This window comes from Miscanthus floridulus, chromosome 4 (genome assembly GCF_019320115.1).
Source record: "Miscanthus floridulus cultivar M001 chromosome 4, ASM1932011v1, whole genome shotgun sequence".
Classification (NCBI taxonomy): Eukaryota; Viridiplantae; Streptophyta; class Magnoliopsida; order Poales; family Poaceae; genus Miscanthus; species Miscanthus floridulus.
The window spans coordinates 41,137,304-41,209,392 of record NC_089583.1 but is presented as its reverse complement, the minus strand read 5'-3'; the positions used below and the strand labels follow the sequence as shown (position 1 = coordinate 41,209,392).

Sequence of the window (72,089 nt, the reverse complement as noted above, 5' to 3'; positions counted from 1 at the left end):
TACCTTTTGGCTCTCCGCCGGGGAAAGATCAAGAACCCCTCACAATCACCATGATCGGAACTAGAGACAATCACCAACCTCCTCTCGACGATTCTCGCTGCTCCAAGCCATCTAGGTGGCGGCAACCACCAAGAGTAACAAGCAAATCCCATAGTGAAACACGAACACCAAGTGCCTCTAGATGCAAACACTCAAGCAATACACTTGGATTCTCTCCCAATCTCACAAAGATGATGAATCAATGATGGAGATGAGTGGGAGGGCTTTGGCTAAGCTTACAAGGTTGCTATGTCAATGCAAATGGCCAAGAGAGTGAGCTTGAGCCAGCCATGGGGCTTAAATAGAAGCCCCCATGAAATAGAGCCATTGCACCCGTTCACTGGGCACAACACAGGGTGACCAGACGCTCCGGTCATATCGACCGGACGCTGGACCTCAGTGTCTGGTCACACGATGCATGCCATGTGTCCCCTCTCTTCAAATGTTGATCGCCCGATCTCAATAGTCAAGTGATCACCGGACGCAGTAGCTCAAAGTGATCGGACGCTGAGCACCAGTGTCTGGTCATTTCTAGTAAGCATGTAGAGATGACTTTTCACAACTGGACGCATTCGGTCTTGCTTGACCGGACACACCCAGCGTCCGGTCACACGGCGACTCCCCTGTGCGCTGCCACGTCAGCAGAACCGGACGCACCCCTCCAATGTCCGGTCACTAAGTGACCCAACGTCTGGTTAGAGACCGATGCCAATGTCTTTGTAGCTTCTACTGACCGAATGCCCTGGTCCAACCGAGGCTAGCGTCCGGTCACTTACAGTGACCTCCGTCTTTTCTATCTAGGGCGCCAGTGGCACCATCAGACTATCCGCACTCTACGGGAGGACACACCGTTGGTGAAGTTTCTAGTCCTTGCTCAAATATGCCAACCACAAAGTGTATCACCTTGTGCACATGTGTTAGCATATTTTCACAAACATTATCAAAGGGTGTTAGCACTCCACTATATCCTAAATGCATATGCAATGAGTTAGAGCATCTAGTGGCACTTTGATAACCGCATTCTGATATGAGTTTCACCCCTCTTAATAGTATGGCTATCAAACCTAAATGTGATCACACTCTCTAAGTGTCTTGATCACCAAAACAAAAATGGCTCCTACTATTTATACCTTTGCCTTGAGCCTTTTGTTTTTCTCTTTCTTGTTTTCAATTCCAAGCACTTGATCATCACCATGGGATCGCCATCTTCATGTCATGATCTTCATTTGCTTCACCACTTGGAATGTGCTACCTATCTCATGATCACTTGATAAACTAGGTTAGCACTTAGGGTTTCATCAATTCACCAAAACCAAGCTAGAGCAATCACCTGCGCCACGGCTAGAGCCACCGCTGTGCCATGGTGAACGCCATGAAGGGTGATCTCCTGAATGTGTGCTGGGACATCGTGCAGGCAGTTGTTGAGGAGAGGGCCTCGGGCATTGATGGCCACCGTAGCTACGTTCACCACTAGTTAGAGGTTCTCTAACTGCACCATCAGGGCTGGCAATCATAGAAACAAAGGGGCTATCAAGACAAAGATAGTGGAAATTAAAATAAGGGTTTTCTTGGAGTTCATCTTACCTGCCACCATGGTGTTGGACTCGCCTAGCCGTGCCTGAGCAGCATTGGCTTCTTCCTTGGCGGTAAGGAGGGTGGCTTGAAAAGCCTCGAGGCGGCTCTCAAGCTGATTGTTCTCCTGAGTTGCCTTGGAGTAATGGTCCTTGGCCGCCCTCCACTCTTGGAGGAAATGCTGGGCGTCGTCGCCATTGTAGGAGTCGGAGGAGTCCAACGACGAATCTGGTGTGGCAGCACAGATGCGGCGATAGAGGGCTCGCTGATCCTAGGAGGAAGTGGCCGGAGGCTATCATTGAGGATGGGCCTATAGATGCATTTGTAGATGATTCTTGCTATGGACGGGAGCATTCAATCTTACCTCATGCGGCAAAGCCACTAGCCGACCAGGACCTCCTCCTCTAGGAGATCTTTCGCTATGTGCTTGTCACAGTGATCTTCTCCTACCATGGGTGCTGGCATAGATCATGGAAGAAGAAGGGAACTGCTATAGGGTTTGCAAAGGCAGAGAAGCATAGAGAACAGAGGTGGTTGCAAGTGTAGATGTGTTTGAAGCCAAAGCCCTTGGCTGGTATTTATAGCCACATGGATGGGATGGTCGATATTTCAGAATATGCAAAGTCAAGCCCAATTAATGGAATAGGGAGAGCCGTTCTGCCAGTACTGAGGGAGAACGCGACGATTGATGACCGAGTTGGAATATGAAAGGTTTTACCATGAGAGCCATTTTTAGATTTAATCGAGTCAGATTGAATCAGGAATCAAAATTGGCTAATTTGAAACAGCTATTCTACTGAGCCTCGAGGAGACACACAACAGGCTGGATAATCGCTCACTATATAAACTAGTGTGTGGGCATGTAGCTGTTCTTCCTTGGAAAAATTAGAGTTGCATTGCAGCATATTAGAAGTTGAAAGAGCATAATAGCCGATGATTACAAGGTTTTGACTGTGATCAGCTTCATGTTTTTGCAAAACATGAGGACAGGGCAAAAAGGGAAGTTACTTCAAATGAAGACATTGTTTGCTAGCTTCTCCTATTACAAACTAAGAGTCAGGGAACACTTTGTTCACAATGTCTTTGGCCTGGGAAGCAAGTGCTATGGAGTTGTTAGTGTTGAAGAAGTCTTTGACCAGGCACTCATGGTCCTTAGGATGTTTGGTGGCTGGGAAACCATGGGGAAGAAGTCAAAGCTCATGACCAGAGTGGGCTTGCGCAACAACCAATGCCATGGCAGCGCCATGACAAACACCATGAAGGGCAACTTCTCTGACGTGGTTTGGGACATCGTACAGGCGAACCACCAGTACAGTGCCCCTGGCATTGACAAATCCCACCGCATACTCTGCAGCTGATCAAAGGCTTTCCATCTAGGCCGATAGGTCTGAAAGGATTCAAAGAAGGGATAATCAAAATCTTGAAGACAAAACTAAGAGAATAGAGAATTGTGGTGGATATCTCACCCATGATTCTGGCCTCAGCCTCGGCCAACCTCGCTTGAGTGGAGTTGGCCCTATGTTCTGAGATGGTGAGAGCATCCTCCAGCACGTTCAGATGAAAGTCCATCTGTAGAAGATCATGGGTTGCATTCTCCTGGTGACGATGATGCTGGTGTGGTGGCACAAACTCATTAAGGGCCTCTTCAGTAGACCTCTTGCCATTCTCCATGTCTTTGAGCCTATTAGAAAGCAAATCGCACCAAAGACACAGCAGGTTTGGGACGAAGCAGGTTGTTTTTCGATCCACAACCATGGCCCATATATATATCCTGGGAGAAGAGAAGATAGACTTCGTCGGGGTTATGGAATTGAAGTCAATCTTGGAAACAGATCAACACTCCAAAAATTCAAGGAATAGTTCATGGAAGCACAATGGATTCAGACTTATTGCTTCCCATAATTACAGATACCATGAGATTGATACAAACAGTTTACATTAACTAATGTTCGACCCACCAAGACTTTGTTGGATTGAAGGGAGTCCAAATCACCACAAGGCCAAAGGGCATCATAGACCAAGTCATATCAGCCCAATGATGGAAGTAGCATTAGGGGAGAAAGGAGATTGGACTGCTAAGAGGATACCCATATATCCCACCGATTTCTCAGCATGGGCATTTGATAGAACGAACAAGGGGAATGTGTCCACACAATTGAACCCTTGCAAACACTAGAATGACTCTACGCTGATGGTGAGAAGACTTAGGTGATATCACAAGAATTCTTCTAACTGCAACAGCTAATTCTCTTGCTCGACAAGGCGCTGAAATGAACGACACAATCGCCCTATGCACAATAATTCTTCTAGTCACTCAAGACCCTCATAGTAAGGGATCAGACCATGGATGGTCTAGCAAAGCCAAGGGCACTCAAGGAGGCAAGCAGAAGAGAAACATAACTGAGGTGTTGGGTTGCTCACGCCAGGGTTGGATAGGCATTTATAGTCGGTCTGGAAGAATGAATCCAAGCGCCCGTGAAGCAATAGTGCTCTTGTGAAGCTTTGAAGTGTGGGCTCATAAGTAGGTAGGACATTGGTAAAGGTGACAGATAGTAGTCCCTAGATCAAGGTCCTCTACCCGTGACTACGGACCCATCGGGGGTACAAATGTGGTAATTTTGGAATAAAATTATTTTTATCCTAAAATTGGGAGGCATTTGTTTACACCAAAATTTGGAAGGAAGAACATTGGAACTCGAGGCTTCTAAGATTGTATCATCAAGGAATCGATTAGATGTGAACCGAGATCGGCTGGTTGTGATGTAGTGTCGGAATCAACTATTTTATAGATGACGTCAGAAAACAACATCAATGGACTATGTACGGATGGCATCGGGAAAAAATATGTCGGAGTCTACAAAAAGGGAAAGAGTAGGGTCTAAGTTATCTTAAGTTAGAAATGTTTTCTTTTATTCCAAGAATTGTAATAAGTCGTATTCGAGTAGGATTCATGTTTAGGTTCCGGGTATAAATATTGGACCCCAGCTATTGTAAAAAGGACACCAATCAATCAATACCAATTACTTTTTTGGATTCACACCAACCCTTAGGAGTAGGAGTACTTTAGATCTCGACGAGTTCTTTCGCAAGCAGGGCTGCATCGATTTGGTCGACCTTCGGCTTGTCTGTGAGTACCGTCATGGCTTATACTTTTGTTTGTAAGGCTGCATCGGTCCGACTGACCTCTTATAAGCTTTAGTATAAGTTAGTTATCGATCTGTATCATTATTTGTAAGGCTGCATCAGCTGATTGATCTCTTATGGATCATAATATAGATCAAAGTTATCAATCTTGTGTTAACTAACTTGTTGTCTAATACAATATCACCAGTTACCGAATCGTCTGAGGTTACTAAGATTTTTCTTGCTATATTTGGTTGATTCATCAGTTATCGATCTTGTTATCATTAATCTATTAATCATAACAAATCATCTGATTGAAATAGAGATAGATCAGCATCATATCATCATAATTGGTCGACTTTTAGTCTAGTCACACTATGAATCTCATAATTGATGGCTTAATTATGCTAGATCGGCTGTTTTATCCCTATTCCAATCAAGCATAGTATGCATTCAAAGACATATTTTGATCTTAGATAAACTCACTAGTTAATGAGATCTAATCTAACGACACTACCATAGCTGCATTGATCCAGTCAAACCTCACTTGTAAGACTTTAGATTAGAGATTATCGATTAGTGTTTTTGTTCATGATTGAGATACGCACTCTGTTTGTTTGCTATGCATGCATCGGCTATTTTAGCCAATTCGCCTGTGCTTTCATAGATATGGCATGCTTTTATGAACCTGTTGACATATAGTCGGTTTTATGGATTTTCTAGTTTTAGATTATTGTCATCATCATAGCTGCATCGATCCGGTCGAACCTCACTGTTGATGGTAATAAATTAGATCTAGACAGTTCGTAGATTTGTTTATATTAAACAATCGATTGTTTACGTGGTATATCCTTTTTTACTAAATTCATTGGCTTTGCACCAGGTATTGATTAAATCTAATCTAGCCAATGATGTATCTTTGACGCGTACATATTGATAGCTCAAGGGAAAGGATCATAAAAAAACTAGGTGCATTGTACTCGTTATTATAAATCAATCATGACCCGCGAGCATTACAGTCCTTAATAGTCGATTTCTTCTCGTATCGGCTATGTAGTTGATTTTCCCATTTGGCTGCACCCGAAGCAGCACACTTGGAACTGTCTAGGCAAAACCGACATGTTTCACCTTAAATTACTGATAAACTTTCTCTCCTTGTCAATTGCAAGTCAATTGACTGGCACGCCTTCAGGATTCATAGGATCAACTGGTCCTGTGTTGAAGCCAAGCAGATCTCTAGATCGTTCTGGCTTGCTCCGTGTCCTCGGCGTGTTCTCATGTTTTTGCGCCGATAGCAAGTAAGTTGGGCATATAGAACAACAATGCAAGAACAAGAAATCACATACTAATGTATCCTCAATTAAATTTGATTTTTGTTATTTTCTTACTAAGGGTACCAATGGTGTGAAGGCTAAGTTCATTGGTGCTCCCATTGTTGGCCCAAAGAAGAAGGCAATTTGGGTGCCCAAAAGCTTAGTGACTAACCTTCAAGGACCCAAGCAAGTTTGAGTACCTAAAAGAAATTAATTTGTTTTTGTTGGTCAATTATAAAGCTGGAGGAAGGCATTGAGTGCTTGATAGTGGGTGCACTCAACATATCACCAGAGATGCAAAAATGTTCAACTCAATCAATTCAAGTGGCAATGGTGATTATGATAGTATCACATTGGGTGACAATAGCAAAGGCAAGGTCAAAGGACTTGGTAAGATTGCAATATCTAATGACTTGAGCATATCAAATGTCTTGTTAGTAGAAAGCTTGAACTTCAACTTACTATCCATAGCTCAATTGTGTGATCTTGGATTTAAGTGCATATTTGGAATAGATGATGTTGAGATCATTAGTGTAGATGGTTCAAATTTGATCTTCAAAGGCATTAGATATGAGAACCTTTATCTAGTTGATTTCAATGCTAGTGAAACATAATTGACAACATGCTTATTCACCAAATCTAGCATGGGATGGTTATGGCATAGAATGCTTGGTCATGTTGGAATAAAACAATTAAATAGATTGATTAAGCATGATCTAGTTAAAGGCTTGAAAGATGTGGTATTTGAAAAGGACAAACCTTGTAGCTCTTGTCAAGCCAGCAAACAAGTTGGTAACACCCATCCTATGAAAAGCATGATGAGCACTAGCAAACCATTTGAGTTGTTGCACATGGATTTATTTGGACCAACCACATACACTAGCATTGGTGGAAATAAATATGGCTTTGTAATAGTGGATGATTTCACAAGATATACATGGGTATTCTTTCTTAGTGACAAAAGTGATACATTTGCTACATTCAAATCTTTTGTCAAGAGATGTCACAATGAGTTTGAAACCACCATCAAGAAAGTGAGAAGTGATAATGGAAGTGAGTTTAGAAACACTAAAGTTGATGAGTTTGGAATTAAACATGAATTCTCGGCCAAATACACTCCACAATCAAATGGTCTTGTTGAGAGAAAGAATAGAACACTCATTGATATAGCAAGGTCTATGCTTAGTGAGTATAATGTGAGTCATTCTTTTTGGGCTAAAGCTATCAACACAACTTGCTATTGTAGCAACAGACTATATTGTCACCCAATGATAGAGAAGACACCATATGAGCTATTGAATGGAAGAAAGCCTAACATTGCATATTTTAGAGTGTTTGGTTGCAAATGCTATATTTTGAAGAAAGGCACTAGATTGAGCAAGTTTGAAAAGAAATGTGATGAAGGCTTCTTACTTGGTTACTTCACTGCAAGCAAAGCATATAGAGTTTGGAACTTAGCTAGTGGTGCACTTGAGGAAGTCAATGATGTTGAATTTGATGAAACCAAAGGCTCTCAAGATGAAGATGAGAATCATGATGATGTGAGAGGTCTACCATTGGCAAATGCAATGAAGAACATGGATATTGATGATATTAGGCCAAGAGAAGTGGTTGAGATTGAAGATGACAAAGATCAAGTGCTCACTTCTCCTATTGTGCAAGCTAGTGGTTCTTAAACATAAGATCAACATATGGCTAGTTCATCTCAATCCAATGATCAAGCTAGTACAAGCAATCAAGTTCAAGTACTCCAACCAACCAATATTGCAAGAGATCATCCCATAGATCAAATAGTTGGTGACATTACAAGTGGTGTGCAAACTAGATCAAGATTGGTATCCTTTTGTGAACATTATTCTTTTGTATCATCCATTGAGCCAACTAAGATAGAAGATGCTTTGATGGACGTTGATTGGATAAATACTATGCATGAAGAGCTAAACAACTTCAGCCACAACCAAGTTTGGGAACTTGTTGAGAGGCCAAAGATCTACAATGTGATTGGTAGTAGATGGGTCTTTCGCAACAAACAAGATCAAAGTGAAATAGTTGTGAGAAACAAAGCAAGATTAGTTGCACAAGGATATACACAAGTGGAAGGTTTTGACTTTGGAGAAACATATGCACCGGTTGCAATACTAGAAGCAATTAGAATCCTATTAGCTTATGCTTGTGCCCACAACATCAAGCTCTATCAAATGAATGTCAAAAGTGCATTCTTAAATGGATATATCAATGAGTTGGTGTATCTTGAGCAACCTCCTAGTTTTGAAGATGACAAGAAGCCCAACCATGTTTACAAGCTTCAGAAGGCATTATATGGTTTGAAGCAAGCACCTAGAGCATGGTACTAGAGGTTGAGGGACTTTCTCCTCTCTAAAGGGTTCAAGATGGGAAAGGTTGACACCACTCTCTTCACCAAAAAGATAGAAAAGGACTTGTTTGTGTTGCAAATTTATGTTGATGATATCATATTAAGATCAACCAATCAAGAGTTTTATGAAGAGTTTGGAAAAATGATGACAAGTGAATTTGAGATGTTCATGATTGGAGAGCTTAGTTACTTCCTTGGTCTTTAAATCAACCAAATGAAAAATGACACATTTGTAAGTCAAGGCAAGTACATCAAGGACATGATCAAGAAATTTGGATTGGAAGAAGCCAAAGAAATTAGCACACCCATGGGAACAAATGGTCATTTGGATAGTGATGCTAGTGGCAATATGGTAGATCAAAAGTTATATCGGTCTATGATTAGAAGCCTACTCTATGTGACCGCTTCAAGGCCGGATGTCATGTTTAGTGTATGCATATGCGCAAGATTTCAAGCCTCACCAAGAGAAAGTCATTTGAAGGCAACAAAGAGAATATTGAGGTACTTGAATCATACACAAGATATTGGATTGTGGTATCCCAAGGGGTCTCCATTTGAGTTAGTTGGATATTCGGACTCCAACTATACGGGATGCAAAGTGGATAGGAAGAGCACATCGGGAACATGTCAACTATTGGGAAGGTCACTTGTATCTTGGTCATCAAAGAACCTAAATAGTGTAGCACTATCTACCACGGAGGCCGAATACATTTCCTCTGGTAGTTGTTGTGCCAATTACTTTGGATGAAAGCAACTTTGGATGACTTTGGAGTAAAATTCAAACAAGTGCCATTGCTATGTGACAATGAAAGTGCAATCAAGGTCACCAACAATCCTGTTTAACATTCGAGAACAAAGCACATTCACATAAGACATCACTTCATAAGAGATCATCAAATGAAAGGTGACATTGCAATTGAGAGTGTTGGCACCGATGATCAACTTGCCGACATATTCACCAAGCCACTTGATGAGAAAAAGTTTTGCAAAATTAGAAATGAATTGAACATACTTGACTTCTCCAATATGAGTTGATGCACCCCCACATATATGACATGCCTCTCCTTCGAGCAAAACAAGGTAAAAGTCATTTGGCATGCATACATTCTTTGCTAAGGACTTGTTTAGTGCATCTAGTCATACTTTGTACTTCTTAGGCTCATTCACTCAAAATCAAAAGAATTTAATGCTTATATGATGCCTCTATTGCTTCTATACTTAATATGATCTAGTGGTAACATATAATATGTTTGTGGGCTTATGAACCTAGTGTTTGATCTAGAAAATGAGCTAAAAGTATTTAACTCAACATTGTCAAGATAACCCTTACAAGAGGTGTGAAGAAGCTTGCCATTGGTTCAAACCGAGTTAAATATCTCAAGCCAATGCTCTAGGTTGAACCAAAATTGAACAATGATCCCTCTCACCTTATTGATTGACTAACTTCACCTAAAATTTGAAACATATCTTTTATGGCAATTAATGACAAAAGGGGGAGAAGAGTCACAACGATATGAAATATATGAAAATGGGGGAGAGATTAGTCACAAAGATAGATTCAAAAGGAGAGCGATTCCATTGTAAAGCTTGCATATCAAAAGAAGGGGAGAAATTAAAATTTGAGCACACAAATAGGGGGAGCAAGCTAATAAACTTGTTTGTTGCATTTGGATGTGCACATACATATGGTTGCTTGCATTGCACAAGTTGTAAAATTCAAGATTTATGCTTGAGTGGTGTATGCTAATAGTAGAACTTGATTGATGTTTTGGAATACTAGCATGCTTAGGTAGCTAGATATGTTGTTAATTTAATAACTAGCACTAAAGCCTTGCTTCTAAAGTTGATTTAATGAGGTTTCTAGTTTGTATTTACTTTACTAGTAATTTTACAAGTGGTATCTAGCTAACCATGGTGCTAAGGATGGTGTATATTAGCAACTCCAATTGGTATCACATTTCAAAGGTCCATTCTTTACACCTTGGCATCATTTGGTAGTCATTCACTCTCCCACAATTCATATCCATGCATATGTGCAAGCTTTCAATCCAAACTCTTAGCACATTTGTAGGAGGAGCTAATGCTACCAATTTGGATTTATGCAACTTGTCCATATCCTTCACACATGTTAAAATGTCTGGGCAAGCAACATGAATCCAAAAGATTTTAATTGAATATCTTTGTGAAAAGGTTGTCATCAATTACCAAAAAGGAGGAGATTGAAAGCCCTAGTTTGATTTTGGTTAATTGATGAAACCTATTAGACTAATCTTTCACTAAGTGTGTAGACAAGAAAGGTGGTCCAATCCAAGTGATGAAGCTAGATGATGATCATGGAGATGGTGATGATCACAAGATAATGATCAAGTGCCCCACATTTGGAAAAGAAGGAAGAGAAAAAACAAAAATGGGCTCAAGGCAAAGGTATAACCATAGGAGCCATTTTTGGTTTGGTGATCAAGGCACTACAAAGAGTGTGATCACATTTAGGATTGATAGCCGTACTATTAAGAGGGGAGAATCTCGGTTAACGTGGTTATCAAGTGCCACTAGGTGAATTCATACATGCATTTGCATTAGGACCTAGTGTGCTAACCTAATACCCTTAGAAAATGTTTGTGATAATGCTAACTCACTCACACATATGGTGTAACACTTGCAGAGTTGGTACATTTGCAAAGGGGTTGAAGATTTGATGAAGAGGTGCTCACTGTGGAGCACTAGACGCTAGTCCCCATGGGACCGTATGTGTCCGGTGGCAAACCCTAGGTCTCGAGCTGAGTGGCCAGGGTGATCGGACGCTGCCTCCTAGAAGTAATCAGATGCGCCTATGTCGACACATAACTCTCTCGCACGCTGACAGAGATTGACCGGACGCTAGAGGAGTTTGGTCGGCAAAATCATGGTTTGGAACCTCTCTGAGTTGCACCAGACTCTAAGGAGTCACATGTCCATTCAGATGACCTGACGTGTCTGGTGCGAGCACAGTGAGCGCGCATGAAGGAGCCATTGCACACCAACAGTAACATTCAAATGGTCGAGACACGTGTCCTCGGGCGATATACCGGACGCTGGTGACCGAACGCGTCTGGTGCACCCTGCAGAGCATCCGGTCAATGCGCAGACAGCAGGTTAAGTTTTCCAATGGGTATGTTGAGGGAGCTCTATAAATAGAACTTGGCTAGCTTTGGGAGGTCTCTCTTGGCATTCTAACATTCTTGACATCCCTTTGAGCTAAGCATACTCCCTCCCACTCATCTCCTTGCTTGATAGTGCAAATCAAAGTGAGATTGAGTGATTCCAAGTGCATTTGCTTGTGTGATTGCATCTAGTGGCACATGGGGATTGTTGTTACTGTGGTTTTCTTATTACTCTTGGTGGTTGCTGCCACCTAGATGGCTTGGAGCAGCGGAGGAGCATTGGCACGAGTCGGTGATTGTTCGTGGCCATCTCCCGGTGATTTGTGAGGGGTATTGTACCTTCCCTGGTGGAGAAGCCAAAAGGTAGCTCTAGTAAATTGGTTGTGTCATTGAGCTACTCTCACTTGTGGGTCGGTTCTTACGGCGCCCATTTGTTGGGCTAGGTTTGTGAAACACCTATTAGCCACCGAACCACCAAGTGTGTGGTTGACACAACGGGGACTAGCGTGCCGGCAAGCACGTGAACCTTAGGAGAAAAATCATGTCCCTTGTCTCATTGGATATCTCTCGGTGTTCATTTGGTATTTATATTGTGATTAATTGTCTCTTGTTGGTGTTGGTAACTATCTCTATCACTTGCATTACTTTCATATATTCTTGTGTAGTGGTAGATGTAGTTCCTAGTAGTAGCTCTCTAGATAGAAGTAATTAGCTATTGCTTGCTCACTTGTTTAGAGAGTAGTGACTTAGACATTGATTGATATAGAGATCATAATATACTAGAATTGCTTGGGTAGGTGGCTTGCAACACTTAGTAGAGCGAGAGCAAAAAGCTTCGCTTTCCAATAGACTAACTAGTTGCTCTAAGTGCTTTGTAGAATTTTTTATTAGGCTATTCACCCCCCCCTCTAGCCATTTAGGACCTTTCAACCGTGACACTTTCTTTGGTCCTCGCCCGATGATGCCTACTAGAATGTCATGTTTCATGTGAAGTCATGAGTAGAAGGTGCAATACATATTTTGGAAATGCCAATAGGGTTGGCATTAGGTACTTGCTATATATGCTAGATGGAAGACTGGTATGATGGCACTGCTTCTTTTGTGCAATGGCAGCAAGATCTATACATATTTTGCAAATACCCATAGGGTAGGCATTTGGTAGTGCTTGTATATGCTAGATGGAATACTAGTGCGAGTGATGCAACACTGGTGTGCTATATGAACAATGCTTAACTTTGCATTAGTGTTTTATCATGTTGAATAATTCTTCTACTTTCATGCTTGAGTGAAAGTCTTGTTTACATACGAAAGAGTTTGCGCCCAATACAATTTGGTTCCATAGGAAATGGTGGACACTTATGTTTCAAAAACATGAAGAAAACATATTGTTAATAAGTTAGAGAAAGAGAACCTCACTTGGAGCAAATGGGCAAAACGTTGGAGTGTTGCCAGGAATATCGCGCCAGCGGCACTAGCGCGACAAGGCTATCGCGCCAAACCGGATGGAGCGACAAGGAGGCACCAGCCAAGCCAAAACACACTGGTGTTGTGGCTTAGATGGCACGACACTGATGCACCACCCCCACTATCGCTCCAGCCTAGCCCCAGCACCAGTGCGTTCTGGCTTGGCTAACGCCTCCTTGTCGCGCCATCTGGGTTGGCGTGACAGTGTTGTCGTGCTAGTGCCGCTGGCGCGACAATCATTTGCACAGCTCACTTAGACCATCGTGTCAGCGTGGCTAGCATGGCTATGTGCTTTTGTCGCGCCACCCTAGTTGGCATGACAGCTGTGTGTATCCAATTTTTTTCATCATTCCACACTTCATCACAAACAAACATCTACACATAGTTCAAACACACATATTGCACATAGTTCATACACAGAGGTCACATATCACATAGACATGATATCATCCACATAGTTCACAAATGTCACAAAGGTCTCACATATCACATAGTTCACAAAGTTCACATATGACATAGTTGACATATAACATAGACTCATCCACATAGTTCACCCACATAGTTCACACATAGTTGGCACATAGTGTAACATCCCGCGCGCAGCGAGCTCTGCCACCGAGCGCCGCAGTCGCTCCGCCAGCAATGTGCTCCTCCTCCCGCGCCTCATTCCTCGATTCCACTCGCCAGCAGCTCTGCCTCGCTCTTCAATACCTGGTGCTCGCGGCTGTGACGCCTTTTGAGCCAAGGTAGCGCATTCTTCGCGCTTCGCCGCTGTCCGTCATGGCGCCGCCGTGCTCGACCGCCGTGGAATGCATCTTCCTTCCCTCCTCCACCCCTTCCTAGTTGCTTGCTCGGGTTCGCCACCTCCTTGCGAACCCTGTGTGCTCGCCCGCTTGCCCTGACTCGGCCAGCAACGGTCGCTGGCCCGCTGGCAGAGTCCGCGCCGCCGTGGCGTCTCTACGCCGGCGTGGCTCCTTGCCTCGGCCGAGCTGGGCCAAGCTGGCTTGGGCCGAAGCCCCAAGCCAGGCCTCCGCCCTCTCCTTCGCTCGGTCTACGCGGGCCGAGTGTGGCCGTGGGCCAGTTGGTTTCCACGGGCCGGCCCAGTAGGAGTAGGAAGATTTCATTTTCAATTTTCTTTTATTATTTGGAAAGAGAAATGATTTGGAAAATGTTTGTATACTCAAATTTGCTACAAATCTATTGAAATAAATTTTGCTAGGTTCCTTGTCACCAGATCTACATGAGAAAATTATTGCATGTCATTTTAAGATACTTTTCTGTAGAGCTTTATTTAATCCTTGATATTGCTAATAACTTGAAAAATGTGTAGAAAAACCTATAGGCTTCAGAAAAATATGATTTCTAAGTTTGTTAATCTTCTTATGTAATGTACTTCCTAGGAAAAATATGTGTTATGCATGTGCTGTAGAAAAATTATGAGGTGTAGTTCAAGTGCCTTTAATGGCTGATTTTTGTTATTTTTGCTAGAGAGCAAAGATTGTATAAAACATGCATGTGATAATTTTTGTACAGTGATTATTTGCTGTGTAGAACATAGGAAAAATACTAACTCTGTTGTTTGACACTTTTTACGGTACAAAGTATTTTCATGTTCATAATCATGCCATAGCTTGTTATTTTTGTGTAGGCTAATCCACTCATTCAAATACCATGAAAATCTGATGGTAGACTACTTAGGGTAGTACTGGGCTATGGTAATTTTCTAAGATTTTTCTAAGCAATAAAAATAGATGTTACTATTCAAACCTATTATTAATTAGGGTTTAATCAAGTGTTGCTTTATGTGTGATTAAGAAATTAGTGAAGCTTTGGTGTATCTTTGAAGCATTTAATAAGATGTGTTGACTTAGCATATTAGTAGTAGAAGAGAATGCAGTAGATGACATGTGCTTGTAGTATATGTTCTTGGATGATGTTGACTACCTTGCATTCAAGCATATCCATTGTATTCATCTCATCCGATGCACCGATGGCATAAGCACTTACACACATTGCATCATATAGGATCGCAAACTAAGAACCTAGTCGTCATACCCGAGGAGCCCAAGGAGCAGCTCGAGGTGCAGCCGCAGGAAGTGCCCGAAGCCGACGAGGAGGACGTTGAGGAACTTCCGGAGTGCCCCGATCACCGCCCGAGCTCCTTCAAGAGAGGCAAGCCCCGAAGCATTTTCTCCTGGTTTGTAATTATTAATTAAATGCTTTACTTTAATTGATGCATTATGTTCAAGAGTTGTTTGCAACCGTTGCTGCATTATACCTTGTCTACCTTTGTTATACTATATCCTTGTTACCCTGGTATCCACAGTCGAGTCAATGCTTAGCTGGCTTAGACCGGTAGAAGTCAGGTGATTTCCTGTCACCTATGAGCTATAGGTGGTTACCTAGATCTGCTTGGATAACTATGTAGTCATGGTATAACTAAGTGTTAAATGAAGTTGAGACCGGACGGAGACTTACATAGTTTTGGACTGTAGTGCTTTCCGTCTGTGTCGATTAAGGACCAGCCGTTGTTGGGCCTCGAGTCATGTCTAACGCATGCCTTACATTTAGCTGGCCAGATAAAGTACCTTCCAACCACAAAGCTAGGAGATTATTCAGGCCGAGTAGATTGCCCGCAGCGCACTATGCCAGAGCAGGTGTGGTAGGACACGGGGGAGAGATGATAAGACCAAAGTGCAGTCGGTCGGCCCCCGGGTACATGTGGTTCCTAGCAAACTCAAGATTCCTAGATAGTTGACTTGGTGATCAATATCTCACTTTAGCGGGTGAGTGAGGTTTGTGTAAGGAATAAATCACCAGCTGGTTAGGAATCGATTCGAATCGCCATCGCTCCTGGATAGTGAGCACTTGACTTGAGTTACTTCATCGTAGTAATGTTAATGGAACACTTGGACAGTTATAATGAATATGACAATATGGAAGTCGTTAATGATCATTGGTTATCATTATTGGCTTAATCACATGTTTGCTCTAGTATAGGTGCAAATCTAGTTGATAGGTTAATAATAATTAACTTGACAATAATGCTTTTGGAAAGGTTCTTGAAGTGCTAAAAATGCTTCTTTTTGCAAATGAGTCAGCTACACTACTATAAAGCCCTTCATAATCCTTGGTGTCACTTATTTTCGGTTATGTCGGGTAAGTCTAGCTGAGTACCTTCTCATACTCAGGGTTTTATTCCTACTTGTTGCAGATGGGCAGATGTATTACGGCTACTATATCAACTGCCTTTATCCTACGATGGGTGATGCTTAGGACCATGGGCATGGTCATTCCTTATGTCTCGTCTGATGCTTTTGTTGGAGATGATCATTAGCTGGCACTATATTTGAACTCCGTGTGAGTGCATGTGGTTTTGGACAAATGGCTTCTGCTACTTTTATTTGAACTCGTTTTGTAATAACTATGTTTAAACTCTGATGTATCTGAGATGTGAACTTTTATGTAATATGTGATGGTGACCACTAAACTTATTACGATCTTGGCTAGAATGTAAGTTGGTTTGAAATCCTTCGTGATTTCACGGACTACCGGGTTATACGGGCTTAAGTTTGCTAAATCGTCTGCTCTGGCGGATGATTTTCTTACTTAATTTCGTATAATTGGTCGGTTCTGTTACACATAGTAAACATAAGATGGAAGCAATTGAAACATTGGGCATGTATCGGTGTCGAGGATGACGCTGGCAGCCTGGATTTGTGGGAAATACATTAGGAGTGCCGACGTCGGAGCGGTCACGGGCGCGTCCACGCACGTTTCATCCTTCACCTCATGTACATGACTTTGAAGTTTGGTGTCAATGAAAGGTGTGCTTATTTTTTTGAGGGGATGAAGGTGTGGATCATGAACCTGAGTCTGTGTAGGCTAAGGAGCATCAGGTTGTTGTGACCCTGTCAACTCGTCTTGATGATAACTTGGGTCTGCTAATTCGTCGTCGTCATCATCGTCGTTGTCCCTATGTCGTCCACGGGAGGGTCCAGGTGTGTCAATGGGCTCCCTTTTCCTTGAACAGGTTAGTCGTGCTGCGTGTGGTTGGGGAGGTGGCACTTGTACATCTTTCGCTCATGCAACTCAACTTTTGAGCCATGCATCGACATGATTTCATCACTTTCTACAAACATGTCATGTAGAATGAGAAATTGTGATATATCATTCCGACTACATTGGAAAACACTTAAAGCTAGGGGTAGTACCTATGCTAATTCTTCAAGGTATGAACCTTCGGTCCCCGCTGCATGTCCAAGATACACTCTAGCCTCATTTGAAAGGTAAGCTAGCTGAGTTTCCTACAGTCCATGCATAATCATTGATACAATGTACTTATGAAGTAAAAGTGTGGCAACACATAGTTCAAAAGGCTTACCATGTAGTTCTCAAGTGGTGCTCTCTCTGGCTGCACGCTGACCCTTGTTATCTCATCGTAGGGGTCGTCATCGTCGCTCTCTCCTTCATCTATTGGAATGCTTGATAACGGAGGATGCACACTGATTTTGGTGGACCTGTGAAGCCATTCTAGGTACTGACAGTACTCGCTGGCCACAGACCGAGCCCCATTAGTAGGATAAACCCTCTCTCGGTACTGAGGGTACCTCCACATGGATAGCCTTCAATTGCCTAAGTTCGAGGTCATTGAACTCCATTCTCAGTGACCCATCAGCTAGAACTCCTAATGACTCCGTAAACCCTACCTCACAAGAATCACTTTCATCCTCTATACTAGGCCCCGACCTATACTTGTCCTCCAACACATCATCTGAAGTACTTGGCCTAGAAGTATAGTCATCTTCATCCGCTGAGGGAACATCAAGTTCATCATCCTCCAATCCTTGGGATATGTCATTCATATCATTTGTCCAATCTCCATTGCCAAACGTTTGTACATTGAAGTCATCATTCAAGGCACCGAGGTCAAATGACCTATGAACTTCCCTAACAATGACCGCCTACAACACTTCATCTTGGGTAACGTTCTCTACAGGCTCCACATCCACATTATCATCCACAGCCACCTCCAATGGGCTACACCCCTTGTCAACAACAACTTCCAGGCACCTAACACTGTTAGTCTTGACAACTTCTTTGTAATCCTTCCATTCATTCTCATATGACAAAGCCATTAACTCATAGTGTGCTCGTTCCTTCCCACAGTCAAATCGACCTCTCAAACTTAATGGCCACCCAAATTTCTCTCGGCAATGGCTAACCAAACCATTTCCTTTAACTTTGCCACCATGAAACAATCACACTAACCGATCCATCTACAAAGCATGAACCAACACATCAACACCACCAACAACTACACATTTTGAAAGGCAATAAACCAACTTATCTAAATCCTTCATGCATCAACTACCTAGGCTCATGCAACACATACTTTACATCCAATCCACGGGCAGAGTATATCATAAACCTAATTTACGCATCAAACTAACAACGAACGCAAAAATAAACCACTAATAACATACCAAATTCCGTAACCCTAGTCATGCAACTAAGAGGCCAAAACATCAGAAAATGGAGGGAGACAACTAGTACTTGGTAGTGTAGGACGGCAGCCGGAGCAAGCTGCTCCACTACCCGGCGGTGGGGGGGTGGGGGGGCGGTCCGGGCACCGGCGTGGGGAGGCGGCGGCGGTGCCTCCCTCTTAGACCCGCCCTGGATGGTGGTACAGAGGGCCGGTCCTCCAAGCCGCTCAGCTCACATGCAGCAAGGACAACAGGGGTAGCGGTGCAGGCGGCGGCATGCGTAGGACGAGCGGCGGAGGCGGCGGTGGCGGCGCCGAGCTCACCCTAGACTGTGTCGGTGTTCACGGGGAAAGGAAAGGAGAGAGAAAGAGAGGAAGAAAGTGGGCTGGGCCTTCTAAACCTAATTGGCCTATCGCGCTAGCCCGCCTAGCGCGACAAGGCCTGTCGCGCCCGAGTCGGTGGCGCGACAGGGTTTGTCCCATCGTCCGCCATGCCACCTCCAATCAACAGTCGACGCCCCTTTGTCGTGCCATCCCGCTAGGCGCGACAAGTCTACCGCGCCGGAGTCAATGGCGCGATAGGGTGGGACCCACCCTCGCCACAGTATGGATCGTTGGTTGATGCCATGGTGGCGTCCCTTGTCGCGCCACATGCACTAGCACGGCAGAGTGGTTTGGTCGTGCCATCCGCACTAGCACGATCAAAGGGGCTACATCTGCTTAATGTTCTTGGGAGTGGTTATTATTAAATTATTTATTTAAAAATGATTAAAAATAAAAAAACCTCGTCGGGCGCCCCTGCAGAGCCCCTAGATCCGGTCGGACCCCACCGGGGGCTCTCTCTAGTCCAATGTTTTCCATCTTAGCATCAGCTACGGGGCCGACGCCCTCCCCAGTCCCCGTCGGAATCCCACTAGCGGCTCTCTCCTATCTAGCATCCTCCGCTTCGGTGCCTGTTGCCAGACGATGCCTCCCTCGGTGTTGGACGTGTGGGCGCCAAATGCGGACCAGGATGGCGGCCACCTCCCCTCCCCCACCCACCTCAGCCTGCAGGAAGGCTCACCGGCGCCGGCAGCCACCCCCTCAACCCCTTCCGGTCTCCCTGTAGGTAGAGGTTCATCCTCCCCCTCTCCCACCTTGCCACCCCCGTCTTCCCAGGACGCCAATCGACAGGCAGATCCAAGCTTCAGCGCTGGGAAGCAATGTCCTTTTCCGGCGACTCCGACTCCGACTCCAACTGCTCAGTGCCCTCCTCATACCTCGGCGCTGCCCGCCAGGCCCCCTCGGTCGAGGTCTCTCCTGCGGCGGCGGTGGCGCCGCAACACACAATGCACCCCGTCGTGGCGCAGGGGTCGAGATGACGACATGGGCGAGGTCGAGCAACGGCGGTGCGACCCGATGAGACGGTGACGTGAGCGAGACAGAGGTGAGGCTGTGCGACAGCGATGAGAAGGCGGAGGGAGGTGGGGCCAGTATATCGCGCGAGCGGCAACGGGTCTAGGTGCGGTTTGGTGCCATGTGTGGTGGTGGTGGGGTCGGCGCATGCGGGTGCTGTCAGTGAAGGTGAGCGGGTCGAGTGAGGAAAAAGTGGGGTACGGCCGGTGATGTTGTCTACACACTGTGCAGCCTCTGTGTTTGGGCAATGGGGTTTAGACATGTGACTCGGATTTGAGGTAACTATGAGTTGAAAGGTAAAATAGAGTTCAAATGTTTTTAGTTTCCGAAATATATTTTGAAAATAGTTTTGAGTACAAATGATTCTAAATTTGAATTTTTGAGATGTTTGACCGTCCCGTGACAAATGGTCTGCCACTGGTACGTAGAAAAATCACGTGACATGTGGGCCACCACTGTTTCAAAATGTTAAAGTGTGTATATGCCAAGGGTTTCCGAATTCAGTAACAAATGGAGATCAGGGAATAAAATGGACTTGTTTGTTTTAGTTGTCAGAAGAGTTGTTGAGGTACTCAGGTCGACGACATTAGGGGGTGTTTTGTTCCACGGACTAAATTTTAGTCTATGTCACATTGAACGTTTGGATGCTAATTAGGAGGACGAAACATAAATTAATTATAAAACTATTTACACAGATGGAGACTAATTTACTAGACGAATTTATTAAGCTTAATTAATCCGTCATTAGCATATATTTACTGTAGCAACACGCTGTCAAATCATAGACTGATTAGGCTTAAAAAATCGTCTCGTAAATTAGTCGCAATATGTGTAATTAGTCATTTTTAATCTATATTTAATACTCTATGTATATATCAAGCATCCGATAGGATAGAGACTAAAATTAAGTCTAAGAAACTAAACAGACCCTTAGTCAATTGCAAGGACTCTTGTCTCCAGGTCTGCTGATTAGTATTATAATCCCAGCATCTGTTGCTGCCGATCGAGTGCAGAAGAAAATAGCACGAGCTCCAGTCACCTCCTTGTGTCAGTCTACTACTGCCTAGGACCAAGGATGAAAACAGGATAAAGACGGATATCACTGATATTATATTTATTTTTATATTTCTGTCCGGATTCGGATTCAAATACGGATAGTATCAATTATGTCGGATAGGATATGATTGGATATTAACATCATAAATATGCGATTTGAGTATTTGGATACGGTATCAGATGTCGGATATCCAAACTCGGATACGGACAGATCTCAACCCCTCTAAACGAATTCGGTTTCGAATACGATCGAAAAATATCCGTTTTCATCCCTAGGACAGTGTAAGCTCACTCTCCGTGCGACACCCACCAGTGGCTACCCACGTACTCCTACGTACGAATAGCAATACAAGAAAGCAATTAAAAAACTGACGACCGTGCCGGCGACCGTAGCGATGCCGTCGGAAGCCGGCGTTCATGAGGAAGAGCCCAGGGAGTCATCGGAGTACAAGCTCCGGAAGCAGCTCTTGCTGCTGGCCGCGCTTGGGGTCAGCGTCACCTACGTGGCGGGGCTGAACCCGCCAGGCGGGGTGTGGCAGCAGGACGGGCCTGCTCTTGCTCCTGCTCCAGCTCCGGCAGCTGCTGGCGGCGTCAGCATCAATGCCGGGGGACCTATCCTCCGGTTCACGCACCGCCGCAGGTTCCTGTCTTTCTACTACTGCAACTCCACGCCGCTCACCGCGTCGCTCGTCGTCATCTTCCTCCTCGATCCTGCTCAAGAACCCCAACAGGGTCCAGCTGGCCGTGCTGCGCCTGGTCATGGTGCTGGACCTTCTTGGCCTCATGGGGGCCTACCTCGCGGGCAGCTGCCGGGACAAGCCGGCCACCGTGTACGCCACATCGCTCGTGCTCGCGCTCTCCGCCTATGTAGGCGTACACATCCTGCAGGGCTTGTCACACGTCTCTCCATCTTCGCCGGCGGCGGCAGAGGAGGTGGAGGTGGTGGATGAAGAGGAAGACCAAGAGGAGGAGGATCGTCGTCGTCCCCACATCGTCTCCTCCGTCCTTCTCAGGCCACGGCGCAAGGTCCTGATGCTGCTCGCCACCTTTGCGACGGCCATCACCTATGTTGCTGGGCTCAACCTGCCAGGGGACTTCTGGGACACGTTCGACGACGGCCGGCGGCAGGGTGGTGCCGGCGGAGGGCACGGGCACCGCTACCGCCCCGGCGAATCACTCGTCGAGGGGCCACCTGAGGATGTTCTTCTACTGCAACACCACCGCGTTCGTCGCGTCCCTCTTCATCATCGTGCTGCTCTTGCACCCGGAGAAGAAGAATAAGCTGACCGCGGGCTCCACGCGGTCCTTGGCGCTGCACGTGTTCGTCCTCGGCTCGCTGCTCGGTCTCATGGCGGCCTACGACGCCGCCGGCAGCTGCCGAGACACTGACTGCAGTGTCTATGTTGTCAGCCTGTTCGGTGCTGTTCTGGCATTAATCTTCCTTACAGTGCTGGTTATCATGTCGGTGAAGGGTCTCAGCTGTGTCCATCCTCGAAACCATGCTCCGGCAGCAGAATCGTCGTCTCACACTGACTGTGATCATCGGTATGTGTTATGTCTGTTTCTGTGTGAAAAATAGTAATGATAATTAATAATTCTTCCCATCCCCTACTCAGATCTACTAAGATTAATTATATCTTGCACTGCAGTCGAACATGTTAAATTATAACCTAGCAAGTAACTAACTTGTGTCCATCTTGGGATTGTGTGCTACCTAGTGTCTATGACGATATGACGACCACGGCAGCCCGTCAATGTCATCCCCACCGCCGCCTCCGGCAACGTCATCGCCAAATGGCCAAGCAGGCAGCGTTAGTAGCATTATTACCGGAGAGGCAGCAACGAGCAGGAACGCAACCAACACGATCCATCTCGAGAAGAAGGCAATAAAGAAGATGAAGTCTCTCATCCTGCTGTTGGCGACCACCATTACAGTACATATATACCAGGCGGGGCTTGTTGGTCCATAGAATTACCGGCTCAGGTGAGTGAATCACTCACCAGTCTTGTCGAGCACCTGCTAGTGTTGTCGAGCACCCACTAGGCGTGTCGACCACGAATAAGCGTTGTCCGTCCCCACCACTACTGGATTCAGGCGCTTTGCCGAGTGCCTAATGCACTCGGCAAAGGCTACTTTACCATCGGCAAAGCCTTTACCGAGTGCAGCACTCGACAAAGAGCCTCCGGTAAAAAATTCGTCGGCAAAGAATTCTTTACCGAGTGTCTTTTATCGGACACTCGGCAAAGTCTTTGCCGAGTGCAATCTCGGCACTCGGCAAAGAAAAGTGACCGTCACGGCGCCGGTTCCGTTAGCACATGCTTTGCCGAGTGCCATATCAGAGGCGCTCGGCAAAGATTTTTTTTATTTTTTTAAAAAAATTTCTTTGCCGAGCGCCCTGCCGGGGAGGCACTCAGCAAAGATTTTTTTAATAATTTCTTTGCCGAGTGCCCTGCCAGGTCGGCACTCGGCAAAGATTTTTTTATTTTTTTTCATAATTTCTTTGCCGAGTGCCCTGTCAGGGCGGCACTCGGCAAAGAGGCTAATTTTTTTTATTCTATATTCACAAACACAGCATATAAGAGATATATAAAACATCTGTGACATCACAAACACAATATAGCTCATATATATCACATCCATCTCATCACAAAGGCAATACCACATATATATCACATGTCGATCACACAATATCTCACATACATGACATCACAAGCATAATAGGTCCAATATCCATCGAAACAAGTCGATAGTCGATCATAGTGCATCACATGTCCATCAAGCGGTGAAAAAGAGATACAAACTACAGGTGGGGAGGAAACTGAGTGCCTGGTGAAGAAAAAGTGTCGACGCCTGCTTGCGCCTGAGATGGGTTATTCGAGCCCACCGACGGAGGCTGCATAAAGGACAAGAGATTGCATCTGTTAGAGTGATCATCTAATGAAAGCACTAGTCGAAGCAATTTGGTTTCATACTCATAGGACTAGCTATAACTGGCGGCAGCGGTGGAGCAAACTGCAGCATAGCTACACCGTGCATTTGCCCAAAGTTCTGCAGGAACGTCGTAATCTCCGCTAGCTGCTTGGCCTGCCTTTCCCGCTCGGCCCGCTCGACCTGTCTTTCCCGCTCGGCCTGCTCGGTCCTCGCCGCTAGGTCCCGCAGCTCCTGAGCCATCCTCTTGTTCTCAGCCTGCAACATTTCAATCGAATGTTTCAGTAATGCAAAGGTAACTAAGTTATTTAAAGATCAATATACGAAGAGTTAAACGGGACTAACCTGGAGTGCGTCGACCCACTGCTGTGAAGGGGACGGCCATTGGCGTATGGCCGGGCCTCCGCTCGGGGTCTGTGCTCGGATCTGGGAGAGGGAGGGAATCTCGCTGGGCTCGAGGGTGTCATCGCCAATCCATTACCGTCCATGCTTCTTGCCTTGTCCGAGCCTCATGACCATCGTCCCATCGATGTCGTCGGTGCTCAGATCCTAGTCTGGCCCATGGACTGACCTTGCCTCCGACACGTACGAACTGATGCGGGTGTGGACGCTCGGGTTGCTGTAGGACTCGGGCGGGTCATCTGGGGTGAAGGTGACAGCGGACGTCGCCTTACCCTTGCGGGCCAGACCATATGCCATGAAATTAGAGATGGACTGGCCACCATGTGACGCCGACTGCGAGAAAGACAACAAGATGATTAGAAGAAACATGCAGAATGGAGCGTCAGAATACTAAAAATTCACGTACCCATGCTTGCTTGTACGCGCCGAGGCTGCGGCTGCCTTGATGGTGTGTGGGGCCTGTCACTGCCATACGCCGCTCCGGCCCCGCCTCGTGGTCCTGGATATAACCCTCCGTGAACCACCTGTCCACGATCATCACCCAGCAGCCCCGATACGACTCGCACCACCATGGAATCATCTACATGTCATAAAGAATTTGAGATGTAAGAAGACCAAATTAAAGCTACCTAATCTCAAAACGAATCAGTATTATTCTTCTTCATTTACCTCAAGGTACTATTCCTGGGTCAGCGTCCTCTGTCTTGCCTGTGTCTTGGTGATCTTCTCACCAAGGTGCGTGGCGTAGTACTTGACGATGCAAGTGAGGCGCTCCTCATAGTGCATGTCGGTGATTCGTTTCCTGACACTTTTCACCATCACCTTCTCCGCCCTATCCTCCTATCCCTCTTCACATCTGAAAAAGTCTACAGACAGACATAATGTTTCAATTCATTATGTCAAAAAAGTCAAATGAATGCGATGTATTGATCAAAGTTGTGCGAGCGAGACTTACCCAGAACTCTCTCCTCACTCGCTCCTGCTTATCTCCACATGCGTCGGGAGCATCTTTGTAGTGGTCCCATGATTTGGCCGACTCAGTGTTCCCCTTGTGCGTGACAATGTCGGGGTAAAAGTGCCTGCACACAAGACCTAGGATGTGGTTGGGGTTGCGTGAGTCACCAGGCGACACAACTAGCCAGTGCCTGCACAAGTCATTAACAAACATTATTAGTTTCTCTGACAATTTTCAACAGGTTATATGAAGTAGCTGTGATAAAATCTAAAGTTACTTACCTATCCCCCTAGGGGCGAATCACTGGGCGTAGGGGAAGAAGCGGAGGCCCACGGAGTTTCGAGGGACCTCGCAAGTAGATCCTGGCCACAGCAGAGGAGTCCAAACCAGCTGTGCCTCCAGCCTCGCATGCCCTGCTGTGCCTCGTCTCCCTCGTCGTCCGTCTGCTGAACCAGCTCCTCCTCGTCGGAGGAGTCCGAGGTATGGCACTCCTCCTTTGGCACATCACGCGGCCTGACTAGAGGAGGCTGGCCCCTCCTACTGCCGCTGCTGCTACCGCTGCTCCTGGCCCTCTGCCTCCTCCCATCCGATGACCCCTCTTCTGCATCCGGATCTGCATCGCGTGCCCTCATGAACCTCGAGTTCACATTCCTTGGCCCACGACTGCCCACCATCTTTGTTTAATCACCTGCAATTAAAAAGAAACAAACAAGACATATTAGTACATGTGTTAAAAATAGATGCTAAATAAATAAACAAAACACGATTACAAAATAACATAGTATTACATGTATTAGAAGTAATCATCATTATTGGGATTATCTAGATCATATGTCTCGTCATCACTATCAAAATTGTCCAAATAAACAACACTGCCCGAAGGTTCAATGTTGCCTTCATCATCATCGTCTAAATATAATCGCTCAAGCATTTCTATGTCCTTGGCATTTTTCACCTCATCTCCTTCTTCCTCGTCATTGACCCTTTCATTGTCTACTTCCATTTCGATTGCCTCGGTTAAGTCTATCACCAACCTCCCTAGTAGCCCATCTTCTTGATAGAACTCTCCTTCATATGTGTTTGGGTTGAAGTTGTAATTTTCATCGTTTGGGACAGCTAGTCTACCATGTGGCGATACCTGGTGCACAATAGCCCAACCCTTAAGAGCCTTGTTGCCTTGGCACGCGTATGGCAAATAATAAACCTACACGGCCTAGTGAGCCACAATAAAGACATATTTTCCTTGATAGACGGAATCTTGTCGAATCTCGACTTGACCAATATTAGGGCTCCGTTTTGTTAGTCGAGGATTGAACCAGTGGCATTTGAACATGACGAGACAAAGAGGTTTCGAAGCATAAAATGAAAGTTCATAGATTTCTTCGATTATGCCATGATACTCGAGGCCATCAGTGCTAGGAGTACAAACTCCGCTGTTTGTGGTTTTTCGATGGGGCCGAGCTCGCTTGTAGCTTGCTGTGTGAAAGCGATATCCATTCACATCATAACCTGAATAAGCTTTCACCTTATTGTTGAAGCCATTTGCAACCTGTCTCAACTCCTTACTCATAGTTGCATCGGTTTGGGCCTGCAAGCGCAAGAATGAAAGATTGCCAGACTAAGTATGCGAAACTCGGAATCTCAAACTAGGTATGAGGTAAATTGGACAATACCTTTATTTTGAACCAAGAAATGAAATCGGCCTCCCTGCTCCTAGACCCTATGAAAGAAGGGTATCGGTTTGCCGTGGGGTAGGACCCCTTGGTTGATGCCAGGATACACGAATAAATTCCCTGTGCAAACAAGAAAGAATCAGTTGGATGCAGAATAGTGACGGCGTATTGAAACAAGTTCATTGAGAACTTACTCAATGAACGGCTTCACCTCGGTTAGGTTCTACAACACATATAGCATGATACTGCGCCACTCTTCATTATCCAACCTCTTATTGGTTGATCCACTTGCGCTTCCGAGTTGCCCTTGGAAAAGGCTGAGGTTGGATTCATTCTCGTCAGCATTGTAGCAAGGGAGTGGATTATGCACGCTAGGAAGGTTCATTGTGTAGTAGAGCTGTGTGAAGTTTGTCACCTCCTCCAGAATGGAAGCCTCTGCAATGGAAGCCTCAATTTTGACTTTATTTCTACATTTTTTGCGAACAGTCTTTAGACATCTCTCGATTGGATATCACCAACGGGCCTGCACGGGCCCCCCCCATACGTGCCTCATACGAGAGGTGCACAATCAAATGCTGCATCGACAAGAAGAAGCCAGGTGGAAAGATCTTCTCCAACTTACAAAGCAACTCAGGTGCCACTTTCTCCAAGTTTGCAACCACGGTCCGAGATAGCTCCTTGGCACAAAGCTGGCGGAAGAAATAGCTCAACTCTACAAGCACTAGCTAGACATGCTCAGGAACATAGTCTCGTACCATCACCGGAAGAAGCCGCTCAATTCATACGTGGTAGTCATGACTCTTCATCCCGTTGACTCGCATAGTGCCTAAGTTCACTCCCCTTCTCAGGTTCGCTGCATACCCATCAGGGAACATTAACGCCTTGATCCATCATAGTACTTCCCTCCTTTGTTTGGGTTTTAAGACAAAATCGGCCTTAGGCCTTTTCCAGTTCTTGCTATTTGTAGGAGGCCGCATCTCTTGCTGTGGTCTATCGCACAACGTCGCCAGGTCCACTCTAGCCTTAGGGTTGTCCTTAGACTTGTCAGTGTCCAAGAGTGTTGCCCAAAGTGCCTCAGCGATATTCTTTTCAGTGTGCATTACATCAATGTTATGGGGCAGTAGGAGGTCATCGAAATAGGGAGCCTCGTCAAGCCAGACTTATGAGTCCACATGTGTTGCTCACCATATCCCACAAAACCACCTTCTTTATTGGGCACAAGAGCATCTATCTGAGCATGAACCTCGGCACCAGTCTTCAAGTGCGGTCTAGGGTCCGTGACTGCGACACCTTTCGTAAAGTTCTTGGTGTCTTATCAGAATGGATGGTTGGAATCTAGGAATTGACGATGTTGATCGAACGACAAATACTTGCCACCCTTCTTCAACCAAATGAACCTCACAGCTTCCTAGCATATTAGGCACGGGAACTTCCCCTGAACACATCAGGCGCTGAATAACCCATACGCTAGGAAGTCATGCATGGAGTATTGGTACCAGACGTACATTTTGAAGCTTTGCTTTGTAGCTCAGTCGTATGTCCATACCCCTTCATTCTAAGCTTTGATCAATTCATCAATCACAGGCTCCATAAACACACCCATATTCTTTCTCGGGTGTCCAGGAATTATCAACGTCAAGATCACGTTATGTCATTGAAAGGTGACGCTAGGGGGGAGATTGAGGGGGATAATAAACATGGGCCAACATGTGTAAGGGGCGGCCATCATGCCATAAGGATTGAACCCGTTTGTTGCCAGCGTGACACGTACATTACGAGCCTCATCGGATTTCAGACGATGTTTGTCATTAAAGCTGGTCCATGCTTCACCATCAGATGGATGTACCATCTTGTCAGGATTGTACTGTTTGCCATTCTTGTGCCACGTCATCTGTTTTGCGGTTTCCTCGGTCATGAATAGCCTTTGAAGCCTCGACACGAAGGGAAGGTGCCGTAAGACTCGGGCGGGTATCTTAAGCTGCCTCTTCTAGCCACAACCATCACCAGACTCTACCTCTAGGAACCTGGAGGCTTTACACTTCGGACAGTACTTTGCCTCCTTGTTTTCTTCCTGAAATAGGACACACCCATTCGGACAAGCATATATCTGCTCATACGGCATCTTCAGTGCTTTAAGGAGCTTATGTGCCTTGTACATGGTCTTCGGCAACATGTGGTCCTTTGGAAGCAGGGTGCCAACCATGGCCAACACCTTATCGAAGCCTTCTCGACTCATGTTCAAATCGGACTTCAACCCCATCAAGCGACTAATGGCATCCAGCTGAGAGACCTCAGAATGAGTGTGAAGGGGTTTCGCCACCGAGTCCATCATGTACTTGAACGCATCTATGGCTGCCTGCATCTCTGCCTCCTCACGTCCTTCAGCAAACTGTGCTTGGTGAACGTCATCTACCATGTCTGCTACCCCGGCATTAGCATCAAAAGCCTTGACGCGTGGTCTCACCACCTCCTCTCTCATACGATCGGCTTCACCATGGTAGACCCATCGGGTGTAGTTCGGTGTAAACCCATTCTTGTGCATATGTATACCCATGACTTCCTGGTTTTGCATTCTCCTATTACCACACTTGCTGCAGGGACACAAAGCCATCTTGTTGTCGTAACATGACGAGGTACTTGCGGGGAAAGTGTATTTAAATTATATAAAATCCAAACGAAGTCCGAAAATCACGAAACTTGTCTGGGTTTTAGGCATCCGACATCACAACTTGCTCAAAACTTTCTCAATTTTTTACCACGGCCTCCGCATGTGATAAAAAGACACCTCGACAAGTTTCGTGATTTTTGGACTTCGTTTGGATTTTATATAATTTAAATACACTTTCCCCGCAAGTACCTCATCATGTTACGACAACAAGATGCTCGTAATTTCATGTGAGTTCCTAGATACGGCCTCAACATACGCTAAACATCATGAATACCATTTTTTGAATGACCAAATTCCATTATTGCATGTACCTGCAGTTCAAATTTGGAATATTCGAAAAAATTCAATGAAACAAAAATAATTAAGGAAATATAGTAAAAAACTCAAAATTGTCCCAAATTTTGAAATGGAGATATAATTACTGTAGCAAGACCCCACAAAAAAATGGGACAAAAAATAAAAAAAAATTAATTTGCCGAGTGCCAGAGCACGTGGCACTCGACAAAGAATTTTTTAAAAAATAAAAAAAATTCTTTGCCGAGCGCCAAACGGCGGGGCGCTCGGCAAAGGCTTACGGCAGGTGGCCACCGTCACGCCGGCCACCTTTGCCGATGGCCGGAATTTGTCGAGCGCCCAGCACTCGACAAATTTTTTTTGTCGACGGCCAATCTTTGCCGAGCGCCCGGCACTTTGCCGACGGCATTTCTTTGCCGAGTGCCGCTGGGTCTGGCTCTCGGCAAAGACTGCCTTTGCCGAGTGCCCGATGGAATGCACTCGGCAAACTATTTTGCACTCGGCAAAGTAGTTCTCTCCGGTAGTGCACACGCTATGACTGGAGCTAGGAGAAGAAGGGAGAATAGAGCATGCACGCACAATATAAGACACCAGCGTTGGCCGAAGCCTTGTCTGTGAGATGTCAAATCTGAGCTCTCTTTACTGAGTTATTGTGGCAGTCTATTTATACAACTCTATCCATCTAGTCCTAGTACAACGCACATGCTATAACAGTAACTAGATAACATACATGGCTGACTCTGTGCCGGCCACTGCACGTGCCTACAGTGCTGCAGGTGAGCCGTGCGGCGCCTGCACCTGCAGCGGCTACATTATCACAGTAGGAGGCCTTTTGACGCCGTCTTCCCTCGCTGTGTTCACACAAGATAGCAGTAGATTATCTAACAGGCTAGACCCGCATGGTGGCTTCTGGCCAGAGGACGGCGAGGGCCACCGTGCCGATGACGCCATACTCCTGTCGAAGGACCCGGCACGCTACAATGCCTTCTTCTACTGCAACCCCACCGCCTTTGTGGTGTCTCTGGTAGTCATCCTCATGGTCCAGAAAGAGAAGCTGGTCAAGAGCCACACCTTGCTAGTGGCCATGACGCTGGACATGTTTGCTCTCATCAGCGCCTACGCCGGGAGTGGTCGGGATCTCAGGACATCCGTTCATGTCGTGGCACTGGCTGGGGCCATCCTAGTCTGCGTTTTTGTACATGTTCTCCTCTTCACGTTGGGGTCGACTGACATCGCTGCCAAAGTGCCTGAGAAGAAGCACAAGCGGCTACTACTGGTAGCCATCTTGGTCGCCACCATCACCTACCAAGTTGGGCTAGCTCCACCGGGAGGGTTCTGGAATGAGGATGACAGCCGCCGCCACGCGGGGGACGCCGTCCTCCTAGACAAATTCCCGTGCCACCGCTTCAAGGCCTTCTACTCCAACACGGTGAGCTTCATGGCGTCCATTGCGCTCATCCTCCTCCTCATCAACCCCATCCTCTCCCGCCTTGCCATACGGTGCTACGCTCTCTACGCGTGCTAGGTGGTTGGTCTGTTATAGCCTCATGGCAGCTTACGCCGTCGCGAGCGCTCGAAAACTGCGTACATCCATCTTCGTGTGTGTGCTCATCGCCGCGGTGATTGCCTTCGTCCTTGTCAACACCATCATGCTCACTATTTTTAAGATGAGGATGACGGCTCGGGCTGGTGAGGCAGCCACTAGTACTGCGGCACCGTCGTCGTCGTCCATGGCTCCGCAACAACCAAGACACCCCTAGGAGATAGAGTACCGCGATGAAGTGTACGCCAAACGCAAGTACCTAATGCTGCTCGGAATCCTGGCTGCAAGTGTCACATACCAGGCCAGCCTAGCTCCACCGGGCGGCCTTTAGCAGGACGACGGCGGCGCTGGTACCCACCGGCGCCGTGAGGCTGGGAACCCGGTGCTGCACGACACCAACCCGCGGCGCTACCGCGTCTTTTTCTATAGCAACTCCACCTCCTTCGTCGCCTCCATTGTCACCATTACCCTGCTGCTGTAGCAGATCCTGCGGAGGCACCGTCGACAAACCATGAGCTGCTCCTGCTAGCGAACACAGCCGTGGTCCTGGACCTGCTGGGCCTCCTGGTGGCCTACGCGGCTGGCAGCACCAGGGAGTGGGGGAATGTCTGTTGGAACTGACGATGACCACCGAGTTCACGATCTTGGAGTTGGCTTACAGCCGATCCGGCTTGTTACCACAAGCCTGTGCTCCCACAGGTCCCAGGTTCACCGGAGCTACAACATATAAGGTCTTTGGGCCTTACTCACCCAAAAGACTAGCCTTATAGGTGATGGTTCTCCCACCTTATATGTTGTGCTCCCCCACCATCGCTACACGATGTGGGACTAAACCACAACAATCTCCCCCTTAGTCACACATCGGGGTGCCCCCGCCATATGTGACGCTCGAGATTTTTTTATCGGGTTTAGCTTTTTCTAACCTCGGGTACCGGCTCTGATATAAATTGTTGGAACCGGTGGTGACCACCGAGTTCACGATCTTGGAGCTAGCTTACAGCCGGCCCGGCTCATTACCACGAGCCTGCACTCCCACAGGTCTCAGGTCCACCGAAGCTACAACATATAAGGCATTGGGCTTACTCAAGCCAAAAGACTAGCCTAATAGGTGGGGGCTTCTTCTGCCTTATATGTTGTGCTCCCCCACCATCGCTACACGATGTGGGACTAAACCTCAACAATCTCCCCCTTAGTCACACATCGGGGTGCCCCCGCCATATGTGTGATGCTCGAGATTTTTTATTGGGTTTATCTTTTTTTTTACCATGGGCTCATGATACCAATTGTTGGAACCGGTGGTGACCACCGAGTTCCAAGATCGTGAACTCGGTGGTCACCACCGGTTCCAACAATTGGTACCGGAGCTCATGGTCAGAAAAGCTAAACCCAACAAAAAATCTCGAGAGTCACATATGGCGGGGGCATCCCGATGTGTGACTAACGGGGAGATTGTTGGGGTTTAGTCCCACATCGTACGTGTAGCGATGGTGAGGGAGCACAACATATAAGGCAGGAGAACCCTCACCTATCAGGCTAGTCTTTTGGGTTGAGTAAGGCCTAAAGGCCTTATATGTTGTATCTCCGGTGGACCTGGGTCCTGTGGGAGCGCAGGCTCGTGGTAACGAGCCGGACCGGCTATAAACCAGCTCCAAGATCGTGAACTCGATGATCACCATCGGTTCCAACAATATCGTCGTCTTGCCCCTCCTGGTTTTGCTCTTCATGGCTATCCACGTCGCGGTTTGGTTGTTCGGCGAGAGACGCCGCTGCGCTGCCGGTGATGACGGAGGAGCAAGTACTAGTAATGGTCGGATTGGAGACCAACTAGAAAATGGTCATCACCAGTCTTCCCATGTTCAGGACGTCGTTTAGTTTATTGCGCTAGCCATTCCAAATTATAATAAGTCGTGTTGCTTTTTTAGGTAACATAGTTTTTGCTACGTAGATAAAAACTATGTTTGTAAGAAAACCCATATACTTGACTTACAAGTTACAACTGTTGGAAGGTGGCAGTAGTAGTAGACTAGTAACAAATACTTCAGTTTTTATGTGTGCCAGTTACATCAGCGTCATGTGCACGGTTAGCTCATTTAGGTTAGAGCTTTTAGGATTTTATAATGGATCATGGATCGATTCTTCTTCTTGTTTTTCTGTAGTAACTATGAGCAAAATTACCGACCCCCTTCATCGGTATATGCACACAGCATAAGAAAATATTAAATTAATTCTCGCTACATAGAGGTTCCAGCTCAAGAAGAAAAAAGAACATACTCCCTCCATTCCAAATTATAAGTCATTCCAAGAATCTTAGCGAGTCAAAGCATCTCAAGTTTGACTAAAATTATAGAGAGAATTATAAAGATTTTTGACATCAAATAGGTATATTATGAAAATGTAATTGATGAAGAATCTAATGATACTTAGTTGGCGTCATAAATGTTATTGTCTTATTATATAAATTTGGTCAAACTTGAGATGCTTGGACTCTCCAAGATTCTTTGAATGACTTATAATTTAGGACGGAGGCAGTAGTTTAGAAATTAGCCTATTATAAATCTGTACCCATTCTTCCCACACCTCGTTAGTTCTAACAATGATCATTAGCCCAAGTACTCCCTCCATTTCAAATCATAAGTCATTCCAAGAATCTTGGAGAGTCAAATGATCTCAAGTTTGATCAAAATTATAAAGAGAATAACAAAGATTTGTGTGATCAAATAGGTATACTATAAAAATATAATTAATGAAGAATCTAATGATAGTTAGTTGGCATCATAAATGTTATTATCTTATCGTATAAATTTGGTCAAACTTAAGATGCTTTGACTCTCAAAAATTCTTGGAATGACTTATACAAAGCATCTGAAAATAACTAGCAGTATAGTATCCTTTGTGTTTGCCGTAAACAGTGTAACATAAAAGGAAGATAAACACAAACATATTGTCAAAACGAATCAGAAACACATGATTTGTATATTTTCCTTTCCAGCCTGGACTATGTAAGTTTTCAGGGTTGTTATCTCAAAGCTTAATATGTCCATTAGAAACTTCAAAGTATCCACTGCTCTTGTCTATATATTTCTTCCAAAATTCACGCATTGATGACAGCCACAGTTTTCAGAGTTGTTGAAGCTCTGAGCCCAATGTAGTGTGGTGCAGGATCCTTTTGTTTTTGTAGCAAGTTTTGGTTGGGTGGGCTTAGCGTTTGTAATGTTCATCTCTCAACTAGCTATGGACCGTCCGAGCCATAATCTTGGATTGTTAAAACAACAATAATCTTAGGCTAGCACAAACAAGAATAACCAGCTAGCCAATAAGATTTGTCCCATGGCAGCGGAAAGCTGGCCGTGAAATTTTAAATTGAGATCGTACAAATTTAGTACTTCTACTTGTGTTCATTGAGCACTAAGACAGAAATTTTAAATCAAGTGAGAACAACTACCGATGTTTGAAATGGGGATGTTGTCTCGATGAGCATGGGGACTGGATCTTCTGCTCTTATCCACTGAACCTTGGTTTAGTCCGGCCGCTAGTCCTTTGTCTAGCTCCATATTGGGCTAGATAGCAATGCAGAGTTTCCCGATGGTGGACCTCAGTGGACACCTAGCAGATTTGTCCCCATTTTAAATTATATTTTAAAGCTAATCCTGTACCCTTTCTGTAAGACACTGTGTTTTTAGCAACATTTAAATATCACTAAAATTTAATTTTTCAATTTTATATGAAGTTTAGTTAGGCAATTTGGGCCAACTAGATTTTTATAAAAATTAAAATAAATAAAACCGTATTGATATGGTTCAGTACATGCACTACAAAACATGCATTGGCCTTAAATAGATGTGACGGGTCATGACATCCCATGAAAGATGCGTCTCTGAACCTATTATGCATGGTTTAGCCATGCTTTAAAAAAAAAGTGTTACAGTACCCGTCACATCGAATCTTGCGATATATACATAGAGCAGTAAATATAGACGAAAAAAACTAATTGCACAGTTTGGTTGGAAATCGCGAGACAAACATTTTGAGTCTAATTAGTCCATGATTGAACACTATTTATCAAATAAAAACGAAAAGTGCTACAATACCTAGATTCTAACTTTTCCTCCAGCTAAACACAGCCTTAGTACATGCACTACAAAAACACTGCCCAAAAATCCTAAAATCATAGCTTTTCTATCCACTGGGTCTCTTCGTCCTCCCCTACATCCTTGACTAGTGGCGGTGGCAGCATGGATGCAGCCATGACTATATATGGCTTCGTGTGGAGGGGTTAGGCTGGGCTGGCACAGGCTCGTTGGGTTCATTTACATCGTGGCAGGCAATAGCTACTTATTTAGGGCCTGTTTGGTATGGCTCTGACTCCTCTAAAAACAACTCTGGCTCTGGATTTTGTGCTGGAGCAGATTCTCTGGTAGAGCTGGAGCTGTTTTGGGAAACCGTTTGGCTGAATAGCTTCTCATGTCTGTTATGATAGGGACAATGTCCAAAATGCCCCTGGCTGCTCATGTCTCTCCAGCCCCCACGCCGCGCTACCGTCGACCATCCCCTGTCTGTGCAGCCGTCTGCCATCCCCGGTCGGTCCGTGCCGTCGTCGGCCCTCCTCGGGCACGAGCCACCTCCTGCGCCCGCGCCCGGCTACGGGCCACCTCTTGCGGCAACGCCTGGCCACGTGCCGCCGGCCGGGGGCGCTCCCGGCCATGCGCCACCGCCCAGCCACGCGTCGGCGCTCGGGGTCAGTGCTGGCCAACCGGGGCGTGCAGCCGGCCATGCGCCACCGCCTGGGACCATCTTGCCTCTCGGGCTGCCGTGCATCCATGGAGGGAGGACGGAGCTGCTGTGTATCCATGGCTCGCCTGATGCAAACGACCAGATAAGGTTTGGATGGGGGAGACGATGGCAGATTCTCTGTTATTTCTCGTGAACTTTAGGGGCAAAGATGTACCTTGTCTGCTGTGTCTGACAAGGAGCCGATGAAAGCTACAATTTTTGGCTCCGGCTGACTGCACTCGCAACAGAGAGCGCAAAACCCGTGGCTCCTTCATGGGAGCACCAACCTTTCTACCTATTTGGCTGCGGGAGCCAAAAAACAGATCTTGGAGCTGGGTGAGAATCCCTACCAAAGGGACCCTTAAGTTGAACCAATCTCCTATCATTTTCTCATATGGGATTAATCCTTTTTTTCTTTAAAAAGCCATCGACAAGAGCATGCCAGACATATATTGATAGAGAAGAAACCAAATACTATAAAAAGAAAAGAAAAGGAAAACCTCAACACTCACAAACGTGACAACAAGACCACCACCAAAATAAAGCAACACAGGCGAAAACCACGAAGGCAATAACCGCGAAACGCCACCCTGTATGCCACAGGAAACAATCTTTGTAACAGGAAAAGGGAAGGAGGTTTCCACAGCGAATCATCCAAGAAGAGGAAATGACACCCATAGGTGCTACAAATGCCAATAAGAGAATCAACGTTTTTCAACCCAAACTCCTATAGGGGCAGATGCCTCATTGCAATACCTTCTACAAGGCGTCGCCATTGTCGGCAAGAGCCAAAGCCTTGGCAGTGCTTTCACCCCAAAGACCCCAACCCCTACACCAAATCCTGCCAAGCCATAGTAACTGCCACCAACAGGAGATTGCTGAGGCAGCGACGAGGTCACAAGCATGCATGACCTAGCGCAGCCACACCGGGCCACAAGGGCTGCCTCCATCGTGCATGACATCGGCCACCAAACGAGGCCATCACTTGCTCCTGCACCAAGCCAAGGGAGTCGCCAACGCTACTGGTCGTTGTTGTCTATGAAGCTTGTAGAGAAAGCAACACTACGTCATATACTATTTGTAGGGCCGGTTTGCCCAGCCGCTCCTACCCAAGCGCCTCTACAAATCATGCATTTGTAGGGGCGGTTCCCAAACCGCCCCTACAAATCGATTTATAGAGGCGGCTGGTGTTATCAGCCGCCCCTATAAATTGATTTGTAGGGACGGCTGGTAACACCAGCTGCCTCTACAAAATCGATTTATAGGGGCGGCTGTAGTATCAGCTGCCCCTATAATACCTGTTTATAGGGGCGGTTCAGTCTAGAATCGCCCCTACAGTATATTTTTTACAAAAAAAATATTAAATTTACAATTCAAATTCGACCAGAACATATATTTTTCATGCACAACTCCATCATGACTTATCTTCTTCTGCGATTGTACTGAAACTCAATGACAATACACATTTATTTATACCAGATTATAACAAATATTCCATGACTTTTAGGTGGACAGTTTAGTCCAGATAAATGAAACAATAAATTTCATCTATTAAATTTTCCAATAATCGTAATAACATTTCATAGTGACTATAATTTTTATGTGAAAGACCACATAATAACAAAATCAATGGCGCTCAGATCTAGCAATAGAACATCACAAAATTAGAAGCTTCTAATAATCCTTCCACTTGCAGAGTTGCAATCACACATCAGGTCAATGTAGCACTAAAGCAGTCTGAAAATGGAATTCGTAATTCAGTTGGTCACACATGACATATCTATTTAAGGGTAGCAGCAGTAATAATTCAGCTTAAGCTAGAGATCAGATGCATACTGGAGCTGGTGGCTGGACTAAGGCAGAAGTACTTTGTTCCCATCATTACTGCATACAAGAAAGATGCTTTGATTAGCAAACCAAGTTATACAGTTGGATTTGGTACTCTCTAGCCAGGTACTCAAGTTACCAGAGAGCAATAGAAAAATAAAATTATAAAATTAGAAATTCAGACCACACTTACATTGCAGGCAATAGTGCTATTATTTTAGATATCCAATGTAACTAAACAAATAAGGACAGTAATTAAATACCTGAGTACAAGCATAGACCTTTTCTGTACCAAATTTTAAATCCTTGGGAAGTTTTATGGTAAAACAGTACCACTATATTCAGTATCACTTAAAGTATTCAATTAACCCTATTTGTTCCTGCACTATGCCAACATCAGGGTACAGATAGATAATACTCTTACATGACTAGATTCCACAAGTTGAATCCAGAGTAGGTGGTGAATCTACTAATAATTAAACTTGATCTGGAAAATTTTGAGACCATGAGATGTAAGAAGACAGTTACATAGCAGCCTCTCACATTATTTGCCCTCTATCTACAGTGAAGTTGGTAAAGCATCCCATACCCAGGCTCAAGCCCTCATGCTCGCAAGTCGTTTGAGTATCCCTAAGGCCATGTTTGGTTAATACCCTCCACAATCCGAACAAGCCCTAAAGCGTTCAGTACTGCTCTGTATTAAGATAAAGCAAAAAACCTGTAACCTGTGGTCAAGTTCTTTTTTCCTACCATGACGTTATTATATAATGGAATACAATAAGAACTGATATTTCATTCAGTATGCCATCCAAGCATTTTTTTTAGATGCAGACAGCTTGGCAAAACTAGGGGTACCCCCATCCAGCGGCATGAACCTATCCAACACTTGCTAGTTTATTGTGTGTTCACAAGACATGTATGGTTTGCCATGTTTCAGCAGGTCAGGCTGTAATCAGCGGCTCCTTAGCCTGGAATAAGGATTCTCTCTAGCCTTTCCATGTCATCCTTCTCTTATCAGTACTTTATCAGAAAAACACATATGGCATGCTGATGTTGCATCTTACAACTCAGACATGAAGACACTCCACATGGTTTTTGTGCTCAATAAAACCAATCGACGCTGAGATAGGAAATAAAATAGTAAAATAGGAGTGTTCATGTAGCATCTTACCACTTGTACAAGGAGGCATTTCAAGTATGGTTTCTTTGCTCGACGTAACCGCTTTCATTAATCCTGAGGTAGTGCTCAACCCACTGATCCACGTTGCCTTTGCAATTTTGAAAAAAACACTTCAATGAGCTTGGGAGCAGGTTCAATATCAGAATCTTCCATGTTTTCGTCTATCATAATCTACAAGCAATGGCGCTTCTCAGCAAAAGTAGTAGCACTATTATCAGCTTTATCTAAGTACTCCCCAGAAAAAAAAACGCTTTCAATTCACATGTGGAAGTCATCACCATTGTTTTGCAATCACTGTCCCTGTTCAATCACACAAATTCACACCTGGATAAAAAGGAAGCTTCCTCTTTTTAATTTTTGAACGAATTGGCAAGAGATTGTGCCCAATTCATAGAATAGAGAAGAGTTTGTTACAGGAACAAACTCATATATACATATGCTAGATGCTACTGATGATCTTCCAATCTAAGTTACTTATGTCAAATAGAGCAATTCCAGTTAGAAAAAATGATAGTGGAAAATGCATCCCTCTATACAGATAAACATATGCTACTGATGATCTTCCAATCTAAGTTACTTATGTCAAATACAACAATTCCAGTTAGCAAAAATGATAGTGGAAAATGCATCCCATCCCTCTATACATATAACTGATATTTCCACCAATCCACAGCAGTATAGTACTCCAAGTTAGTTTGTGATCAAAACTACTGCACAACTTTTGAGTCATTCACCATTACTTTGCTAATTAGTAGTACTGCAGTAGCACCCTCTCTTTCAGAAGGATTCAGACAGAGGCACTCACCCTCTCTATAATCGACTCTATCTACAATTTACTGCATACTATGCACGGAGCGTTCAGATTCCTCACCCAACCATCTCAAATCTCCGATTAGTAGATTAACCAATCAAGATGCATGAACAAACGCATACCTCTCCACGTCCAGTCAGGGTGAGCCCTCGATGGTAGGATCTCCAGGGGCGATGTGGAGACGTCCTCTTGTACTGCTGACCAATAGCAGCAGCGCCGGCGGCGAGCTTGACAGTTAGGGTTGCGGTACCGTCTCCGGATCCAAGCCCGCGCGGCCGCCGCCACCTACGGCTTCCTGCGAGGTTCCACCGCAGTCTCATGTCCCGAGCCACGCGTTCGCCGCCACCCGCGGCCTCCGCCGTCGGCTCATGGCCCGAGTCTGCACAGCCACCACCGCCGCCCATGGTCTCTGGCCAGATCCACGAGGCCTAGTCTCCTAGATCGGCGTAGACGCCGCCACCGCCCGTGGCCTACCTAGTCCGTGCGGCCACCGCCTCCTAGGCCTGGCTGTCCGATGCGGCTCCCTCGATCTACGCCGCTGCAGCTCACGGACAGAGGAGCAAGGAGGCCGGCGCCGCTGGTGTCAGAGGGAGAGAGAGCGCGTGCGGAAGGAGGCCGGCGGCGGCAAGTGCGGGTGCCAAACCCTAGCCAGTGTGCACCCTCTGTTTTATATGTGTGCATGTACACTGTAGCGCCTCTTGGGTGGACAGAAAGTGAAAGGTCCTAATATGGCTAGAGGGGGGGTGAATAGCCTATTTAAAAATCTACAAATCAACTAGAGCAATTTGATCAGTATAACAAATAGCGTAATGTAAACTTGCTCTAGCTCTACAAGGGTTGCAAGCCACCTATCCAACAATTCTAGTTGCAATGATTACTTAGGCACACAAACTTACTATGTAATTACTCACTAAGAGCTCTCAACCTTGCTACTCTAAAGAGCTCAACTAGATGAATATAAATAATAAAGCAAGATCTCAATTCTAATTACACTAAAGAGCTTGTGTCAACTAGTTTGCAAGAATGTAAACAAGCAAGTAGGGTGATTATACCGCCGTGTAGGGGATGAACCAATCACAAGATGAATATATAGCCAATCACCGGGAGAATGCCAAAGACAAGAGACAATCGATTTTCTCCCGAGGTTCACGTGCTTGCCAACACGCTACGTCCCCGTTGTGTCGACCAACACTTAGTGGTTTGGCGGCTAAGAGGTGTTTCACAAACCTCGTCGACACGATTGGACACCGCAAGAACCGACCCACAAGTGAGGTAACTCAATGACACGAGCAATTTACTAGAGTTACCTTTCGGCGCTCCGCCGGGGAAGGTACAACTCCCCTCACAATCACCGAAGGCGGCCACAAACAATCACCAACTCGTGCCGATCCTTCACCGCTGCTCCAACCGTCTAGGTGGTGGCAACCACCAAGAGAAACAAGCGAAATCCGCAGCGCAACACGAATACCAAGTGCCACTAGATGAAATCACTCAAGCAATGCACTTGGATTCTCTCTCAATCTCACAAAGATGATGAATCAATGATGGAGATGAGTGGGAGGGCTTTGGCTAAGCTCACAAGGTTGTTATGTCAATGAAAATGAGCAAGAGAGCTCCCTTGAGCCGGCCATGGGGCTATAAATAGAGCCCTCATCAAATAGAGCCGTTGTACCCCTTCACTGGGCAAAACACGCTCTGACCGGACGCTCCGGTCATACTGACCGGACGCTGGCCCTCAGCGTCCGGTCGCCCGATGGACGCCACGCGTCACCAGCTTCAAACGCTGTTCGTCAGATTTCAACGGCTACGAAGCTGACCGGACGCTCCGGTCAAAACTGACCGAACGCTGAAGCTCCAGCGTCCGGTCGTTTCTAGTAAGCTCCCCGAGGCATGTTTTTTCGACCGGACGCGTCCGGTCCACCTTGACCGGACGCAGACCAGCGTCCGGTGCTCAACCCTAGCGACTGTGCCGTCTGACAGCTCGACCGGACGCAGCCTTTCAGCGTCCGGTCGCTGAGTGACCCAGCGTCCGGTCAGTAGACCGACGCCAGCATCATTTCGACCAACTCTATTTCAACTCTAACTTCTTCACCCTTGCTCAAATGTGCCAACCACCAAGAATTTTGCATCCGGCGCAATAGAAAATAGACATTTCATTTTCCCGAAAGCGTCGAATCTCAACCCATCTCAACCCTGCAAACACCTTGTGCACATGTGTTAGCATATTTTCACAAATATTATCAAGGGTGTTAGCGCTCCACTAGATCCTAAATGCATATGCAATGAGTTAGAGCATCTAGTGGCACTTTGATAACCGCATTCCGATACGAGTTTCACTCCTCTTAATAGTACGGCTATCTATCCTAAATGTGATCACACTCACTAAGTGTCTTGATCACTAAAACAAAATGGCTCCTACATTTTATACCTTTGCCTTGAGCCTTTTGTTTTTCTCTTTCTTCTTTTCCAAGTTCAAGCATTTGATCATCACCATGCTATCACTTTTGTCATGATCTTCGTCATTGCTTCATCACTTGGAGTAGTGCTACCTATCTCATAATCACTTTGATAAACTAGGTTAGCACTTAGGGTTTCATCAATTAACCAAAACCAAACTAGAGCTTTCAGAAAGGCCGGCGTGGCCCAGGCCCAGGTTAGCTGCTTGTAAGTTTTCCATTGCGGATTCAAGTATAATTTTATCGTCGGTTCATTAAAAACTAACAGAAAAATATACGGCGGGCATTTGTAGGAACGGCTGGTGATTCAACCGCCCCTACAAATAACACAGTAGGGGCGGCTGCCCTACAAATCTTGTAGGAGCGGCTGATCTCGTGGGTGCCCAGCACGCTCACTGTAAGACGGCTCCATCACCAACCGCCCCTATAAAAAAAATTATTCCGTTACTACAAACTTTTGTTTTAAGCTTTTGTTTTAAGCAGTGCAACGAGCATTTCTGCCCAGACCACGATCCACAAAGAACCTCGCGTGCGCGTTCTGTTCATTTCGACAGAGCTTGGGCATCTACCTGCGTGTTTTGCTGCTGATGTGAGTATAGATGGCACAGCACAGCCTGATGGCTGCCGAGTGGAGGGGCACTGTGTCCCTGTCTGACGAGTGCAGGGTGCAACCCCGTGTCCACGTCCGACGCTGAGAAGGGTGCGACCCCATCCTGGCTGACACGCGCCCACCCTGTTTGTTCCTATGAGATGCGCGACCCTGTCCCCGTCCGACGCCGCTTGCGCATTCCTGGCCGACGTGCGGCCCTAGCTAGCGCTTTGAGGTAGCGGCCCTGGACGGCGCACGGAGAGGAACAGTGAGGCCCGGCCCTCGACTTCGCAGCATGGCGGCACTGGGGCTCACCGGGCTGATGGACCGGCCTGACACGGCCCAAGGCTTAAAGGGCCGTGTAAAAGAAAACATACTCCTAGTGATCACTGCTTTGTTACTAATGCTTGAATTGTTGCCTTTTGAGAACCGAAGTTTCAAATATCACTCTGAAGTATCACAAAGTTGTTTCTTAGGCATCACAGGACAACTAATTGTTGTTTCGAATTATGTGCGGTTTCTAATCTTTGATTATTTTATCCCTAATCTGTATTATCTGCTGATACGCTTTTTCTTTCTCCGCTGAAGTCTCATCACTACTGGATAATCGATTCTGTGTCATCCTTATTCCCCGACTTAGGCGCTACTTAGATGATACTCGTGGCCGACGGCAAGGTAGTCAGAACCATATCTCTCTCTGCCTCTCTCTCTCTCTCTCATCTGTTTTGCGCGCGTTTGATGGATGCATGTCATTCTACTTATAAGTTTTCTCAAAAGCCGTTGTAGTGGACCACCTTCTTTTCTGTTTCTGCTTTTAGTTTATTAGCTGTAAATAAATGTGTACCTTTTGTTTTTTATTTTCCGCTACTAACGCCTTGTTTAGATGCCATCTAAATTCCAAGTTTTTTCACTCTCTCTCCATCACATCAATTTTTAGCCGCTTGCATGGAGTATTAAATGTAGGTAAAAAAATAACTAATTACACAGTTTAGTTGGAAATCACGAGATGAATCTTTTCAGCCTAGTTGGTCCACGATTGGACAATATTTGCCAAATAAGATGAAAGTGGTACTATTCATCAGGTTCAAAAAATTTGCAAAGTGAACAAGGCCTAATATATTTTCGGCAAAGCTTTTGTCAACCCTTTAAAAAAAAATAAAACCTTGACCGATCAAGCTGTGCAAGTGCCACACGCGTACGCCATTCATCTACTAAGTTTTCTCTTCTGCGTTGGCCCTGATTTACTTACTACTCCATCCGTTCTAAATTATAGGTCTCTTTAACTTTTTTGGTACATAAAATTTACTGTGTATCTAAATATGTATTATATCTAGATATGTAGCGAAATAAATATACCGAAAAAGTCAAAACGACTTATAATTTGAAATGGAGGGAGTACTCTATAAGGAAGCGACTGGCTGCTGGCATTATAAATATATAATGAAACCGAAAACGAGATTCCCGTCCACAGAAACTAGCACTAATGAATTGAGGAGGATATATATATTCCCTCTCAAAAAATACTGGAGTACGTTGGTCTTGTTGAGGAAGAGTTGACTTGGATCGAGATGAGCCGGGCCCCAGAAATGGTACACCCGGCATGCATGGACATTTCACCGGATAATTGTTCCAAAATATAACCAAGGTGGAACCACTTGTGCACGGAATCAAACCATTAGTTGTATGTGCAATTTAATTACAATGCAATTTGATTGGGGTTCACTGAACATCAGGAGAGTGGCGTCTATCTAATATGCCAAATAGACAAAACTAACAAGTATCATTTCTCGGCTCACTTCCCGAACGACTTGATCAAATGGAGATTGTGACTTAAGGCTGTTATAGTTAGATGAGGAGTAGATGGGTATATGTTTTTTGTAGCCATCTACCTGCTGTCATGGTGCATCGGACACCCAACATCTTATATAAGTTACAAAATAGGGCACTTGCTGACGAATACTTGGACCGTAGTACCATAACCGGCCCACCGGACCGGGGGTGGGCTGAGCAGATCGGTACAAGGAGGATCTAATCCGGCGTTTCCAAAATATAACAAAAGTTGACCCACTTGTGCACGGAATCAAACCATTAATTTCATATGCAATTTAATTACAATGCAATTTGATTCAGGCTCGTTGAACATCAGGAAGGTGCTGTTTAGGCGAGTCTCGGTGAAAGGTTTCATGTGACCTTCATATATATATTTAATAGAGTGCCACATAGGCATTTTTTTATGACATGTCAGCATTTTTAAGAAGAGAGAGAAGAAGTGAGTTTCATCTAGAAGAAACTAACTCTAAAATTAAATGTCTATGCAACATTGCAACTATGCAACCATAGAATGAAACTTTCCATTGAGAGTGAGTGTTTCATCCATGTTTAATGTTATTCTATATGATATGACAGTCTTAGAAACAACCCCATGAAACTCCTCATTGAGACTGGCATATAACATATGCAAAATAGCCAAAACTAACAAGTATCATTTCGTGGCTCATCTCCCAATGATCAAATGGAGATTGTGACTTAAGAATGTTATAATAACATTAGGAGTAGATTGGTATATGGTTTTTGTAAGCATCTCACAGCTGTCATTGTGCACGCACACCCAACATCTTATATAGGGCGCCCGCTGGCGAATACACGGACCCTATTATCCTCACTGAAGCCATAACTGGCCCACCGAACGGGGTTGGGCTGAGCTGATCCAGAGAGGGAGGATCTAATCCGGAGTATCTCATAGACTTGGCAGACATGACAAAGATAGATGTGCATGTAAAGCGACTAGAAAATCAATTCGTAAACCGATAAGGCGATGACTCTATCATTCGGAACATATAAGAAGAGGTAGGGATCTCCTTGATTAGTACTTAGACAAATCTTATCTCTCCTACTTGACATCGACCCCAGCATTTAGCACACATCAATACATACACCCACATACATTGCACGTAGTGCAACCGTCTGAAGCAGTATAAATCTCTATTGCTCATGTGCTACTCTTTTGATCAACTGTGTGGGATACATCATAATATTTGTTCGTGATAAAAGAACATTGATAGTTAGCATGGGGATTGTCGTGCACAGATCCATTTTGCATAGATCATATGGGTTTCTTCACTTGTGGGATCATCGACCTCGCTCTAGGTCATAGCATCACTTTATGAAAGCTAGACTTCACCGCCAATTCCATAGTTGCGGATTGGTAGTTCTCTTTCTCTTTCCTGCCATCGTTGAGGTTGTCGAAGAAGCACATGTCCATGGTGAGGTGCAAGACCTTGACACTATTGTTGAATGGCCTCTGCATGCTTGATGATGCAAGGCTATTGTTGCTACCCCACGCTTCCTCATCAAGCATCCACTGGCCATAGCGATCACTGACCCTGCGGTGGTATTTGTGTTTTTGTCTTTCTTGGATGTGTCGTCAATGATTTCCATTAGGAAAAAAGATGAATATGACAGGAACCCTAATGATATGTTGTTGATCTCATACCGATTGCATTGACCATGATGGGTTATTTATAGGCACATATATGAAGGAGATACTTGGTGCACGAGCCAAGTTGTACTAGTACGACTAATCCTATTCGATCTCTAGGATTCTATCATTAACCTAGAGTTTGTTTCCATATCCAAATATCTATAGCAATACATATCCAAATATCATGTAGTGGGCAGGTCGCTGTAGCCACTTTTATCTGAAAGCACAAAAAGACTGAAATTTGACGGAGTTGTAGTTGTAGAAGAGGCATCTTGCAGATGTTAGAGGATGCCAACTGGGGTTGTCTTGCATATGTCAGAGAATGTCATTGCATCTTGCATATGTCAAAGGACGTTTGGTTGACACAGTCGTTGCCATCATAGATGAGGTGGTCGACGCTATTGTCGATGAAGCGGATGATTCACTGCCATTTCCAATTATCATATTATGATTTTTCATTATGAATACTAACTAAATGTGTATAAGTATTGAAAAAGCAGTTGAGACATACACTTGATGTATGTGTTTATAACACTTATGATCTCTCATCATATTTGCCTGACCCCCCTTAAAGATTCCTGGTTTCGCTACTGCCTCTGGTTAGCTCCCTGAGAACAAAGAAGATTATTTAGCCATATACTCAGTAGTCCCTAAAATTGTATAGCGTCTCATATTTATCCTTTTGTCGGAACTATAAGTTTATACCAGAGCCCGTTTACATCCCATAAACACTAACACAAAAAAAGATTTTAGGAGACATGCCCTTTTTATTTTCAGAGGCAGGCAGAAATCTTACATGTAACCTAAAATACATGATGATTTATGGAGGCAGACATTTTATTTTCGGAGACACTCAAAATTTGCTCGTTTCTTAAAATCGATTTATACCGGCGGTCATTTTATTTATGAAGACAGTTAAAAAATGCCCGCCTCTATTCGGAGGCGAACATCTTAAGATGACAGTCTCCGAAAACCACTATTAACAGAGGCGGACATTCTAAGCGTCTATCTCTAAAAATTGATTTCAGAGACAGATGTCTTATGATGTCCGTCTCTATAAATAGTTACAAAAAAATAACTCATAACTTTTCCATATGCACTCAAATGAAGACAAATTTTATATAAAAATTGTATATCCCGATGCGATCTACAACTTTGTAGTTGAAAAGTTTTTTATTTAAAACTGTTTAGAGTTCAAGAATTTTGAAATTTAAAATTTAAAATTTTCAAACAACCATGGATGTTGACATAATGTATAGTAAAGTTGTAGGTATCAATCCATTCTACATCTTCGTAGTTGAAACGGTTTTTATTTGGAGTTGTTTAGAGTCCAAATATGCATCATAAGTTTAAAAATTTTGGAGTTGAAAATTTAGAATTTCTAAATGACCTTGCATTTCACATGATTAATACCAAAGTTGTAGCGGCCAACCTGATCTACATATTGCTGTTGATAAGTTTTCAATTTGAAGTTTTATAGGGTCTCAAATATCTTTTTAAAATTTCATATATTTTGATATTAAATTTTTAAAATTTTTAAACAATCTCAGATGGAGACACATCCTTTACCGAAGTTGGAGTGCCTGACAAGATTTAAAAATTTGTATTTTAAACTTTTTCATTTGAGTTTATTTAGTAGCAAAAATATTAAATGCAAGATTACAAAATATTTATATAAAAATATTAACACAAGTTATTTAGTGGTGTAGTGGTAATGTGACGTAGATGATGAGTTGCACGTCCTGGTTTCAAGATCAGTGACAATTAACAGTGACACTTGGATGGAGGCTGACCGTCTCTGAAAATGTTTTTGGTAGTAGTGAAATTTATACTGGAGCCCAATTGCATCATGGCACGCTGGTGCGTTTGGGAACTACAAACTTATAATTGGTACACACAATAGTTACCCATTTAAGTTGAGTCAATCTCTTATCAATTTCTCAATATGAGACTAATGCTTTGTTTTACTAGCATTTATTCTGAGCATTGGACACCTATTCTGACCAAATCCAACAAAAATGCTAGTTTGTTAGTATTGGCAAGAGCACTGCCTAATAAATTATACGTCTCTTGTTCCTTTGCAATCGTAGGGCCATGTTTGTATAGAATAGAACTGGAAGAACAGAACAGCAGAGGAGGCAGAGGAATATCTGATGAATGCTGAAGCAGACTAATTGTTCATATGTTTTTACTTGTTCTCTCCTCTCTTACAATTCCTTTCTTATCCTAGCTCTCTCTCTGCCCAAGTGCCCTCATCTTGGGATGCGGAGTTTAGTAGTGAATAAAAAAAAAGAAAATACATGCGGACAAGCCATCGTCTCTCGTCAACTAGAGTAGCTTGCATCTGTTCAGTTCTTTTTGGGAGCATCCAGCATCCTCTACTAGCTCAGCGGCTGCACTCTATGCCCTGTTCTGTTCGTATGATGCTTCACCTACGGCCTCGCCTACAACTACATATACACACAGCTAAATCAGGCAGAATGCGAAAGGGTCATCAATCCAATGCAAAACAACAAATATGGCAGAGCGGGGCAGCAAACGGTGGTCACCACCGCCCGCACATCCTCCAAGAACCTGCTGCAGCAGCTTCCGGCAGGCGCGGTGCTGGCGTTCCAGGCGCTGGCGGCGACCTTCACCAACCAGGGCAACTGCTATCACTCCAACATGTGGCTCACCGTGGGGCTGGTCACCGTCCTCAGCGCCACCTGCATCTTCTTCTCCTTCACGGACAGCCTTGTCTTCCAGGGCAAGGTCTGTTAGATTTGATCTCCCACCAGTTAGGCCCAAAGGTCTTCTGGGCCTTGTTCTTGCGCCCTGATCGGGGACGCCCAACCCTACATGGTTGGTGGGCCCCCGTCGCACAGCGCTATAAAGGAAAGGTGGGGGCCGGGGCTCGCAGGACGAGGTTCACCGCGCCGCCACTCACCCCACCGACATCCTAACCCTAGACCCGATCTTGAGAAGGGGCGCTGCCAGCGACGGGAAGCACCACCGACGCCGGCAACGTCACCCCGACGCACACGCCGCCGCCGAGGATGCCACAGCGCTGACTCCTCCCTCTCCACCGAACGTCGCTGCCGGCACGCAGATGGCGTCCGCCAACGAGACCCCGGCCGGTGCTTCGACCACTACGGCTTTTGATGGTTTGCTACCTATCACCCCCTTTCTCTCTGTCTCTCTGTAAATCCCGAACACCTATTCCTATGTTAAATATCCCGATCTGATGAACATGACTAAAAAGAGCCTAACAATGGTACCGGAGCCACGGTTCGACAAGAAATCAGATCGGGGAAGTGAAACCGACCGATCTGATGCGGATCGGGAAAGAAAATAGAAAACCAAACCCTAAGACCTAACCCTAATTTCTCAAATCAAATCGGAACAAGGGAAAAGGGGAGGGTCGGATTCCGAGAACCCTAGACGCAAATCCGAAAGAGAGAAAAAGGGAAGAAGAAAGAAACAAGGGTCGAAACCCTAACCCTAATCCCAGTTTTCCATTCGGATGAACGAAAAGAAAGAAACGAAAGCAAAGAAAACGAATCGGCAAGAATGAACCCTAACCCTAACCCTAGTTTTCCCATTCGGATAAACCCGAAAAGAACAACTCAAAATCAGAAAGGGGAAAAATGCGTTAGGGTTAGGGTTTGTCGGATGAACCTTCACCGGCGCGGAAGAAGAAGAGCCGAACCGGTTTTTTTCGCCGGCGCAGGAGAAGAAGCGCCGATTCGGCTCGCTGCTCGCTGGGCTCGGCCAAGGGGCGCCGCGGCCAGGCCGCTCGACGGCGGCGTGCTCACCCGTTAGGGAGCACGCCCGCCGGCGAGGGGGCCGGCGACGGCGCCATGGAGCGCCCATTCCTTCGCTCTCGGTCACTCGGTTGCGCTGCGACTGAGAAAGGAGAAGAGAGAGAGCAGTGAGGCGAAGAGAGAGAGAGAGAGACCGAATGAAATGACCTAGGGTTTGCTCGATCGGGCGCGGCGTTGCGGTTTTATACTCGGTGAAACGTGCGCCTGGCCATCGGATCGAGATGGACGCTCGAGATGCGCTGGGCCAACTCGAGGCCCAGGCGGGGGTGCGCTGCCGAGGCGCTTTGCCGACCCAGGCCCAGGTTGCGGCCTGGGTGCGGCCTGGGCGAGCGCGCGGACGCTGGGCCGTCTTGGGCCGCTGCAGCGCGCGCTGCTGGCCGGGCCGCGCTGCTGGGCCGAGCCGGTTTTCAGCGCATTTTGGGCCGCACTGGGCTGAAAATGAAAGAAGAAGAAAATTTTCTTATTATTTTTCAGGAGCAATTTTAATGCATATTTTTTGATGAATTTGAATTATTTTGATACATTTTTCTGTGCAAATTTTATCCAACGATATTTTGCTCAGAAAACAGTGAATTTTTTAGTGCTTCTGGAAAATAATAATATGAAAAGATTATTAATGTTTCCGCTGTGCATGATAATTATTGTTCTCTTTGATTAAATTTGAACCAACGGGATAATTTAATTTTAAGAGAAATGAATTTCTGATAATTTTAATACGATTATGATATTGTTATTTTCTGACCAACGTTGTTAATAACAATATTATAATTTTTGATCCATGAGAAATTATGCATTAATTTTACTTCTACCCAACAGTGATGTAAAATGTTTGTATGGATGAATTATAAGTTTTAATTTGACCAACGTTGAGTTAAAGCATGGAATTTTATGTATAAATGTTTCTTACTTACTCTGGTGTGATTTCAGGAGACAAATACATTGTGAACATTGCCAACATCCCGACACTCAACGGAACCAATCACCGTGTGTGGCGGAAGAAGTATGAATTGGAACTTACGTTGGGAGAGGTCGATTTTGCCATCACCTCACCGTGTCCTACTGAGCCAGAGGACCCGGTGAGAGGTGACAATGAATCTGACGCTGATTTCGCTTCTCGAAAGCGTGATCATGCTGAAATAAGAATGAAATATGACCTTGAACATAGGCAATGGACTCTCTCCAACCGCAAGTGCCTATTGGTAGCCAAAGCCACCATAGAATAACAGATAAGGGGCTCAATCCCTGAATGTGCTACTGCCAAAGAATATCTTGAGAAAATCAAGAGTCAGATTACTGGGTCTACCAAGGCCACATCAAGTTCACTGATTAAGAAGCTTGTGAATGAGAAATTCACTGGTGGTAGCATAAGAGAGCACATTTTGAAGATGAACACTACGATATCTAAGCTAAAAGAAATGAATTTGAAGGAGGAGGATTTCCTGATTCATTTGATTTTTACTTCTTTGCCAAAAGAATATGACACCTTCATTGTGAACTATAATATGCAGCCTGAAAGATGGGGCATAGAAAGACTCATCTCAATGTGTGCTCAAGAAGAGGAGAGGATAAAGTTCTCACAAGGTGAATCTGCTCATTTTGTGAAGGATAACAAAAGAAAGAACTTTAATGGCAAGAATTCTAAACCACAAGGGAAACCTAAGTGGGATAAGACCTCTTCCTCCAGTTCATAGGGAAAGAAACCCCAAGTATGGTGGAGCTGAAAAAGATCAGTGCAAGCACTGCTTCAAGAAGGGACACTACAAGAGGGATTGTCCAGACTTTCTGAAATCTCCGTTAAAGAAAGGTGATGAATTTATTACATTTGTAGATGAATCCCTGTATTTATGTTATGACAAATCCACTTGGTGGGTTGATTCAGGAGCAACTACTCATGTTGCAAATTCCTTACAGGGGTTAAGTGGGACGAGAACCTTGCAAAGAGGAGAAAGAACGATTAAAGTTGCAAATGGAGTGCAAGCCAATGTTGAAGCCATTGGAGATTTTTCTTTAGAATTGAATAATGGTTTTGTACTTAGACTTAAAGAAGTACTTTATGTTCCTTCTTTGCATAGAAATTTGATAAGTGTTTCGAAACTTGATGATGATGGAATTGATTGCCATTTTGGTGATGGCAAGTGTAAGATACTGGTTAATAATAAATGTGTTGGTCTTGCCTTCCGACAAGACAAGCTTTATTTATTATCTCTTGCTGAGAATGCGAACAATGTATGTGATGAGAATGTGAATGATTCTCCATCTGCGGATGTAACTAAGAAGCGAAAGAGAATTGATATTGTCTCTTTGAAATTATGGCATTGTCGCTTGGGCCATATTTCAAGGGGGAGAATGGAACGATTGGTTAAGGAATCAATTCTCCCACACTTAGAATTTTCAGATTTAGAACCATGTATTGATTGCATAAAAGGAAAGTATGTCAAGAAAATTAAGAAAGATGCCAAACGAAGCACAGGAATTTTAGAAATAATCCACACAGACATATGTGGTCCTTTTCCTGTGAAAAGTGTGGATGGTTATGACTCGTTTATAACATTCACAGATGACTACTCTCGTTATGGCAATATTTATCCAATTAAAGAAAGATCGGAAGCATTGGATAAATTCAAAATATTTAAAGCTGAAGTTGAAAATCAGCACAATAAGAAAATCAAGATAGTACGATCAGACCGAGGTGGAGAGTACTATGGGCGACATACCCCATATGGCCAAATTCCTAGATCATTCGCAAGGTTCCTACAGGAAAATGACATAGTTGCTCAGTACTCCACACCGGGGGAGCCTCAGCAGAATGGAGTGGCTGAAAGACGTAATCGTACCTTAATGGATATGGTAAGAAGCATGATGAGTTACTCCACATTACCGATTAGTTTATGGATGGAGGCACTGAAAACCGCCATTCACATACTTAATCGAGTACCAAGTAAATCAGTGCCTAAAACACCATATGAATTATGGACAGGAAGGGAACCCTCACTTAACCATTTGCGTGTGTGGGGCTGTCCAGCTGAGGCAAAAGTGTTTAACCCAAACATAGGAAAGTTAGACTCAAAGACAGTCAGCTGCCATTTTATTGGCTATCCAGAAAGATCGAAAGGATATCACTTCTATTGTCCTGACAGACATACGAAGATTGTAGAAACAAGACACGCTGTGTTCTTGGAGGATAACATGATCAGGGGGAGCATGGTAGCACGAGAAATCAACCTACAGGAGAAGCGGGTACATGTACCCACTCCAATGGTTGAAGAACCATTCTTCACGCTACCTGCTATTGTTGCACCGACAGTGCAGGACACTGTAGTGCCAACACCTGTTGCAAGTTCTCCCGTGGTGACAATGAATGAACATGAGGAACCTGTCCTTGAGGAACCTATCCTTGAAGAACCTATAGAACCAAATATTGCACATGAGGAAGAACAACAACAGCCCAATGTGGAATAAGTGTCGGAGGCACCTAGAAGGTCTCAAAGAATAAGAAGATTAGCTATTACTGATGACTATGAAGTTTATGAAACAGAAGAATGTCAGATGAGGGATGATCCCACCTCATTTGAAGAAGCCATGAGAAGCGGCCACTCATCAAAGTGGCTTAAGGCCATGGAAGATGAATTGAAATCAATGAGTACCAATAAAGTTTGGGACTTAGAAAACATTCCTAAAGGAGCCAAAACAGTAGGCTGTAAATGGGTCTACAAAATGAAATATGACTCCTAAGGGAATATAGAAAGATTTAAAGCGCGACTTGTGGCGAAAGGCTTCACGCAAAGAGAAGGGATTGATTACAATGAGACGTTTTCTCCAGTCTCATGTAAAGATTCCTTCAGAATTATAATGGCATTTGTAGCCCACTATGATTTGGAGTTACATCAAATGGATGTAAAGACAGCTTTCCTAAACGGGGATTTGGAAGAAAATATTTATATGGCACAACCGAAAGGTTTTGTCGTAAAAGGAAAGGAAAATATGGGATGCCGCCTGAAGAAATCAATCTACGGATTGAAGCAAGCTTCAAGACAGTGGTATTTGAAGTTTGATAGAACAATAAAAGGTTTTGGGTTTGAAGAAAATGTTGAGGACAATTGCGTTTATGCAAAGTTCAAGAATGGAAAGTACATATTCCTAATTTTGTATGTGGATGATATCTTGCTTGCTAGTAGTGATATCAATCTACTAATGGAAACAAAGAAATTCTTGTCCTCAAACTTTGATATGAAAGATCTCGGTGAGGCCTTGATGAGGACATTGCCAAGATGGAGTAGAGGACGACTCCAATTCAAGAAGGGGAGGATGATGAGGACATCGTCACGCTGGACACACCGACGCCATGGTCTTCCCCAAGTTGCAATTCGTTCCCAACTCAGCTGCCACGTCGCCCTCGGATTCAGCAGACACGTCGTCACTATTTCGGTCATAACTTTCTTATACGACATCGAAACGGGCCGTTCTTGGATGCGTTGGAAAGGGGACGACGACGCCGTCGTTTTGGATCTGGTCCCAGCTCCAGAAGGTCCATGGATCATTCTGTGTGACCACGGCAAGGTGCTGCATCACCTATTTGGGCCAACTTGGCCATGTATTGTGTCGGGCCTTAAGCCCAAGTTGTGGGCGCCCAACCCCTGGCCGTCCCCAACCCTAGGTCGAGTCTTAGACTATAAACACAGCTGCCACCGCTGCTACACAATTAGGTTTTTGTTTAGAGTTTAGTTTTCTATCGAGAAACTGAATCGTTCATTGTAACTGTGGTGACAAATCCTTTTACAGTGATCTAGGGCTCCCGTTCTTGATCTCCTCCACTGTGTCGATTAGTCCTTTGGAACTAAGTTCTTGAATCCTCTATTGATATTCGTGTCATTCATATTTGCAATTTCAGATTGCGTGTTTTACCTTCTTGCTTGTGCTCTTCGATTTGCTTGTAGGAAAAGCCTTCTTGGCGAGGTCAATCAAGTTGTGCTTGGTTGATAACCAACAGAGCAGTGGTGTAACTGTTGCAGGGTTCGAATCGCGTCTGATTTGAAGCTGGATCGCCAATGTCGAGATCTCTATGAAATCGAACTTATCGGCTACCTCTCGGAAGATCGGGCCTGTACTCATCAATTGGTATCAGATATTTCAGGTTTACCGTGAGGTATAATCTCGTTTGCCTTAGATTCATATTTGTTCATTACCTAGGGTCCACAAAAAGCCCAAAAATATTTCAATTTCCGCTGTCCTATCGCCCTTTCTGCCTTTGCAATTTCGTTTTAGATTCGTGTTGTTGAGTTTGTGTCCGTGGTCGAGTCTTGTTGCTGGTTTAGGATTGTGTTCATGGTCGTAGTTAAATCGCCCGTTGCTGTGATTTTTGTTTTCCGCCGCTATCCCATCCACCGTTCCCAAACAACAAGTCGAAGCCACCACATTACTCGACTTGCCCCGCTAGCCGCCTTGTGTAACTTCTTGCCGCCGCGCAAACCCTAGATAGGTTGCCAGCCGCTCTTATTTTGCCTGCATTGCAGCCCTCCTTACATCATCAGGCGAATACCTACTGCTGTTAGTCACAGTGACGATCCTATGATCAGTGTTAGAGTTTAGGGACGCTTTGCCCTAACTGCCGCCGCCGTGTTGTGCCTCCCGGAAAACATACCTTGAGATACCTTCGGTAAAACAGACATAACTTTTCGCTCGTTTATCAGAAAAATCTGAAATTTTTACAGCAGCTTCTTGACACCATTTGGAGCCGACCCAAACTAGGCTATGCCCTGTTTGGTTTCATCAGAATTGCCAAAAAAATTTTGGGAAAATATAGAAAAAAAAATTGTCAAAGTTTTTGCACGCTTTTCAGAGAACGTGCTGAATTTCTGTAGACCACATCCCACCTCAGTTGTAGGTGCCAATTTTTGTGGTTGCATCTTTTGTGATCCTTGTTCAGAGAAAAGTATATAAAAAATAGTGAAATAAAAAAGTCTGTTTTCTACTAGTGCCTTTTGGAAAAATCCGGAAAAAAAATTCAGGAAAAAAGGAGAAGCCCGGGCTATTTGCTTGCTCTGTGAGTTCTTTCGATCGTCCTTTGTTTTTACCTTGTTGCGCTACGTCTCGACACGTCTTAGCCAGCACCTGTGATTTGTACTTTGGATCCGGATTGAACAATCATTACTCTGCACTCGTTAATTGCTAATCCTTGCTGTCATATTGTGTGCCTACCCATACCTCCACATATTCTTGTCAGCACAGGTTCATCTTGCAACTGTTACCCACGCTCAACAACAGATTGCTTCACCACTTTGGTTTTGCTCCTGTTTGGCGTCGGTAAGAATATAGGCAAGACGGTGGTAAGCCGCTTGTGATTTTGTATTCCACTTTCACCACCATCACCACCACCACCACCACTTATTTCCTTTTAGTTGATAGAGATAATACTTTGGTGTTGTCTTTTTCTATCTTCTAACCATGGCAGGAACTCCGACGGACTTCAATAAGTGCGTGTCCAAGGGCGAGCTTACAACGTTCATGACTGAACAACGCAATCTTATGACCGAGCTGACGTGCAACGTGAACAATCTGGTCACCCGCATTGAACAGCTTGAGCAACGCTCTCCACCTTATCGTGCTGATGATGAAGATACGGATGCTTTTGGTGATGAAGATGCGTATGCTGACGGTGGTGCCCATCGCCGCCTCAACTTCAATCGTCACGGTATGGAAGGTAATAATCATGGTAATAATGATCCTTTTGCTAAAATTAAATTTAGTCTACCTCCTTTTGCTGGTAATGTTGATCCAGAGGCATATTTAGATTGGGAGCTTGCTGTTCAACAAAAATTTGATTCTCATAATGTTCCTGCTGAGCATAGAGTTAGACTTGCTACTAGTGAGTTTACTAATTTTGCTTTGTTCTGGTGGAGTGATCTTTGCAATGCCAATAATGCTGCTGCTGTGCCTCAAACTTGGAATGTTTTAAAGCAACGTATGAAATCTCGTTTTGTTCCTCCTTATTACCAACGTGATTTATGTTTGAAACTACAAACTTTAAAACAAGGTGATAAAGGAGTAGAAGCATACTATCAAGAATTGCTTATTGGTTTAGCATGTTATGGTATAAATGAAGATGATCATGATGCTAGTGCTAGATTTTTTGGTGGTTTAAACCATGATATACAGAACATACTTGATTACAAAGAATGGCGTAATTTTTCCTAATTGTATCATCTTGCTATTAAGGCAGAATGAGAAGTACATGGACGCAAACAACACCAGCCTTTCAGGTCTAACAATGGGAGGAATTTTTAGCAGCGTTCCGAGCCGGAGACGCCCAAGCTTCCTGTTGCACCACAGCCATCTACACCTCTATTTTCTTCCGGGGTAAGTAAATTGTCCAATGTGCAGTTTCCACAGCTGAAGAAAGGTGGCACTCTGGGTGCTTGTACTTGCTCCTCCTCGTCCAGCTCTAAAATCATTTGCCACCGATGCAAAGGCATGGGATATGTCATGAAGGATTGCCCCAGTCGTCGCGCTTTCATTGCTACTGAGGATGGATATGTAAGTGCTAGTGATGTTGAAGATGATTTAGCCCTTGCTGCTAACATTGATGTAGATCCCACCGAGGGCGATCAAGACAAGGAGGCCATCACCATTGACTCCGTGGCTGCTACCGTGGACTACCCTAGCCTTCTTGTGCAGCGTATGTCGAGTACACATGTGGGACATGAAGAAGAGATGAAGATCCAATGCCACAATTTGTTCCACATGTATCTTATTGTGCAGGGTTGTCGTGTTCTCACTATCATTGATAGCGGGAGTTGCAACAACTTGGTGAGTTCAGATTTGGCTGACAAGCTTGGCTTGACCACACGACAACATTCGTATCCATATAAACTTCAATGGTTTAATAATAGTGGTAAGACTAAGGTAACTAAATCAGCACGCATTAGCTTTTTCACAGGCTCTTATCATGATACTGCTGATTTTGATGTTGTCCCTATGCAAGCTTGCTCCATTTTGTTAGGTCGCCCATGGGAATTTGATAATGATGCTTTACACCATGGTAGAACTAATACATACATTATCATACATAAGGACAAGAAAATTACATTGCTGCCTTTGTCTCCTATGGATATTATTAAACATGCTAATGAGATCAAAAATAAACCTCCAACAGACATTGCTAAAAATAATGGGATTAAGTTAAAAGGAGGTGCTTTTCTTGCTACAACTTCTGCTACTGCTGAGTTATGTGATAATCCTGATGCACCATATTATACTATGTTTTGTCAACCTTTTTATGTCTGGTGCATTGCCTGCTGTCACTAACCTTTTGCAGGAGTTCGCTGATGATGGGATGGAGTCGAGGACGACTCCAATTCTAGAAGGAGGGGATGATGAGGACATCGCCAAGATGGAGTCGAGGATGACTCCAATTCGAGAAGGGGAGGATGATAAGGACATCACCACGCTGGACACACCGACGCCATGGTCTTCCCCAAGTTGCAATTCGTTCCAAACTCAGCTGCCACGTCGCCCTCGGATTCAGCAGATACGTCGTCACTGTTTCGGTCATAACTTTCTCATACGACATCGAAACGGGCCATTCTTGGATGCGTTGGAAAGGGGACAACGACGCCGTCGTTTTGGATCTGGTCCCAGCTCCAGAAGGTCCGTGGATCATTTTGTGTGACCACGGCAAGGTGCTGCGTCACCTATTTGGGCCAACTTGGCCATGTATCGTGTCGGGCCTTAAGCCCAAGTTGTGGGCGCCCAACCCCTGGCCGTCCCCAACCCTAGGTCGAGTCTTAGACTATAAACACAGCCGCCACCGCTGCTACACAATTGGGTTTTTGTTTAGAGTTTAGTTTTCCATCGAGAAACTGAATCGTTCATTGTAACTGTTGTGCCAAATCCTTTTACAGTGATCCAGGGCCCCCGTTCTTGATCTCCTCTACTGTGTCGATTATTCCTTTGGAACCGAGTTCTTGAATCCTCTATTGATATTTGCGTCATTTATATTTGCAATTTCAGATTGCGTATTTTACCTTCTTGCTTGTGCTCTTCGATTCGCTTGCAGGAAAAGCCTTCTTGGCGAGGTCAATCAAGTTGTGCTTGGTTGATAACCAACGGAGCAGTGGTGTAATGGTTGCAGGGTTCGAATCGCGTCTGATTTGAAGCCGGATCGCCAACGTTGAGATCTCCACGAAATCGAACTTATCGGATACCTCTCGGAAGATCAGGCCTGTACTCATCAGGCCTCGTTCGTTTTGGGAATAGAGATTCACCGAGACAGGAGAAAAGGAGTTCTAGGATTATCGCAAAAGGCATACATAGAAAAGGTCCTGAAGAAATTTAGTATGCATGCGTGCAGTCCTTCACCTGCTCCTATAGTCAAGGGCGATAGATTTGGGGAACATCAGTGTCCCAAGAACCAATATGAAATTGACCGAATGAAAGCGGTACCGTATGCTTCAGCTGTTGGAAGTTTACAATATGCTCAAGTGTGTACACGCCCTGACTTAGCTTTTGTTACCGGGTTACTTGGCAGATATCAAAAGAATCCAGGAATTGAACATTGGAAATTAGTGAAGAAAGTCCTGCGTTATTTGCAGGGTACGAAAGACCTCATGCTTACGTATAGAAGATCTGACTCCCTGCAGATAGAGGGGTATTCAGATTCTGATTATGCGGGAGATAAAAGAAAATCCACGTCATGATATGTATTTACTCTCGCAGGAGGGGCTATATCGTGGAAAAGCTCCAAATAAACCATAACTACATCCTCGACAATGTATGCCAAGTTTGTAGCATGTTATGAGGCAACGGGGCAGGTGAATTGGCTAAAGAAATTCATACCCGGATTGAAAGTGATTGATGATATAAATGAACCACTGAGATTGTATTGTGATAACATTCCAGCGTTACAGTACGCTCACAACAATAGGTCAAGTGGTGCTGCCAAACACATTGACATAAAGTACTATGTTATGAAAGATAAAGTTTGGGATCATATAATAAATCTTGAGCATATAAGTACAGAGAAAATACTCGTGGATCCGCTCACAAAGGGCTTACCACCCAACGTGTTCAGAGAACACGTAGCCGACATGGGTTTAAGGGAAAGCCTATGATTCCCGAACATACGAAGGGCCCAAAGAATGTTTATATTTCAAAACGGAGAAGTGTATTGTAGCTGTTAGTCTAACGGCACTAATTACTGTGACAATGGGACAGTTCTATGCACTAACCTGTGATGAAATAGGATGGAAGCAAGAAAAATATGAATTGAAAGTTTTGAGTATGAAATTAAAGAACGAAGAATAGATGAGAGATCAAGGGGGAGAATGTTAGATTTGATCTCTCACCAGTTAGGCCCAAAGGCCTTCTGGGCCTTGTTCTCGCGCCCTGATCGGGGGCGCCCAACCCTACATGGTTGGTGGGCCCCCGTCGCACAGCACTATAAAGGAAAGGTGGGGGCCGAGGCTCGCAGGACGAGGTTCACCGCGCCGCCAGTCACCCCACCGACATCCTAACCCTAGACCCGATCTTGAGAAGGGGCGCTGCCAGCGACGGGAAGCACCACCGACGCCGGCAATGCCACCCCGACGCACACGCCGCCGCCGAGGACGCCACAGCGCCGACTCCTCCCTCTCCACCGAACGTCGCTGCCGGCGTGCAGATGGCGTCCGCCAACGAGACCCCGGCTGGTGTTTCGACCACTACGGCTTTCGATGGTTTGCTACCTATCACCCCCTTTTTCTCTGTCTTTCTGTAAATCCCGAACACCTATTCCTATGCTAAATATCCCGATCTGATGAACATGACTAAAAAGAGCCTAACAAGGTCTACTACGGCGTGTCTATACCTGGACGCCTCAACATCCTCGACATGCGCGAGGAGGAGAAAGTGGTGTTCAAAGATCTCAAGCCCGAGATCGAGAAGCGTGGCCTCAGGACCGTCGACTGGGTTCACGTGTTCCTGTCCCTGGTCGTGTTCCTCACCATCGCCGGCAGCGACGTGGGGCTCCAGAACTGCTTCTTCCCCGCCGCCACTGATGACACCCGGCAGTGGCTCAGGAACCTGCCGCTGGGCATGGCGGTCATGACCAGCTTCTTGTTCATGATCTTCCCGACCACAAGGAAGGGCATCAGACTCGACAACAGCAGTCCTCCTGCTACTGCGCAAGAGAAGAATGGAGATGGGCCTAGTGATGGGGAGAAGCCGGCGGCTACTGACAGGGCGATTACGTCAACTGCGAACCTGTTGCAGCGGCTGCCGACGGGCCCGGTGCTGGCGTTCCAGACGCTGGCTGCGAGCTTCACCAACCAGGGCAAATGCTACCATTCCAACTATTGGCTCACCGTTGGGCTCGTCACCTTCCTCGGCGCCACCTGCATCTTCTCCTCCTTCACGGACTGCATCCTGGACCCAAAGACGGGCAAGGTCCACAAAGGCGTGGCTCTGCCGACTACCCTCCACATCATCAGCATGTCCAACAAGGACCAAAAAGCGCTGTTCGGCAGTTCTGCACTCGAGGAGCGGCGCCTCAAGACCATGGACTGGGTTCACGCCTTCTTCACCGCGGTCGTCTTCCTCACCATCGTCGGCAGTGACGTGGGGCTGCAGAACTGTTTCTTCCCAAAAGCCAGCGATGACACCCGGCAGCTGCTCAAGAACTTGCCGCTGGGGATGGCAGTCATGTCCAGCTTCGTGTTCATCATCTTCCCCACAACAAGAAAGGGTATGGGCTTCGATGACAGCGACTATATTGTCATCCCAACTGGTGACCAAGACGATCAGCGCCGTCCAAATCGCGCGCCAGAGCCTACAACTACACCTTCTACGGATCAACTCACCGACCAAACTGAACAACAATAATGTGCTACATTAGTAGTAAATTTATTTGCATTGTACCATTTCTACTTTCGATTACATATATCCACTTCTACAAAACCTGCAAACATTAGTCTTGGATATCACTGCCAGTGATGCCCTTCTCACCAAAAAAAAAAAAAAGCACTAGCCCTTTTATATACACATGCATGCATAGAATCAAAGACATTTAGCACGACTATAAATTTGACCTAATTCAATTTTGTAATATATGAGCATCCCTGCCCTACCATGCTATCCTCAAAGTTTTGTGATGTTCCAGCATATGAGATTTATGATGTTTGGACGTTTGATTTTCAATGATTCATTGATGTTGTAGTAGTTCTAACCAAGGTTTTTTTTTCGGAAATTAAAATTTATTGGAGGTCACAGATAATCAAGATAAGCATGATATATCGGAAATATCGGACCAAATTCAAAAAATTCAAAATTTTTCAAAAAAAATTGTAGAATTTGACTTAAACTATTCCTAAGCTATTAAACATCACTTGTTCACAGATAAAAACAAGAATAAAATATTATGAGTGCATTAGATAGGTTCTACGCCGAATGTTGCTAAGTCCCACATATTACAGTCCATTCTATAGCATATATAATAAGGCCTACTACACTCAATAGCACATATTACAGTCCATTAGATTATATTACAGTCCATTAGATAGGTAAGTAGTCTCAAATTCATTACAAAATATAGGAGTGCACTAAAAGCTAACAGCACATTCACTGAAGTGTGCCATGCACCATCCAGATCTTTTCCTTTGATATTGAGCCTACACCTTAAAAAATATTGACATAGACAATTTTCAAACTCAATGAAATAAAATCACAATGACAATGCTGATGTTAGAATATAAAAGGGCCATCTGACCTTTTATAGGCCGTAGATGCTCTTGACAATCGGCTTTCTTTTCCTAGTTGATCTTGGCCGTTGAGGGGTTGGTTCCCCATGATTAACACCTACAATGTCAAATATAAATAACTCAAGAGCATAATTGTAGGATACAAAATCAACTATCACCACATGTATGCATTTTTATGTCACATGTGAGTTGATTTTAGTCACCTGAACCACCTAGTACATCTATACCAGCTGTAGTACCACCGCTTCCATCACCAACATCATTATCACCTTTGCCCAAAAAAAAAAGACAGACCAACATTTAAAATAATAACTACAGTCTATTGACAACAAATCCAAATTGCTGAAACTGATTTAAACTCATCATCACCTTCATCGTTCGAACTGCTGTCCCCTAACTCGACATACACTGGGCTACATGTTCTTCTGAAGAAGTGTCATAGTCATCTGCAATACATTCATCATCTTCATCCAATTGCATCTTCCTTCTCTTTTTCTTGCCCAATTGCATCTTCCACTTAAATGCAGCTATCTCTTCATCGTCCATGTGTAAACTTTCAATGACGAAGTTGCTAGGTGTTGACCAATCATCATCGCTATCATCATATTCATCAAGAATCGGTGTAGACTCACTCATAGAATTGTTCAGCCACTCCATGATTGGGTTGCCTTCATCATAAAGAGCAAGATCCATCATCATGCTACATGGATCAGGACCTTTTTCTTGAAAGTTCTGAAAGTTAGCTTCGAATTGTTGGATGCACAGCTTCAGATTATAATGCACGTACACCAATTTCTCCAGCTTGTCATAGCCTAAACGATTTCTTACTTTTGTATGCACCAAAGCAAACGTGCTCCAGTTTCTTTCACACCCACTTGATGATACGCATGGCGAGACAATGCGCCTTGCAATCCTTTGTAATTCTGGATACTGTCCTCCATAAGAACCCCACCATTCAGCTACAATTAATTAAAAAAATTAACTTGCAGCAGCTTACAAGAACATGATCACTATCAGGCAATTTATTTTAGAGATATTAGTTGCACACAGGAGTAATAGCAGATCATTACCTGCACTGGTTCTGCCATTTAGTGCTGACCACCGAGCTTCTGGAGTTCCAAATAACCCTCTCTTTTCAATGAACTGAGAAAATTGATCAATCGCAGCTGCTGCTTCTGAAGTTGACTTTGCAAGCTTCTTGATTGCCATGGTTACAGCAAATTGGGAACTTGACTTTTTTGCAAGGTTTGACCTGTACAATTCTGAAGGATCAAGTGCAGCAGCTACAAAGGTAAAGAAATCACTAATATTAGAAAGATAAGAACTGAAAGCGACATTACAAATTTAGAATGGATGCAAAGAAACATTGATTGAACATGTTTCAGATCAGTCCATAGTGTTACCTGCATGAATAATTGTTCCATTGAGAATATATAGAAGCCTTTTACTGATCACTTCAGCTACCTTCTTATGAATCACACATGAGGGTGACTCCAAATCGATCCCAATCTTCCCTAAAAGACTTCATGTGAGCTTTCAAGTCATTAAAGTTCTGTTCTAGCAATGGACCATCTATATCTTTTCCTTTTGGGATAGGCACATCACCAAGTTGTTGAGTCAATTTAATTGCTGATCGAAAGTAGGGGCAGTTAGCATTCCTTCCAGGAACATCATTGGCATGGAACCACTTAGACCAAGTTTTTGCAAGCCTAAGCGCGGAATCCCCACTAAGCATAGTGTCAATTCGAGGCTGTAAGGGTGCCTTACTACGTGCCAAGTCTATGTCAAAGGGAGCTTTTGAAGAACTTGGGTTCTGGTAGAAACTGTGAAGTGAACTTTGTCTAGTGGAGGCAGCAGCCCCACTGCCACTGCTACTTGCCTTGCCTAAGGTAGGGGACTTACTCCCACTGCTACTTGCTTTGCCTAGATTTGAAAGCCCAGTACTAGTGGCACTTCCCTTATGAAACAGAGGGCTGCCACTTGACCCACTTGGACTGGCAGCCCGACAAATACCACTACCACTTGCCCTATTCTTAGGAGTTGAGCCAATATCCATCAGTGAGTTTTGCATTGCCATCTCATATTGTGCCTCTTCATCAAGGCTAGCTAAAGTTGTTCTATAATCATGTTCCATGAGTGCCTTCTCAATATAGAGACGACTTTCCTTAACATCTCTCTTCTTTTTCTTCGCTAATGCTACTTGATCTAGCAATATTGTCTTAACATTAGGTGGCACATGGGAACATGACTTCACATTACCAGATATTGCACACAAATGCTCCGTTAAGCGGGTCTTCCCTCCACTTTTCTGGCCTGCAGAACAGTAGCCACACTTCCAGCCATTTGTACCTGACTGTGTCCCATGGCTCCATGTATCTTCAATTGGTCCTTTCAATTTTATCCGCCTCCCTAAAAAACAGTGTGATCCATCGTTAGAACAGAACAATTCATGGATGAAACATGAAACAAAAAAGGGTATTTTGCTACACAAACAGACCTCCAGTAGTAACCACATATGTGTCAGCCACACTGGATGGCTCGCCGCTGCTGCCAGGTACTTTCCCCTTGCCACTGCTATGGCATTCCATCTCTCCTAGAATTTGTCTGCCAATTAGGATTGAAACATGCTGTATCAAAATTCCTAAAATAAATTTCATTTTATACAAGAGTAATTATTCTGTATAAAATTGCAGGTTGATACACGCTTCCAGTTAAGCGTACTATTCTCTAATCCACCAAGTTGAACAAATAAAAGAAATTATTTTGTACTCAAACAACATCCTAGAATGATTTAGCACTAATGATTCAGCTAGCAAAGCACCACTGCACTTCTCTACCATCTACCATCTATTGCTTCATATAGGCCTGGACGTTTTGATGACTGATGCTTACGAAAATTTAATTGAATGCTTCAGAGCTTTGAACACCTCCTAATATTGAAAATGACACAAACTGGATGTCAGGAATTATTATTTCCTTTCTTCCTCAGTTCTCATGTTTCAGGCCATAAGATATGTGTGAGAGGAATAATCCCTGCTCTTCCATTGATTGATCAAGAGTTTATAAAGGAGCTACATGACTCTTCAACTACTAAGACTCTTCATTCTAGACTATACAAATTCTAGGCTATTCATATTTTAATAATATGGAATCAAACTAACATTAAGGCCTTGTTTAGATGATGGTTAGGAATCAGTATTTGGCACTGTAGCACTTTCGTTTGTATTTGACAATTATTGTCCAATCATGGCCTAACTAGGCTCAAAAGATTCGTCTCGTAATTTACAATCAAACTGTGTAATTAGTTATTTTTTTATCTACATTTAATACTCCATGCATGTGTCCAAAGATTTGATGTGATGGAGAGAGAGTGAAAAAACTTGTAATCTAAACAAGGCCTAAGCAAAAGTTACACAGCACATATGGAAGTGCAGAACATTAACTTCAAATGCTTGTTTTCTTGAGCATACATAGGCACACAGACTTACCAGTTTACACACAAAGCAGTGATCAAACTAACAAATTTACAAGATAGAATCCTTTAGACAAAACATAGAGCCCTTGAGTTAAAACCAAGAACCCACCGAGAAGTGACTAAGTTTCCCCTTGACTGAGAAACCTGCACATAAGCACCTTATGCACTTGAACTTGGCCCCTCACCAGTTGAGGCAACTTCCAGTGCTACAGAAATACACAAATTTAGAAAATAACATCAGCTGGTTGAAACCTATTACCGCTTATTAGAAAATGGTTTCTGACCGTGCACGAAAAACATGTTGCTTGGCAATCAAACAGGTTACCAGGTAACAGCTACCCTTTGTGTGGCATTGATATCATCTATGTTATCAGGTGACATTGAAAGATCGTATCAAGAAATTTAAAGTGTACAAGCTCATGTAGGTAATACCATTGTTTTTGTTTTTCCACTGTCCTGCTGGTTAGTTTTTACTGGGCCAGCCAACATTTAGATAAGGTTTCAGACCCCATATTCTGCTCATTACAGGTATAACAGAGGACAAAACAATTCTAGGCATATCTGCAGATTTGAAGCATGGTAGCATACCTATATAAGGTTGATACACGCTTCCAGTTAAGCGTACTATTCTCTAATCCACCAAGTTGAACAAATAAAAGAAATTATTTTGTACTCAAACAACATCCTAGAATGATTCAGCACTAATTATTCAGCTAGCAAAGCACCACTGCACTTCTCTACCATCTACCATCTATTGCTGGCAAGAAAGTTAAATCCTTGAGTAGAAAAGAGAAAACACACCAAACTCTGGACTCTGGACGCCACCCCGGCGGCGTCGGGGAGCTGCGAGACCGGGCAGAAAGGCGCCGCCGCTCCTCGCGCGGACCCTGACTTAGCCGGCTCTGCCGCAGCAGCCGGGACGACGGCCTCGGCGGCGGTGTGGGCGCCCAAGGCCGTACGGTGCACGGGCGGACTCCTCTTCTCCCACCGGGAGTCTGGAGTGCTGAACCGCTGAAGACGTGAAGCTCACCAGCAGGTCCCCTGCCGCGACGGGCGCTCGAGGAGCAGTTCGCGGTGGTGGCGCTGCCGCACACTGGCACGCGTACCCGCCGTTCGTCGACTCCGTGCGGCACCGCGGGGTGGATTCGTGGCCTCGTGGGTCCAGGCTATGGCGGCGGCGGCGCCAAGAGCGCCGCTGTGCGGCTGTGCCTGCGTGGGGGAACAAATGGGATTAGGATTGGATTTCTAGGGTTTGGGGGGATTTAGTGGGCTTGGAGACGCCGTTGGACTGTCGCGCGGGAAGTTTGGGCCCATCTGCGCGGGAAGAGGAAAAAGCCGGAAAATTTGGCCGATACGTATTTTTATCGGGCCCCGCCGATAGAGACGATATTCCGGAAAAATCCATGACTTTCGGCCGATAAAAATTTCCTTGGTTCTAACTAGACGTTCCAACATCATGTTGATTTTGTTGCAATGACCTTATTTTGGATGTTACACCACATAATAAGAGAAATTTTGATATGTATTATTCATTGAGATGGAGATGGGTATATAGATGCATTTTTGGATGTTGCACAACTGTACCCAACAACATGTAGGTTTTATTGAAACGACTTTTTTTATCTGGATATTGTTGTTCTGTTTTGCTCGAGATGGAGATGGAGATAAGGATGTGTTTTCCCATATATTGCAGGGCATGTTTTTCGGTGGACGGTGAAACAAGCAATTTAGTTTATTTTAGTCATTTCCTTTCGTGTTGCACTAGGGTTCCTCTTGGTGTTTCATAAGATGATTTCAGATCTTGCAATGACAGTGTTTTCTTATTGTAGCTGTCAATGTATCTCTCTTTCTCTCTCTCCCCCTCTCTCTACCTGTCTCGATAATGCCCGCGTGGCACCACGCAATGTGATGCGACGGTGTTGGGTTCACACTCTAGCAAGTATAGATGCAGGCCGTGCGAGGAAGGATGAGAGGTATGCAATGTGTGACATGAATCGATTATCAACTATAATACCTACCGTTCCATATGTGAGCGCTATGACCCGGATCGGATCAGTTCGTTATTTCATTTGGTGTCTGGACCTCTGATCATTAGCAATTTCGGAAGGGGAAACATGTTTAGTAACCACCAGTCAAATAAAAGGCAAAAATCGGCGCGTAGAACCATACCTTCAAATGCATGTGGGTCAAAGCATAATTTATTTTTTAATGAACTAGCACAAGAATGTAACATGCATGCTGGGAGGACGGTGGATATCCGCCACGAACAGAGTGTCGTGGCAGGTCGCCCCCTTCCCCACCAACGCTGCAGCAGGCCTAGACCGCTTGCAGTCCCTGGTGCGGTGGTGCAAGCCGTGATAGCGTAGGCAACACCGTGGCAACCGGGAAGTCGCTCCTCGGTTCGTGTAGGAAGGGTAGTTGAAACATCTGTCGCGAAACCCTACAGGGATCTTTCAGGTCCGCGGAAGGTGTTTTAGGCCATGGCGATGCCTAGCCAAGGCGGCCGCAGGTCGCGTATCCTGCCGGGGGAGGATCTCCCACCGCCCATCGGGGTTCGGGGTGGAGACCCGTCCGCGGCGGCTGAGGCATATGTGGGCAGGCATGCGACCATCCACTAGCCGAGCAGGCAGGCCGCACACCAGTTGGGGGCACGACCGGCTACGTTTCCTCCGCCTTCACCCAGGTCCCTATCAGCCAGCGTCTGTTCCACCACGGCCCAGAATCACGGTTGAACGAGTCTGGGCTTGCGCGGTGGGCGCAGGGACCGGCTTTGCCCGGCGATGAGGTAGGTTGTGGGGTGGTCGTCGTTGGATTCTTCACCTTCATCGTAGCCCACCGGCGGCGCTTTGTGCGCCCTCCCCCGGAGCAACCCGGGTAGAATGGAGCCACGGGCGGCGAGGGGGAGGATGAGCTAGGGGTGCCCGGTGGTGCCGTGATGGCCTGGCTTGGGCGACAGGTGCCCATAGTCCCAGAAGACTCAGACTTGGGCCCAGTCGACGTGGATAGGACGTCGGCGGCTGATAGCGTCGATGGCTGGCGGGGTGCCCAGGACCCGTGCTTGGTGGCCACGGCGGCGGCGACATCTGGCCCCGGCGGAGGAGGGGGCTGGGGTGCGCTAGATCTGCCCCCTCCCCCGCGAGGATGCATGGAGGGCCCACCATCAACCGGGTCGTTGATGCCTGCGCGAGGGCCGACCGTTGGTGGGGGGGGGGGGGGGTGCTAGCTTGAGGGGGGTGGCTCCACACCTCAAAGAGTTAGAACGCTTGGATCATTAAACAACACTTCGTTGGCACTGCCTGCAAAACCTACCATATATAGCCGGGTTTGGAACCTAGCCGAGCCAACCTGAACCTGTCCTTGCATATACTTTGCAACTCAGCCTAGCCGGGTTTCCCATATTTCGTCTGTGAAAAATAACTATCGTACTTTTATGGTGAAGAACGGCTAGGTTTACGTGCAAACCCGCAAATGATAGCTATTGCACTTACATGACAAAGAATAGCTAATTTGTTTTAGCTAACTAGAAAAGAGACCGTCGAAGCTCTCGCCCGAGGGACCCTATCAGGGCGAGGATGTCAAATGTTTGTCCTAGGACGACCAGCAAGCCAAGTTCCTCATCTTTAGTATTCGAGATCAAGAGAGGGACAACAATATGAAGGTTGGGAGAGATTAGGGCAAGATGTGTAAAAAGTAAGATTGTAGATTGATTTGTTCTATTGTATTCCCAAGAGAGTTTCCACGAGACTAGAGGCATGTTCCCAAGAGAGTTTCCGCGAGAAATTCTAACATGATATTAGTCTCGACAGTGGGGTTGTGTAGGGCTTCTACGACACTTCCTCTTAACGAACAAGGCATGGTCATGGAAGGTGAAAGAATCCAAATTACTTCAGAAGAGCGTTTCACTTCCATTATCCATTCTTTCGATGGTTCCACTTTGGGGGAAGCTTCCTCGGAAGGAAGTGTCGTAGGCTTCTTGTGCCAGAAGTATTTTGAGGTATTTCCATTATCCTTGAGTTTGATAGGGAACTCCGAAGGATGAATTACTCTTTCCTTCGGTGTTCATGGTTCACGTAAGGGCTCAGGAGTCGAATCTATGTAAAAGGTTCGGGTTTGGATTCAGCTGATGAGGGCTCCTCAAAACTTGACATGACTTTCTCATGGAGGGGTTTGGTTTTTATGACGGAGGAAGTGTGTTTGCCTAGGAAGTGTTCAAGGAATGTCACTTGTTTCGTCATAGGTTTGTGTGTAAAACGACCTCCACTGTTCACGCCGAGGTATAGGTCAGACTCCATGTCAAGACCCGAACAAAAGAGACGTAGCAATATGCTATCGAGTAAAGACAAGTATGGGCCGGAGTGTATTAAATCTAAGAACCTGGCCCAGGCTACACCTATAGACTCCTTCTCATACTGCTCAAAGTCGAGGATCGCCCTTAGTAGAGAGATGATACAAGATATAGGGAAGAATGCAAGACAAAACTTGTCTAAGTTCACCCTAATCTCATTCATACTTTCTAGGGCTTGAGTGTACCATTGCTTCACCTACACTGTGAGAGAGAAGGGAAATTATTTCCAATTAATAGTTTCTTTTATCATGCCAGAGATGATCAGGCAAGAACACATTTCCTCTAACTCTTGCAGGTGATTACAAGGGTCTTCGTTATCATGCCCGGAGAAGGGTTGTGCCTGAACCATGGCTATTAAGCCAGGGTGGAGTTCACAGCTAGAAGAAAGGTTTTGCTTTGAAGGTGGTTCAAGGAACTCGCCCTTTGAAGCAGAAAGGTTTTGAGTTGGTATAGGCTTCATGATGGAAAAGATAACAGAAACATCTTGTTTTTATAAAAAGAAAAGATAAAGATACGAGGATGAACTAGGTTCAAAGATAAAACAACAACTGTTCCCTAGCAACGGCGCCAAAAATGCTTGTTGGTATTTCTTAACACAAATAGAAAGAATCTGCAAGGGCACGGAATTACCATTATAGCACTTTACCCGGAAGTATTCAGGGTATCGTATTTTTCACGGGGAATGGAGGTACTCTTCTAGCTAGTTCGTCCAAGGACAACACAAGGATAGAGTTGATGAGGGTAGAGATGGATTTCTATGGTTTTAAAGTCTATGGACAGATAAACTCCACTTTTACTTGCTTACTTCGGGCACCAGATCGCACCTGGTCTGTCAAGTGATGCCGGTCTGTAGCTCTACGCCGAACCCGAATGTGAGGGATTACAAGCGACAGACAGGGTTGTCACCACCTGCTGCCTACCCCCTAGCTGTGGGGAACGAGGCAAACAAAGGTAACCTCTAGCGTAGACAACATGCCTATGCTATCGACTACTACTCTAGCGTCGTACAGGGTTATCTGTCTTCATCAGGAGCCCTCTACTAGAGTATCTGCTATGAGAACGGACGATGAACCCGCAAGCAAATAAGAGCAAAGCTTAACTAATCAAAAGACTTATGACCATAAGAACCACGAATACTTAGCGAAAGATTCGTCAAGGTAAAGAGCAGGTGTTCGTCGAGGCACAAGCGGTGGAATACT

The 72,089-nt window shown here is 45.0% G+C and overlaps 2 pseudogenes; both read left to right on the top strand.

Moving 5' to 3' along the window:
• Positions 1-21,356: 21,356 nt before the first annotated feature.
• Positions 21,357-22,931, top strand: LOC136548422 (uncharacterized; annotated as a pseudogene).
• A 7,987-nt stretch (positions 22,932-30,918) lies between these two features.
• Positions 30,919-36,349, top strand: LOC136548421 (uncharacterized; annotated as a pseudogene).
• Positions 36,350-72,089: the final 35,740 nt, after the last annotated feature.